Below are 59,899 nucleotides of genomic sequence, written 5' to 3'. Positions count from 1 at the left end.
CCGGGAGCGTGTTATAGAGCTTAGTAGTGTAGTAAGGGTAGTCCTTTTGAGTCCAGGCTAGTTGGCATCTAGGTAGGTCAAGAGGAGATGGCCATGTCATGTTTGATAGGTTATGCTGGTTCTCACGTCGAGCAAGTTTTGCTAAATTTACTAAAAGTAGAAACATGCTATTTAATACGTACTGGTTGTTTATGGTCAGAACCTTTAGGTCTTTAAAGATAGGCCTACAGTGGTCATGGTGCCCGGCGGACGTAATCACCCTTAAAACCATCTTCTGAAGAAGCAAGATGTCGTGCACTGGAGGTGCATGGTCCCAGAGTGCGATGCCATAGCTTACGATGCTTTGAAAAAGAGCACGGTACACTGTGACTAAGTATGGTTTAGAGATAACCAACACAAGTTTCCTTAGGAGACAGGCCACTCTGGCAAGCTCGACACATACACCTGGCTAAATGTGGTGTTTCCAACATAACCTGGATTCAATCCAGAAGCCGAGGAGTTTAACCAGCTTCCTCACACAGATGGTTTGGTTTGAGTGTGCACAGCAGTGCTCGAGTCTTCTCGTCATTTATTTTTAGCAAATTCTGGTTGAACCAATCCTTTGCTCTAGCAAGAAGGCATTCTGCATCAGTGCGTAGTTGGTTTAGGTCCCTGCCTCTCGTGATCAGAGTGGTGTCGTCTGCAAAGAGTAAGGTTTGATTGTTTAAAGATAAATAATTTATGACGATAGTAAAGAGGAGGGGGCCAAGAACCAAGCCTTGGGGGACTCCCAGATGTTGCACCGCCGATAGAGACGACATGCTTACGACCTTCAAGATAGGAGGTAATTGTCTGCAGGACCACACCGTTACCCCGTACTTCCTGAGATTGTACATAATGATGTCATGGGTATTGGGTAACCAAGTCGAAACCAAGGGTGCGCTCTACCCGTCTGGCGCGCGCAAATGTAAGGGTTTTAGTTCTTCCTATTTGTAGTCCCAATTGTGAACCGATTAAAAAGATCTTGGTGTCATATTTTTCGTTAAATGTTATTGTAGTTTTCCCGTTTTTTTTTATTTTGAAAATAAAAAAAATTTGGGCTCAAAGGTTGGTAAAAAATGTTAAAATACGAGTTTTTTTATCATAAGTTTTAATGCATTAAAATAATTTTAAAAGAAAAAAGAAAAACGGGAAAAGTGCAATAGGTTCTAAAAAACAAGAACCTGCAGTCAGTTTACTAAAAAGTTGAAGGATAACTATTTAATCAAGCAGACTCGAAAGGCTTGCAAGCGCTCTTCATGGCACTGTTCAATGCAATGGTATAGGGACATCGGCGTTCAGCAGCTTCGTATTGAGAAATCCGAGCTGAGGTAGAGCGCACCCTTATTTGACTCAAAATACTCTATCAGTTGTACCTTCATTACAGACTCCATTACTTTGGAGAGAGCAGACAGTATAGCAATATAGGTCTGTAATTAGACAGCTGTTAGGGGTATCACCTTTTTTGAAAACAGGGGTGGCCCGCGCAGTCTTAAGCACATCAGGGAAACAGCTGTTTCTCAAACAGAGGTTGATAAATATCCGTGATAGGATCCACGATGGTGTTAATGGTTGGACGGATGGTGTTGATGGTGCCTTTAGAACTAAGCAGGAGACACCAAAACACCATAAATAATAATAAAGCTAGGGCTCATCTTTTCCAATAATTTACTATGACGACAGATGAGACATCTAGGAGAAAGCTAGGGCTCATCTTTTCCAATAATTTACTATGACGACAGATGAGACATCTAGGAGGGAGGCCGCCAGGTCAGTCTGTAAGGGCCTCTTCACACTGGGCCACCATGGTGGCGACACCGGTGGCGACACTGGTGGCCGGTCAAAATGCGCATGGACCACCAGCTCAGCCACCAGTGCAGCTGCAGCCACAAAGCTCACAGTTGGACGTCGAAGAGGCAGGTGCTTAGCGTATATATATTTTTTGAAATTGTGAAAACATAAGAAAAAACGTATTTTTTTGTTCGTCCGTTTTTATGAGATACAAGTACCAGAGAGACTTTTTTTCATTCACTACCAAGACCTTAGAAATAACCCTGACACGTTTCACAATTACTACTTACGCAAGAATGAGTGTTTTAAGTTTTGATGAGCTTCTGGGACGTCTGAACGATAAAATATCTCCAGAAGAGAAACTGCTACTAACGTTGTGGAAAATTAAATAAAAACATAGTTAATATACCATTTATTAATAACACTGTAATACCTTGACTCAATGTATACATTGCAATGACGAAAAGATGTAAATGAAATAGAGTACCTATACATTTTGTTATATCAATAAAATCGTTTCTCCATATTTATTATCCTAACAACTTCAAAAGATAAGTAAACTAGTACACTGAGTAATGCCCGCTGATAGTGACTGGTGGCGCTGCCAGTCGCTCCAATGTGAACAGTCCGATAAGAAACCATGGTACGACGTGGTGGCGCCACCAGACTGGTGTCTCTGAAAATCGCAACCCCGAGCCACCGCATTTCTGGTCGCGCGGCCAGACGCGCCACCAAAGCTCAGTGTGAAGATGTCCCATTTAAATCAATGCTAATGTAACGTAGCCACCATGGTGTCGCCACCGGTGTCACCACCATGGTGGCCCAGTGTGAAGGGGGCCTAAAACAGACAGGTTGACTACAACATTGGCAGCGATTTGGGAGAAATAATTGTTGAAACCATCAGGGGCTGTTACAGTCTTAGGTCTAGGAGACCGGTGAGACTTTACAATGTCCATCTAATGCCGCTTTGCAGGTGTTGGACGCCTTCTTTATTTTAAACACATTGAAGCTTTTTTTGCTTCATTTACTTTAGAGCGATAAAGTATTTTAGTTTGGACGTACAAGGCATGGAGTCTTTCTTTCCGTTCAGGAACACAGTATACGTCTTATAGAAATCCTGTAAAAGATACAGTTATAAGAACGCATTTTGGCCAGTTCCTGGGTGTACCAGGATTTATCAAGTTAGGATTTGATAAATTGCAAGTTAAACCAAATATAAAGTTAAACCTAAATTAATTAAACCAAACCGCAAATGACATTAATGCCTATTTTTGCATTTAGTTCATCCTAATATGTTTACAAATTTCAAAATAAAATACTATTCATAAGGAAGGAGATGGAGTGGAAGAGTATAAAATCCTTCTTAGCGAATTTCCCTTCACGGAAGTAGCTATTACCGTGGAGGCACGGTAAGATTTAGGTCCGGGACTGATTTACTTTTTCATTTTGTTATCCCTAGAGGCCAAAAACACTATTCATGCAAATTCTTTTATATGTTTCACAAAATTTCTCAATTTCTTTCCAAACCATTTTTTTAGAGCTTAAAAACACAATTAAATAATTTAGGCGAATTGAAGTGTTTTGTAAAATTATTGGTTACAGCGAAATAAAATGTAAATTTATAACTCCCATGTTATTCTTATGGAGAATAAGTAAACTGTTGTAGTTTGCTCGTTTATTGATATAATTTGCTAAAACTTGCAAAATGTATTTATTTATTTTACACTAAGCTGTTATATTTTACTAAAAAAAAACCTTTTTCCCCTTCTTGCAGCAGCAAACCTAGGTACTCCTTCAAACCTAATGTAATTTAAATATATTTAATTGAGAATCAATTTAGGCAGATGGAAATACGCATAGACGGCAGTTTTGCTGCGTCGGGGGTATTGTTATATTCTTTATAGCACGGACGCCTTTAAAGGTGGCCATGTTTATAGTATATCATGTACTGTATTTCTTTAATATTTTATTAACGTTTGTTGGCTACAGTGACATGGCAACAAACTAAAAAAACAGCTGTTTGAGCTGCCAGCTGCACCTGCAATAATTACACTTCACTCACACACACACTAGCACAATCTCATCACCAAGGCCTCTAAGGTTGTTTTTATTTGAAAGCCAATATAAAACCTCCGTTCAATATGGTTAGTCTTTCTAAAATCGGGGAAGGGTGCGAGACGGTGTCTGTAGTATATTTAAGTGAAATGTATATTAGTTGATAATTTATATTTAATTTTGGTATAGTAAATATTTTAAGTCATGGGTAATAACCATAGCCGTGATGGATCTCCCAAGCATGGAATTTCGCGCAACAATTCTGGAGTTGACCTACACGACAAAGTACCATCTCAGCTCCTCCCCATCGATAAATTATCAAAGGTATGTGTTTGTTTTTTATTGTCATCGGTTTAAAACACATTTACTGGTTTGTTTGTGGATTAAAGAATATTTAACTTAAGAATTCAGGCCTGAGAACAGTTTAGATCAAGGCCAGTTACAACAAATGATGAGCTGGTCTTGGGCTTAAAAGCGCTCACCTCTTTCTTAAATTACAGGCTAAAGAATTGTACCTTATTAGTGATCATTGTTTTAAAGTGAATGAATAACCTTGACAACTACCCATTAAGTTAATAATTCTTATCAAGTAACAAACAAATGGAAATACAATTGAACAGTTTCTCAACTAAGTTAGGCTAGGCCTATATCAACCAGTAACTTGCACCTTAGTTGCAAAGTCGGAATTAGCTATGCTATGTGATACCCATTTATACTGATTTAACTTAATTGTAGATGAACACAGAAAATTCAAACTCTCCACAGATAATTCCAAAGGGGCTTTTCACTCCAAGCTCTTTCACATTCAGGTGAACTCCTCATGAGTATCACAACAAACATGATCGTGATGGTATTCAACACTCGATCTACGCTACACTGTCTATCGGTGAGAGGGACAACGCCATGGACCGCACAGCCATTTATCAAGCCGATTATTGTATACTACAGTAGGCCTACCGGTACCGGTACCTTTAACTTAATGGTAAAGTCTTTGTGTGGTTGTTATAAACTTGACCTGACCCTCTTGTTGGAGTACATACAACCTTCAGCCGATGTTCACGAGTTATTATGCTCACATGCATAGGGTATCCTAAGTGGTATTAGATAATGCCGTTGTTAAAATACCCTATAGGCCTAAGTTATCTCCAAAATCGATTGCTGTGCGGAACCTAAGTTACTGACTTTTGTCTTGGAATCGACTAACTCCAGAATTTTCTAACCTGTGCTAAATCCTGGTAGTGCGGACCTGGCTAACTCAGTCCCCTCATAGAACTTGTACTGAATAGAAGCCTTGTGCGCTGTTCAATGGGATGCAAGTACAAAGACTGTTGACTCAAAAGTATTCTAGGTGGACCTATGTTGGTATTCATCACATAATGTCGTATTTCTCGAACTAACTATTGATACAACCAATAAGTTAGGTATACCTATTAAAAATAACAGTAGGCCTAGATATAGAGGTGCGTTTGTTATTGTTATAGAGCCTGTGCTTCATCAGTGGGTGGTAATGTGTTGGATAGGCTACTGATTGAAATACTGGTAACTTATTAACAACCCAAATATGGAAATGGCTGCCATTTTCAATTGGTAGAATTTCAAATATCTGATACTTTGTACAAAGGTTGACCCTATCCGTCAATACTTGTGTCCTAAGTCTGATGTCAATTGATTAAGGGGTTCAAAAGTTATGGATACATTTGTGAAAATCTCAGAACTGACAGATAGACAGATACCCCCGCCGCAGCAAACCTGCAGACTAAGCGAATTTCCACTAGCCTGATTGGATTTACTAAAATGCCTCTTAAAATATCACATTTATTCCCTATTTAAATAGAATTATGTAGTTACGGTAGTTTAACGAGTAGGGACTTAGGTTTGCTACAATAGGGAGGGTAAAAAAGTGTTTTTTTTTTTAATGTTAGGCCTAACAGTTTTTTTAAGAAATAAATATATTTTCCAAATTCGATCAAAATATGTTCATTAACAAGCAAACTAAAATACAACAGTTCACTTATTCGAGCCATAAGAACAACATGGGAATTACAAAAAAATTTTTGGAAATGTCCGTAACCATTATGCACACAATAACGCTTCAATATACTAAATTATTTGTTTTATTAAGCTTTACAAAATAAAATTTTGAATTTTTGTGTTTCAGGGTCAAAAATCTGAAAAACCTATTTTTACCCCATAAAACCCCCCATAAACCCCCGTTCTCATGGTTTGATTATGCTGGTTCGCAAACTTGTTCGAATAAATATAAATTTACATGTTTGTACCAAAATTTCATCAAAATCGGATCATTTTTGCTCGAGTTATGGCGCTGCACAAGTGTTGTTTTAGATAAAACATCATAAGTTTATCTGTAGGCCTACATAGGCCATAACAAAATTTGAACTACAAAATTACTTTTTTCACCTCTAGAGCCATTAAAACAAACAAATAGTCCCAGCTCTGTATATTTTTGCTGCCACCTAACTTACCAAAATAATTTTCTTCATAGGGAAGACATTTTCTAAACTGTGAACGCATATAGTTATGTGTTAGAAAAAAAGTATGGCGAGGGATGTGTTTAGAGTTAAAATCAGATATCTCGTGGACGTCGACATTCTACAGGAGTCATAAGATCTTCATTTCGTCACCCCGCAGCTGTCAACATACAACCAAATTCACCCAAAAAATCACAAAATTTGAGCCTTGAAATGCTCTGACCCGGGTAACTAATGTGAAAGGGCCTTCTGGCTAGCCGCATCTATGATAAAAGAGAGTCTATCTCTCTGGGTTGTGGTTTTATGGTTTAAAATAAAGAGAAAGTCAAGAATGAAAATTTTTCTCAATTTTGCTTTGTTAACCAGTTATCTGTCACTTTATTTTTCTATCTACATTTACATATGTATCCGTTAGGACGATAGCTCGAGTAAAAGCTAACCAAATGAATGAAAATTGATAAAAACATGTTAACCTACATTTATTTGATCGGGTTTGCAAACCAGCATAAGTTAATTGGACTGTAGGAATGAGTTTTAAAGGGTAGCCTATAAATTCCCAACCCACTTTGACCCATTTTGTTTTCTTGTTTTGTTGTGTTTTTGTTTTTGTTTTGTTTTGAGGATCATCCCTTATTGACCCCCAAAACATAAAATGTTTTGAATTTCTTTCAAAACCATTTTGTAGATGAAAAAAACTCAATTTACCATGCCTTATGTTATTCTTATGCAGCTTGCGTAGTTGTTTGTTTGGATACATTTTTATAAAATTTTTCATATTTATTTATTTCATACTAAGCTATTAACATTTCACTACGAATAATCTTTATTACAATCCCATTGCAGAAAACCTAGGTGCTCATTAAACTTAGTGTTATTTAAATGGGCAATAAATCCAAAGTATGTTTAAAGGAAACAATATTTTATTGAAAATCAAATCAGGCAAATTTCATTCTTTCATGAGCGAGCTTAGTCTGCTGGTTTGCTACGGTGGAGGTAGGGCCTACATATTATGCGTTTAAGTGTTGATTCTTTTGCGTTTTGACTGTTTGGATGAAAAACTTGTTGAACTAGAAATTGTTATATATCACAGGTTTTCCACAATGGGTTCTTATTATGCATGCTAAAGAATTTGTTTCAACGTTGTTAAATTTGTTTTTGAATCCAGGCCAGGCAAACTAGCTGTTATAGACAAAACCCTATAGGTTCTTAAAGATTTACTTTTAACTACTTATCAGGACTAGGCAATAGTATGGATAACCCCTCTAACTTCTTAATGTGGTGCACCAGGCAAACTAAACCCATGTAAATGTATACTCGACCATCATGTCGTACGAGGTTGATATAGAGAGACCTCTAGATGTCGCTAATATTACTCTTTTGTAAAGGCCAAAAATTAGGTGTCATTGACAAGTTTAGGGCTTTAACATTTTTAAGCTCCATCTAAATTACACCATTGTGTGAGGCCCTGAGAAAAATTGTCTTGCAGTACACTCCTGATTAACTGGAGGTTATTTGGACTGAGACATCCTAGGCTACCGAGATCCTTGGATAACATGGAGGCCGCTTCGATTTTGAGGTTAGGGGTTACGGTACCACATTATGAAGTAAAGTATTTTTTTACATAAAAATATGTTTTAACAATATAAAGGTGGTGTTATTCAAGAAAACAATCAAACAAACGCGCACAACACTCATAAAATCATCTTGAAAAACCTTAAATAACCCTTAAACGTTAATTATAAAATTGTTATAAATCAACTCATTACAGTATTAAAAGAACACATTGAGATGGATCTTTCTATTTCCAAAAAGTATCAAATTAGTGTATCCTTTTGAGTTTGACCCGAGCTGTACTTTACTTGACACCATCAAGTCAACATCAAGACTGACAAAAGGCGATGTGGGGCAGTAATGCCCGAGCGGAATTGCCTCTGCTATTGACACTTTCTGCACACGGCTCGTCTAGCTTACATCATCCAGGCTGCCAACTTACTGTGTAATTTGATTTTCCAGGTTATTGTGGATCATTTGTAGGTTAAAATGATATAATGATTATTTCAAGTAGCCTAAGTTAGTTTAATCAAATAAAAATTAATTGATATTTTTACTTCAGGCTACTTTAATTAGAATTGTTAGTTAAATAACCTACCGGTAGTTATTGAAAATTTTCGGAAAACTAAAATATATATTAGGCACTAAACCACCTTGGATAACCCTAGGGCAAGGATAACCGGGGTTTGGATAGTCGAGAGTGTACAGTACCAACATTACAAGTGCACTTTTATACTGTTTTCATACATATAATGGACCACAGAGTTTAGTTTTCTTGGTGTGACCCATTCAAAAGTTAAGAGAGGGGAATCCATACTATAGCCTAAACATGTAGCCTATATTATATTGAATAGGTTTCACTCTTTTGTCAACATTCATCAATTAAGTAGTTAATACTGTTTTGTTTTCAGTTACTTACTCAAAAGACATTGGAAGAAGACTCAATTGAAAATGGAGTGTCTGTTGGAACTTTTGTGGTAAGTGATTTTATACCTGCTAGGAAATGCTCACTTCACTGTGCTCAGCTTGGAGTAAGACTTCTACTCCATTACCGTTAAGCTTAGGTAAATTACAAAGTCCCTAAGAACCTTTTATAGGTTCTACTTCAAAGTTGCTATTATTTCTAAGCACAATTTGTTTTGTAAATATTCAGTGGACTAACTCTCGTTTAGACCCCCCAGGTCTAGAACCTTGGCGGAACTAAGACAGTCAATCATTAAAATCAATAAAATATATACGGTATCAGCAACCTGACACATAGTTTTCGCATTATCTTTTTTTTTACAAAAAAAGAGGTTGGTGGCCTCTTTTAACCTTGCATTTGCCCGTCCACATAGACTACAGATCTGTGCGTGGAACGTATCCAGCAAAGCAAGTGGTGAGCCGGTACAGTACAAAGGTTAACTGTACTGATAAAAGTTAGTGGCAGTGACCAGGATCCGAACCCACGACACTACTGCCTTGGGTCCGCGACGCTACCGACTCACCTAAACAAGAACAATTATCACGGGTTAGCGGTGTTAGGGGAAAATCACAAAAGTTGCAATAACTTTACAAACGTAAGTTGTACCGTACAGCAAGGGGGTTGTACAATTTTGTTTGATGAAATGACTAATATTCTAAATTTTATTCAAAATGAAAACTTGTGTTATTTGATTTTTCAGTTATTTAATGTCTTTTTATGAAAAAATCCCGATCAAAAATCAGAATTTCAAAGAAACAAAAAACTCCATGGATTAGTTTTTCCTTTTTATGCGGATACCAAATTTCATCAAAATCAGGTAACAGGCATAGTCTGTAGTTTTGTTCACGTCCACACACAGATATCACTAGGCCAACCACCTTTTTGGTTTCAGGGGGGCCCAAAACTGATTCATTCAAACAAAAAAAAAGCACTATGTTGTCTCTGATGTAGGGGTAATCCTTATGGAAAATAAATGAATTTGTGCTTGGCTATAAATTTGACACATTTGATTGTTTAATAAGGCTTTTAAAATTTGACTAATAAATCGTTTCAGATTTTTTCTGTTATTTGTATCAAACTTCAGTAATGATCGTTTCAATTTTATTTTCCATGTGTTTGTATTATTGCTTGTTTTAAAAATGTTTGGCAAGTTTTTTAAATTTTTCTAAACAACTCTTTTTGTACAAGCAGCTTACATTAGAACACATTTCGCCAATGGGTTTTGAACTTAATATGAGATTGGGTACTTTCATCATGAACCAGTTTGAATAAAAACTCAAATCTAGCCCAGAAACTAGAAATTCACTTAGGCAGTGTTGGGAAGTAGCGCGCTACAAGTAGCGACGCTACAGTAGCGCGCTACTTTTTTTGTAGCGTTAGCTGTAGCTACGCTACTTTTAAGATTTTGTAGCTTTAGCTGTAGCTAGCTACATTTTTAAAGTAGTTGTAGCGGAGTTTTAGCTACTTTTCTCGCTACATTAACATTGTTTGAGATAGTGATTTTTATCATAACCTCAACCTTACGTGAAACAACCTCTTTCAAACTGAGATTTTCAAAAAAATTAGGCCTTACTTTCTTGGCTTCATACAGCTGGTTGCAGCCGTTTCATCCCTATTACAACGTTGTGTGGACATGGAGGCCATTAAAATGAGTGTTATCCACATTTTTGGCTCTCATTTCCTTAATTTACTACTCTATGATTACTGTCAGATAAAATAAAATCGCTAGATGCAGACGACGTTTAAACGTTACCGGTGACAAGAGAAGCTATTGAATGCTTGCAAGTGATGACAGGGAAATTAGTAATCAATTTAGTTTGTTTATTATACCGATAGTGTTTCAACTTGGATTTTAATGGAAACCAACACTAAACCTTAAAATAATGAGAAAGCTGGTCTATCAACCTTTGCTTCAGCTGTTGATTGTGGTTCATCATCAAAAGCCCTTCCTTGGTTAGATTACGAAGATTTTTCAAAGGTTTACTAAATTAACAAAGAGGAAATTACCTGATGTGATTTAAGATATGTATAGACTAAATGATAATTGTAACGAAAAAATCTCCATATAACATGAAACTTACTTTGAAAAAATAGCATAGTTTGCTCCTGGTAACAGCTCTTGTATAGGACTATTAATTCCTAGGCTATGCTATGGTTTAAGACGAATACCAAGTTCCAAGTTCAATTATTAGGAATCCTATCTGTTTAGTCCTAGCAAGAACAAGCCTACTATAGCCAACTTGTTACATAGCCAAGTAGGCCTACATGTTATTTTTACTTTACAAATTTCAACATGTTTAAATTAAAAGCCTATTTCAGGATAAGTTACTGGATACCGTTTTCTGTACAGTACCAACTAGGTTGAAGTACAATTTGCCCTATGCATAATGACAATAAAGGACGATTTCTTGACATTGAAAAGTGTTATTCATAGAACAAGTAACTTATCACTTAAAAGTTTATAGCAATGTCGTTTTTAACATTAAAATAAAGCAATAAACTCCAATTTCAGTAGGCTAGGCTCTGTAACACAAAAAAGTATTTTTAAATAATCGTTTTACAGTTTTATTGGTCTTAATTGTTGATATAAGACATCTATAAATGAATCTATATTAAAGAAATAAAATGAGCTTTTAAAATATAGTTTGGTTGTATGTCCTTTGAACTTAATGAAATTTACATTTAAGATGCTTAAAAATAATGTGATATTTAAAAATAAGTACTAAATATGATGGGACACCGAACTATTTGGTTCTGTTGTTGTAATGTTAGGTTTATAATGCCAAAAAATTAAATACAATCTAGGAATAATTTGTTTTCCAATTAATGTTAAGATACAATACTGACATTTTTTTAATGTTTGTTCAGTAAAAATGTAGTTGCAATTAATTTTACATTTTCCTAATGTGCGTGGAATAAAAAGTAGGCCTAACGTCTTTGGAAAAGTAGCTAAAATTGTAGCTGTAGCTACATTTCATTGTAGCTGTAGTTGTAGCTAGCTACTTTTTCGGAACTGTAGCTGTAGCTGTAGCTAAGCTACTTTTTTGGAAATGTAGCAGTAGTTGTAGCTAGCTACATTTTAAAAGTAGCTTCCCCAACACTGCACTTAGGCTACAGGTTTGCTGGAACGAGGTGGTTGTTTCACCATCTTCCTAGCTTGGCTTAGTACCATACATTTAAGTTGGAGTACTTTTGTTCCTCAAGGTACTGTAGTTTATTTATTTACCACAAACCAAATATTTTACAATGTGGCAGCATGTAATCTGTATGAATGATAGTCTATCTTCAGCATTAAGTAACCAGCACTGGGTGACTTGAGCTGAGCTTACATCAGCTTGGTTTAGCCTGTATAATTGGGAAACTTGTCAATTATTTTCAAAACTTAACTGCCAAAGTGGTTCTTTACAGTTGGTTTATCCTGGGATCCTAAAAGAAATTTGCTGATTCATGTAACTTTTCAACTGGCTAACCAGGGGTAGAGTTCTAGACACTGTGTAACCAAACACTGTACCTCGTAACGTTTTAGTGTTTTTAGTATTTTTTATAATTTCTTAACAAATTTTAGATCAGGGGCAATCTACTCCTTAATCCAGTAGAAAATCTCATCTTTTTTTAGATTACGTTTCACAGATTTTTTTTACTATCACTGAAGAACTCTACGGCGTTTTATGTTGAATTCCAATTAGTTGTCATTTCTTGCTTTTTTGCTATATAATAATAAAATACCCCCACCGCAGCATACCTGCAGACTAAGCGAATTTCCATTTGCCTGAATTGATGTTAAATTAAATCTATTTAAGTTAAATAACATCTATTTAGGTTGAACGAGTATCTAGGTTTGCTACAGGGAGGTTAATAAAGTGTGTTTTTTAGTAAAATATTAGTAGCTTAGTATAAAATAAATAGATTTGCCAGGTTTGATCCAAATATATCCATAATCAAGCTAACTACAACAGTTTACTTATTCTCCATAAAAATAACATGGGATTTTTTAATTTACAATTTTTTAGTAGCCTGAAGCCAAATCCAAAATCCACGCTACGATAAAAGAGAAAAATTAGTCAACATGAGCACACTTGAATGTTATCAACATGAAACACACAGCAGCAGCACAATGTGTGGGTGGTTTTTATCTCTAGTAGACTGTTGGTCAGCATGTTGGTCACGTCCAGGTGATATTTTCTACTAGACTTCTAGGAATCTGTTTTGCCCTTATTGAAAGACAGCTACATACCTCTGATCAATTACTGCCCCCTACATCAATACCAGTCTAGATATAGAATAAAGTCAATATTATCCTATTTTGAGGTGATATTTCTCAACATTGTTTATCTAGAATATTGTTATATATTTACTTTTGAACTATTGGACTATTATCCTTTGTTCAATGTAGCCTACTCATTACAGTTAGATTTTTTTTTGTAAATATTGTAAGCAAGTGTGTGGTTGTTTGTATCAACGCATTGAATCAAAGTTTGCATTGAGCAAGTATCGTATATATAGACTACTGGTAAGAGTACAAACTTTACTTTACATAAACTTATAATAGGTAGTTAACTTGTGTACATTAATATGACCTGTCTAGCTTTTGTGTTTACAAGTTATCAAACTTATATAAATGTAATGGTTAACTTTATAATTTTTATAAGTTCAGCAACTATTGGGAAAAACTATTTTTATTATTGCATTTTTGTTTTAATGATGCCTAAGGTATTGATTACTGTAGAGCTTAATGGAAGGCTGTGGCATTTTTAACGTCCTCTTCCAAAAAGGAACATTTAAAAAATTGATTTATATTAGTGTTATTTTAATGAGAATACCCAATGAGAGAGCCTTGACTGGGAGATTTTTCGTGAAATTATACCCGGACCCTGCCATACTCCCTATCATAACAATATTTACATGAGTACATTTACCCTACTATACGTTTTTCTTTTCTTTTTTTTTGTAAAAATCTGAGAAATTTGTTTAGTTAAAGTCAGAAAATTGACCTCGAGTCAACCTATTACCACCACCACGATAACATTGTGACCCCATAACACGTCTGCGAAGATCAAGCACACTTGATTGAAAGAGCCATGCTTTTGCCGCAATCGCGTATGTCGACAATAACATTACCCCGCGGGTGACAATGACGATGTCTCCACAACCGCGGGAGATGTTTAATATTATGCTGCGATTGCGGAAGACGATAATGATGTCCACACGATCGCGGGGCCGTTCAGGATTTTGCTGTGATAGTGGAAGACGATATTAATGTTTCCGTGACTGTGCAAGATATTCACGATTTTGACGCTATCTCAGAAAACGATGATGACATTACTCTTTCTGCGGGAGATATTTAGGATATTGCTGCGATTTCGGAAAGGAGATATTAGGAATTTGGCCGTGATCGATGGAGATGGTGATGATGCACGACCGCACAAGATGTCAAGATGGTTTGGTGGCAATCACAGTAGACAATGATAATGTTTCCGTGACCTATGAAGACATTAAGGATTTTGCCTTGATCGTGGAAGACCGACGATGACGCCTCAATGCCTTGAGATACCGTGCCAAGCTCAAGTGCAAACTTAGTTGGAAATACCTGTGATAATGTTTTAAAAGAATATTTGGAGAGGCTCAGTAAATAAACTTTGGTGGTGGGGGGGGGGGGGGCTTACGGGTTCTCATTGCCGCCACTGCATATGGTTAAATTAAATTATTAAGAAAATTATGTTTATTTATCTCTTAGTCTAAATAACAAATATCCTCAATCAAACCTACTAAACTACTCTACTTTTTATTTAATTTTGTGTATTTGAATAAAAATGTATTCCAACTGGGATATATATATAGTAGGCCTATATGCCTACCCTAAAAACCTGTGGCAGGACTTTGACTAAGTTATTTTAAAGAACTTCCTTTTAGCATTTAGTATCAGTTTAAAAACACGAACAGTGATAAATCCCATATGCTTTTTAAGTTAAAAGACTAAAACAAATTGGCAATTGGTAATTTGAAGCTCTCAGACTGAACCAACACCTTAATCAGAGCATTAATTATTCACAGCATGGTTGTGGACTATACGAAATACAAAGAGTTGCTCTCAGCGACGCTGCGACGCTTACACTGAAACTGATAACTATATCAATCCCGTGAGTGGTGTTGTAGCACTAAGAGAGTTTAAAAGAAATTTGGATGACTCTAAATTAGTGGATGAAATATTAAGGATAATCAAGCCAAGAAATGTCAGGACAACCCTCACCCAGGATCCATATTTGGTTTGTATATTTTGATTATAGTTGCACAAAAACAAAACAACATACCTGGGTTCAGCCCAAGGAAACTCATATATAAAATAACAGCCAACAGACTTCTAAAAAACTTAAGATTCTTAATGAATAGCCCTCATTGATGAGCTTTTAATGGGGTGTCCTGATACAACAGTATATTTTCTTTCATGATAAAAAACACATTAATCGTGAAACTAAAAAATATAATTTTTTACTTATATTTATAGTTGTTTAGATGGTTTAATGTTTACTTTTAAATACAATGAATCTACAATGGAGGTCATGGATGTTTTTATGATTAGTTTAAAAAATAAGAGTAAAAATACTCCATAACTTTTACAAGTTTACATTATACTGTGTATATGTAATCATAAATGAATATTGTGTGAATATAAATATTTTTTACAAATTACAATGGATTAAGATGACAAAGATCTACATTGGGATTGGGTTGGTCAGTAGCGTGTAGGAAGGAGATATGATTGAAAAGTGTCAGTGATATTTGCACATGAGTTACAAACAATTTGTCTGTTCATTAGCGATATCTGTTAAATACAACCCTTTAGCACAAACACTCCAACAGCTTTAATAATGTGTTGTGTTTGCTCCTTCATTTATAAGAATTCAGTAAATTATTTATGTCACACATGAAACATTGGTTCTTTCTCCATGTAATGGCATTTCGTACCTCAGTTCTAGCAATATGAGCTATGTTGTTAAGCTAATGAGCTTGAGTAAAAGTAAGCTCGTAGCTGAAGTAAGCTATTACTAACAAGTTGCAGCATCAGTAGGCCTACTGAGCTTGTGGAATTAGAAAATGTTTTCTGTAACAACTAATAATAACAAGTATATAGAGGATGAAAATCTGTGTTAAAGCTAGCCAAAGTTCTAAATCACCTGGTTGACGATATTAATACAATTGTTGTGGCGAGTGAAGTGATTAAACACTTGGAGTTACTCATTAGCCACTTCAGTAATTTCACTTGATTGGCTGTGAGAGGGATTGTTTACACATGTTCCTTTAACCAAAGAATATTTTACTTGTTATAAACATTCTGGTCAGTGAAATAAGCTCTTGTAGAAGATTGATATAATAAATGATTGTTAATTTATTTAGCCAATAAAAACCCTTATATAATGCTGCAGCTGATTCTAAAATGTTGGTAAAACAAACCTGCAGAAAACCCCAAATTTCCATTTGCCTGGTTGGATTTTTACAGTAATATTCCTCTGAACAAGTCAGATTTATTCCCTAAGTAAAATTAGGTGTAACGTGTTCTAATGCAGCTGCTCCAGGAAAGGGAAAAAGTGTGTTTTTTCGTAAATTTTTAAAAACTTAGTATAAAGTCAATACATTTTCCTGAAACAAACAACAACACAGTTTAATTATTCTCAATAAGAATGAAATGGTAATTTTAAATTAGCAGTTCTTAGAATGTTACCCATGACCATTAATCATCATACTAAATCAGACTACAATTGCTCAAGTTAAATCATATTCACTCACACACACACTGTGGCTTTTGGCTTCTGAGGATATAAAAATGAAAAAGTAAATTCGTCTTAGTCTAGGTCCCACAATGCTACCTTTGGTAATAGCCTCTTCTCTAATAGGAAAATTCACTGAAAATGTAACACTATAGGTTGTTAGTATTTCTAAGCTAGGCCTAATCCGTTTGTAAATATTTATAAAGATTTTTATAGGTATGTTTTTCAAAGACCATTTTGGCCTTATATAAAAAAAAGTAATCCAAGGGCTGATTCAATTTGAAAATTTTCTTGATTTGTTTTCTCGTCTGTCATGAATAGTATGATACCATGTTTTACCAACCTTTTGTTATGAAGGCTTATGCAAAATAAAACTAATAAGGAAATAAAACCACCACTATATTTGTGCATTTCATTTAGGGTGTGTTTTAAGAGATCAATTGTGTCACAGGCTTACTAATAGATGATAATACAATAGGCCTACATGGTTCATCAATGTGTAGTGCTTGTATATGAAAAGTGTTAAATGAGTGTTATAATAACTAAGCTATACCTGGGATACAGCCTTGGTTGTTTCTTTATTAATTGCACAGATTAGATAACCTAATGCATGTTGATAAAAAAAGGTCATGTTTATTTATATGCCAATTTATTGTGTTTGCTAGATAAAATGTGTAATTGAACCGAATTTCAATTATATTTGTTTTATTATTTTGCTTTTGGGTTTTCAGTGACAACAATCAGATATTTGTCGTTATTAACAATCAAATCAAAAGACTGGGTTAGGTTAAAAGTTTGCCTCATAGAAACAAGCACATCTCTTGGTGTGGGGGGGAAGTGGGATATTGTTAAGTGTAATGTATTAAGTATATTTTTTCTGAATGAACCAGGGAATATAACAATATGATAACCATGCAATATAATATTATTATATTTTATATTACCGGTACTAAAACCTAACCACAATTTACGAGTTCACTTATATGTCGTAAAAATGTTTTATGTTTTACAAAGTAGTATGGGTGTGTTAAAAAAGTTACACATTTAGGCCTACCGTTAACTTTAGAAACATAACTATACTGTGCTCTATGTTGTTTATTCATATTTCCTTTGGTTTAATCCAAGCAACCGTGTGGTTTAACAATATTCAAGGTCTTGTTTGAACCAACCTAATCTTATCATTCCTGGTATAAATTTACTATTTTGTAACTACTTTACTAATGTGTTACCTTGTTCAGCCACACTGAACAAACTTTTGGCAAACATGTTTGTTGAAACACTTTCTTCACAGAAAACGTACTACTATAACCCAGAATGCCAACCGCATGGTAAAAAGCATTAAGTGTTTTGAGCGAGCTTTGCCTGTCAATCCGTAGGCAGCGCCACCAGCGTTGCTATGCTGTTGCATGGCAACGCTGGTGGCGCTGCTTTTTACCATGCGGTTGGCATTCTGGGTTATAGTAGTACGTTTTCTGTGCTTTCTTATATTCAACAAACATGTGTTTGTCATATTCCATTGTGGACGTAGCAAACAAATTCCCAGGGCTATATCCGATATATTTGTTTGGAGATATTGTTTAGTGAGAAGTTGTTAAGAGCGAAATCTCCTAAATGTTTTCCATCAGTCTGAGCCAGTTGCTAGCCAGAGACACTTGTGCTTTGTATATTTTGAGTTCACTTGTGTTTTTTGAATGGAACGCATTATGTTTCATGCGTTTTTCACTGTGAAATTTTCTCAATTAACACAAGGGGAGGACTTTTGGAGTAGGCCTACTGTAATGGCGATTGTATTACCGTACCACATTTTTCTTATAGGCTTAAGTGGCCGGTTTCATTACTGAAATCTCTGTCTTTCGGTGAGAGTCATGTCAAGTTGGTATTTGTAGGCTACTGTTTACAAAACTAGACTTTTTGGCCATTTTATGATGGCACATCCTCAGTGGCAAAGCTGAGACTCTCATCAGAAGATTGATAATTCAGTGCATTACCACATGTTTGCCATCTAGACCAATACATTGATCAAATTACGAAGTTCACTTAAAGCCGGTTGTTATCACTATCCATTCATCAGGATTTAATGGTGTCTTAACATAGTCTGATTGATCTAATAAGCAGCTTACAAGGGCAACACAAACCTCAGGAACAATTTGAAATATGCTTTGCTGAGATATTTAGAATAAGTACATCAAGGAATGATATGAGTCTCCCGTTGCCAATCACCGTAATGTTATAGTTAAATGATCTCTTACACTGATGATTTCTAAGTGAAAGATTGTGTCCTCTCCTTTCCTAAAGTGTGTGGATTTCCTAACATGTTAATTATAGCATTTCAAAGTCTGCGTTGGACACTTGTGTAAAATTGTAACCAAACAGCCAACTGTTAAATATGTCTTTAAATCCTCTACCACGACCTCCTAATAAAGATTCATATAGAGGTACATTACTTCCAGGATTCTGTTCTTAAATGAAAGGAAGTTACAAATACTGTTTAAGTCATATTTGTCTATTTTGATACCAGGGTATAGCAGAGGTGTGTTTTTACTGTTAAATTAAAAACAAGTAGGAGCTGCACAGAAAGATATCGGGGTTTTAGAGTTAAATGTCTAGTTAATTGTTGATATGTTGCAGCGTTACCTGTTTCCCAAGTATCCAGAGCTTGGGCAGATTCTCTTCTCATACTGGCAGCAAAGCGCAGGTGTGTCTTCTAGCGTTCTGTCTCCAACCATGTTCAAAGTTCAGGTTGACAAGCTGATGACAGTCATGACTGATGAACAACAAATCCAGATGTACGTCATGGTGAGCGTTCTCAATTTGCTTAATCCCTCCGAACAACTAACCAGTTTTTTTTTTTCTCTAAGAGGTTGGCCACCTCTTTAACCTTTTCATTGAGCCTACATGGGCTTCAGGCATGCGTGTGAAACATATCAAGCCAAGGAAAGAATGAACTATAAATTGTAGTGCAGCATTGGGTCGCGCTCATAACATTGTTTTACAGTATATTATTTTAACACGTTCGCTACTGAGCGTCGCATATATGCGACGCCGCGGTCATTGCCACAGACCGAGGTATACATTTGAATCTTACACATAGACTGGCTGTCACTTGGATAACAGTACACACGGACCACGGGCGAAAACCTGTAAAACAGTGATAATTTACATTGTAATACGCTACAATCGTGTTTGTAAATAAATTATTCTTATTTTTTTTGTATTTTTTATAACCTTTTGTAATGTCGCATATTTGCGACGCCCGGTCTACAGCGAAGACAATAGTGAAAATTATCATAGTTTTATTAAAATAGACCAAACGTCGCATATATGCGACAGTTCATTTTTTGTGTTTTAAAGTGAAAGTAAGTAAAAAAATAAACAGATTATTCAAGAACAGTTTATAACTGAACAAATATAAAAGCTACACAGGATAATGCAGCATACATACTGCATAAATACATACAGTGATGCAGAGAAGTAAATACCAGTTTTTCCAACTATTATATGACGTCACTAATCATCATATCCACAGACCAAGCGACGCAGTTGTGCGTCAGACATCTCTGTAGACCACTGCTGGGAATTCAGTGCCTACAAATAGACCACTACAAAGATATAAGCATTTTAATAACATTAGAACCCCGACGCAAATATGCGTCGGCAGTCTGTTTTAATGTGACTAGCCACGCATATATGTGACGGCAGTCTATGGGTGGAAACCGGCCGTCGCATATGTGCGTCGCTGGTCCATGTGAATGGAAAATTTCGTACTATTGCAGTAGCGAACGTGTTAAAGAGGCTAAATGCTACCGACTGAGTCATCAACCAACAAATGTTTCAGGATCATTTTTGTAAAATAGTCTAATGGTATGCTTCCATTAAAAAATATTCCTAGTAGAAAGTTGAGTCATAATAACTGTTCATTTAGACATTAATTAGACTATATTACAATAGGCTATTATAATCAGACTAACAAAAGATGTTACAGGGGTATAATACTTAAAAAAGAGAGTTTTACAAAAAAGAAAGCGACAAATTGATTTTTAACTCTGGCATTGTCAGTTATTTTCCAAAATGCAACAGTACAATGCCAACAGTATGCTTAGGTCATTTAAAAATTGAATAGGCCTAAGAAATTTTATTTTCAAGACACTTGTAATGTATTAAGTATATTTTTTCTGAATGAACCAGGGAATATAACAATACGATTACCATGCAATATAATATTATTATATTTTATATTACCGGTACTAAAACCTAACCACAATTTACGAGTTCACTTATATGTCGTAAAAATGTTTTATGTTTTACAAAGTAGTATGGGTGTGTTAAAAAAGCTACACATTTAGGCCTACCATTAACTTTAGAAACATAACTATACTGTGCTCTATGTTGTTTCTTAATATTTCTTTCGGTTTAATCCTAGCAACCGTGTGGTTTAAACATAACCACTAAATTGATCACAATCTAAAAAAAAGTTAATATAAAGTGTAGATTAAGTTAACACGTTGAGTGCTGACTACATCAATTGATGTTGTCGCGCCACAAGTGCTTCTATCAGCCTACATCAATTGATGTTGTAGTTGCGCAACTCCCACTACATTAGTTCAGTATGAGCTCAGCCATTGCCAGGGAAGGTTGTAATCGTTGCTAGCCTGTTGTTTAGAATGTGAGCTTTTTTTTTGTGAAGTTGGTACATAAATTTCCCGTAAAATCCCGTCTGACAATACTTTTGTCTCGGTTTCGGGGATTTTCTATCTTCAAGCCACATTGCAAAGACACTGACTACTGATCCAGGCAGTGTTGCTACCTTTGGGTGTTTCAGGGAACTATGTCCATTCTCGGGGTAACGTAGTACAATCACCGCTGCTCTTTTGGTATTCCTCATATTGAAATATTTAAATGCCAATTGCGTTCACTGTTACGGTGCCACCCTGGGACTTCGCCCGGGCCTCGCCGCCATTGGCAAGCGCCTGTTTGAATTCATGCCGCACTCAACGTGTTAAGAGGAAATACTTTGCTAACATTAGGGTACTCAAACCTAACCTTGCATGAAGGTAAAGAGGATTAAGATTCATCGACTCCTAGTTGTTGCAGTATCGAGAGTCAATGTTGGAAGAAACTATATATAAGCTATCTATGGGTTAAAACATTCACAATTTGTGGTAGTAATTACAAATCGTGGTTACAAAATCGTATAGCCTATACCAATGCAAATAGTGTCAACATTTAAACATGAAATATGGGGTTTTCTAGCCTCATGTCTTATTACCTGATCTTGAAATGCAGAAATTATATTCCTAAATAGAAATACAGTATACTTTTTTAATCAAGATTTTTAGGAGGCAGGCCATTTTCCAGATATGAAGAGGTAGCCTACAAGAATTCTGAGTTTTATGTTGACAACATTGTTATAATTTAATTAATTATTTTACAGTAGTTTGTGAGAAATCTTGCCCTCTTACAGAAAATTAGAACTGTTATTATACTGTCACTTATTAAATTATTTAAGTTGCTTGTTTTAATTCCAAACAAATTGTACTCTGTACAAAATGAAAACAAACTATAAATGATTAAAAATAAACACTAGAAATTACTGTGTAAATAATATAAAAAAACCAGTATATTTACTTTCTTTTTTTGTTGTTGTTTCGACTGGGTCATAATGAATTATGATTGTCAGATGTATGCTGGGAATGCAGAATACATGAACACAGAACAATTCCAGAGCCTGTTACTTACTGTCTACAAGATATCTATGGACCATTACCCTGAAGGCCCACAGAGCTGTCGACAACTTTTCAAAACACTTGAAGCTATATCTAACTCTGCAGTAAGTCAATAGTTGTTCATCATACATTAGAACCTCTGTTAAAGAGATAAAGTTGCAGGAACGAGTCAAATTTATGGTATCCAGTTTAATCCCCATGATCGGAATGGAAACAATATTAATTGTAAGTTATTGAGATAGTATATGGAAGCTGTTGTTAAATCCTCTTATCTTCTTTTTATGGAGTATTCCCACATTCCAGCATAATGTATGCGATAGAATGGCTCAAAGTAAGTGGTATGTAGAACATTAGCGGGTGTACAGAATACAGATATTTTATGGATGGATTTTTCAAAATCTAGATGTTTTTTCTCGTTGTGGGCTTACTTGCCAGTGACATGGTTGGCTGAGCCCTTGCACTCTCTTTTAAAGTAAAATAGAAATGGGATTGAGGGTTGCTTATGGGATATTCTTGTTAGAGGTTTCGATGTATTGATGCACCATTAGTTTGTGTGCCAGTACTTAATAATATTATCCCTATCTCATAAACTTGCAAAATAAGTTTCCCAATAACTTTTTTGTGATAACTAAACCCAAACCAAACTTGTTGCTTTGTGCTTAGCTCTGAATACTACAGAATCATGTGTGCTCACAATCTGAACTATCACAATTCCCATCAACAAGTCCCACGGTCACGGCGCCATCGTCGACATGTCCTGCCGTTACAACGCCATTGTAGACATGTCCTATGGTGACGTCACCATCGTCGACATGTGCCGCGGTCCCGGTTCCAACTTAAACATCTCCTGCGACCCCGAAGATATGTCCCACCTAGGTCATCGCCTCCTAGGTTCCTATGGCTATACAGTAGAACCCCTCATATCCGGCCACCACGGGACCAAGCCCCTGGCCGGATAACGATTTGGCCGGATAAACCAACCTACTATGAAAATGACAATTCATACCTAATAATAATAGGTAATCAATATATGCAATCAAAAGTATCATTTAATTCTGTTCTGGGATCATTTTTAGAAAAATAAACATGTTTGTAAAAAGGGAAAAAATATTTGTAGGTTATGATTATGATGATATTATGATTCCAGGTAACAAAATATATTAAATGGAGGTAAAAATGACAATAAATTGTACTTAAAGATCATTAGGACTTAAATGGTACTTGCACATTTCTACTCAACATTCTTAACCATTTTGTGAAATACAAAAATTAATGTACTCGTACTGTACTGTTCTAAACCCACTTTGGAAATAATCAGACAACTGATCAGAGGTTAGGCCTACTAGCTCAACTGAGCATAGTGACTCAAAAAATAATAAATGTATAAACAAACAGATAAATAATGAGAACAATTTATTTTATGACTTGAGCAGTCACAAAGACTAGTGCTTGTATCTAAACGTCTGTAAGGTGTGAGAAAAAAAATTGATATTGGCTTCCTGGAAGGGGCCGGATAAACAGAGGACCGGTAAAACCAAGGCCGGATATGAGGGGTTCTACTGTATCTCCGAAACAGTTAGGAATATCACAAAAATGACAGGAGTAAACATGTATTAAAATCGTATGTGGAATCCAAAATTATCATAAAAAGTGGGGGTTGCCATTGAGAAAAAAAAAGTTGGTCGCCATTTTGGAATATGGGGGCAAAATTTTTAATTAAAAATAGCATGTCGTAAAACGTTACAAAAAAGTAAGGGAAGTTGTTCATTTAAAGTTCTCTGTAAAATAAACGCCTAACAAGTTAAACCTATTTTGACACTTTTACAGTACAAGAATGAACTGTGCTGATCAATTTTGAGATGGGGCAATGGGCCTCAAACCCACGACACTGCTACCTCAGATAGTCCATCTTGCTAACATCAGAGTCACTGATACACCAAAACACAGATGATTATAATAACCACTTTGTATCTGTTTTCAGTTCCACAAGAAAGACTCACTACCAGTGATCTACCTGGCTCATTGGCTAGAAGAGCATTGTAAGCGTTTAGTGACAGTTCTGCACCGATACATTGTCCACATACTCACAACAGGCTTTCACAGTGTCACAGAACGGCTTGATGATAAAGACCAGGTAAAGTAATACTTCTTGCTTCAAACCTTGGCTGCACTCCATGGCTGCGGTTTGCATTAGATACGCTATTGGCCCGACAGATAATTGCGCCCCTCTCCACCTACCTTGTGGGGAATTTTCCTCTTCATTGCGCCCCGACAAATTTAATTAAACATGAAATTGTAAATGTACATTGGGGAGGGTCGAAAAAAATCAATAATTAATTTTTTTTCAAGTTGTAGTACCTTGGAAAAGTTGCTAAATTGTAAGACCAAAACAGGATAAAAATATTAAAAATATTGGTTGTTATCTCTCGGTCGCGCATGTACTCTAAAGTTTAAAAAAAAATTAAAAACTCATATTTTATCAGAAATTTTTAAATTTTTTAAATTTTTTTATTTTTAATATTTAATAATTAAAAATGTCATCTACAAGACACTAAGAAATTGATATTTAAATAATAGTATTGTATGTTAATATCTTCCGGTCGCGCATTGGCTGCAAATGTTGCAAAAAATCAAGAAAAACATCATTTTGTACTAGTATTTAAAATATAATAATCAATATCAAAATGTAATACCAAAAATCTGTTTGTACATATTCAGATAGTAACTTAACAAAAACAACAGACGATGTCAGAACTGATCTTACAGTCGCACATAGCAAATCAAATTCACTTTAGCTCAACACTTTTTGGTCAGTGAGTCCGAAGATTTAGATTCCGAAATTGAACAACAGGATGGTGATGATAATGTATCGATGTGCTCGCAAACTAAATTTTACAATTTTATGACAACAACCAAGAATATTTACCTAAACTTAAAAAAAAAATACCTATAGTAGGCAAATGAGGAATGACTTTAACTCTACTGTTTTGGTTAGCGTACGTTATGGTGCTTCTAATCGTGCTACAACTTCAATAGCCTCTAGTGTTTTACACGAAGTTGGAATAGTAACTTTTTCTGATAACTAGCAAGTAAGATAATTATTGTTAAATAAGGCGATGGTGAGCCATTACATTTCGAGCAAGTGAAGTAACTGTTCACGGACAGTGTAATATTAAATAATCAACTCTGAGCTTTGAAATATTCTACCCGAGTTTGATAACCACTTAACTTGAATTGGTGTGTAGTGGATTTTAAATTTTATTGTACTTAATATAGTTTGTTTACTTATTTTTAAATGCTAGTGGGTTTGAATCATTTTACGCCTGGATAAAGAATTGTTTACTTTTGTCCCCCTAGATTTATTACTTAGATTATTTCCTTTTAAGCCATAGCTGACAGTTGTTTTAGGTGTTTGTACTTTTATTTAACGCCTAATAATTATGTAGGTGTTTATTTATGTCACGAGATTTACATTTTGACTTCATCTGATACATCATTTTATCAATTTGGACACTATTTCTCATTTTATTTTCTAGCCATGAACGATTATATATTTTAGAAAACACCGTACTGTGTATGGCATTATTTTAACTGAAATGCCTTGATATAAAATAATGTATTGTAATTTATTTAAATACTTGACAGGAAATTGTTATTTTAATGAATACATTAACGTAATGTATATTCTTAGTATAATCGCAGAGAGGCACAGTTTTTTTGGTAAACATTATCCATGTAAAGTTTTGTAAGGATCTAAGTGAAAGCTTTGAATACCGTAAGAGAATTCTTATAGAATTGTAACAAATGAATTTTATGTTTTGATGTTAAAATTCGTATTTGGCCTAATGACTAAGCCAATGTCGTGCAAAACACTAAAGGCTATTGCTGTTGTATCACGATTGGAAACACTAAAACGATCGCTAACCAATACAGTAGAGTTAATTCTCATTTGCCTACCATAGGTCTTCTTTTTTGGAAGTTTTAGGTAAATATTCTTGGTTTTCGTCATTAGAATCGTAAATTTTAGTTTGTGAGCACATGGATACATTATCATCACCATCCTGTTGTTCAGTTTTGGAATATTAAACTTTGGAATCACATGGCATCACCCGGGTCACTGACCCAAAAGTGTTGAGCTAAAGTGAATTTGATTTGCTATGCGCGACTGTAAGATCAGTTCTGACATCGTCTGTTGTTTTTGTTAAGTTACTATCTGAATGTGTACAAACAGATTTTTGGTATTACATTTTGATATTGATTATTATATTTTAAATACTAGTACAAAATGTAGTTTTTCTTGATTTTTGGCAATATTTGCAGACGATGCTCGACCGGAAGATTTAACATACAATACTATTGTTTAAATATCAATTTCTTAGTATCTTGTAGATGACATTTTCAACTATTACATATATTAAAAATTATGACATTTTCAACTATTACATATTAAAAATTAAAAATTTTTAATTTTTTAAAATTTCCGATAAAATTTGAGTTTTTAATTTTTTGTTCAAACTTTAGAGCACATGCGCGACCGGAAGATAACAACCAATATTTTTGATATTTTTACCCTGTTTTGTTCTTACAATTTAGCAACTTTTCCAAGGTATTCCAACTCGAAAAAAAATTGTGATTTTTTTCCACCCACCCTAATGTACAATGTATGGCACGGACAGGATTATATTAGATACTGAAATAAGGATAGAATTGGAAGTCTTTAGATCCCCAGATAATGTTGGTTTTCTATTTCTCTTTTTAGTCATAAATGAAATACAGTCTAACCTTGATATAACGAACCTGAATTTGACAAATTCCTTGATATAAAGATCTTTTTTAGCGAATTTCCCTATAGGGAAGTAGCTATTACCGTAGGTGGCACGGTAAGACCTAGACCCGGGACCGATTTACTTTTTCATTTTTATGTCCCCAGAGGCCAAAAACACCATTCGATAAAATTTTTTTGTATATATATATATATACGTCCGTGAACGCGATAACTTGAGTAATTTTTGTCCGATTTTGATGAAATTTGGCTTAAAGGTGTAAAGCGGGATAAACTTGAATGAGTTCACGAACCAGCACGATCGGACCATAGGAACGGGGATTTACGGGTTTTATGGGGTAAAAATTGGTTTTTCTCACTTTTGACTCGCAAAACACAAAATTTCCCGATTTCTCTTTAGACCTTTTTAAAGAGCTTAAAAAAAAAATAATTTAGTATATAAAAGTATTTTTGTTCGATTATTAGTAATGGAGAAAATAAAAAAAATTGTAAATTTAAAATTCCCGTGTTATTCTTATGGAGAATATTGTCAAATGTTGTAGTTTGCTTGTTTATGGATATATTTTGATCAAACTTGGCAAATTTATTTATTTTGTACTAAGCTATCAATATTATACTCAAAAACACACTTTATTAGTTTACTTGTAGCAGCAAACCTAAGTACTCGTTAAACCTAATGTTATTAAAATATATTTAACTGAAAATCAATTCAGACAAATGGAAATTCGCTTAGTCGGCAGGTTTGCTGTGGCGGGGGTATTTTAATCCCCTAGAATTCTCCATAAGACCCAATGTTTTTACCTCTACATAACGGACAAACCACATCAAAAACCTTGATTTAACACATTTTTGACGATCCCAGATCAAATAAGTCACCTCAATATAACAATTTTATCATTGTCAGAACCTCTATATAGCAAATTTAACATCTACTTAACGAATTGTCAGTGTCTTTCCCTTGATATAACGAACCCCCTATATTATTGTTTTTTAAACATTACAGTTTTTTGATGAATATAAAACTGAAAGTTGACGTCAGCGCTTGTGCTGAAAATCCTCTGCTCACTGTGAAATCCTCTGCTGTTTGTGAACCTCAACTTAGCAATATTCCGGAAAACCTAAACTCAATATAACAATGCTTGTACTACACTGTTTGACATAGCCTGTAACAATATCGTTGATTGGCCGAATAAAATCATTGTATCATTGTAACAAACCTTGTTTTAACAAAATAATTGGTATAACGAATATTCAGTTCGGTCCCTTAAGATTTGCTATAGCCTACCAAGGTTAGACTGAATTAATATAAATTGCATCATAGGTCAAGAAACTAATTTTGAATTTTTGAAATATTTATAATATTACAATTGTATTAACTATTGAACAGAATTTATATTTTGGCTGGGCTAACATTTCATAAGAACATCTAATAGCTTTTTTTGTCTTTCAAAGTAAAAAATGAAACAAATCAAAGAGTCTAAACCTTTTGACAAAATTACAAGACAGTATTAGGTGAAAGAAATTAAATAGAATAACATAGCCTATGGTTAAATATTAATTAAATAATCATAGAGGTTTAACATCTTTCCCTTTGAGTTTCTTTTCTGAGTATGGTCAGGAAAATGTTTGGTAGGTCTTATAACTGTGCCTCTTGATGATGGTTTTAAAATGACTCCTTAATTGGGATTTATTTTTTATTTTATTTTATTGCCAATGGATTTCACCAATTTACGGTTGAATTACATAATATGAGTAGCTCATCATGACAATGTAGCCTAATATACGGTAAGCCAAGAATAAATTGATGTTGATTTTGAACTGTAAGCGCAAGACTTGTTTGCGCGTGCTCCCTCCGCGTCTAGGAGGGGCCCCCACCACAGCCCGGCGCTTGGTGATCTTCTACAGGGTGTATACCAACCGGGAAAAATGGGAGAACCGGGAAATATCCTTGAATTTGAAGGGACCTGGAAAAAACCGGGAAAAAGCCGGGATTTTTATTTTAGCCCCGGTAGAGGTTGTAGTCGTAAAATGCGTCTTGCCACGATTGCGGGCGACGATTTTGCGGACGATGACGTTTCCGTGACCGCAGGATACGACAATGACATCTACACGTCCGCGGGAAATGTTCATAATATGTCGCCATTGCGGACGACAATGATGACGTTTCCGTGACCGCGGGAGATGACGATGACGTTTCCGTGAACACTGGGGACGACGATCATGTTTACATGGCTGCGGTAAATATTCATGACTTTGCCGCGATCGCGTACTTCGACGATTACGTTTCCCTAACCACTGGAGTCAATGATGATGTCTACACGGCCGCGGAAGATTTTCTTGATTTGCCATGACCGCGAAAGATGAAGATGATGATTTCTACACGGCCGCGTGAAATGCTCATGATTTTGCCGCGATTGCGGCCGACGACGATGACGTTTCCGTGACCACGGGAGACGACGATGAAGTTTACGTGACCGCGGGATCAACGATGATGTATACACTGCCGCGAGATATATTCATTATTTTGCCGAGATCGCGGACGACAACGGTGACGTTTCCGTAACCGCGGGAGACGACGATGATTATGTCTACACGGCCGCAGATGCATATGATTTTGCTGAGATCGCGGACGACGGCGATGACGTTTCCATAACTGCGAGAGGCAATGATGATGTCTACACGGCTGCGGAAGATTTTCATGATTTGCCGTGACCGTGAAAGACGATGATGATGATTTCTACACGACCGCGTGTTATGCTCATGATTTTGCCGTGATCGCGGCCGACGACGATAACGTTTCTATGATCGCGGGAAACGACGATGACGTTTCCGTGACCGCGAGAGAAGACCATTATGTAGACACGGCCGCGGGAAAATATCATGATTTTACCGAGATCGCGGACGATGACGATGACGTTTCCGTGACCACTGGAGACGACGATCATGTTTACATGGCTGCGGTAAATATTCATGATTTTGCCGCGATCGCGTACTTCGACAATTACGTTTCTCTAACCGCTGGAGTCAATAATGATGTCTACACGGCCGCGGAAGATTTTCATGATTTGCCGTGACCGCGAAAGATGAAGATGATGATTTCTACACGGCCGCGTGAAATGCTCATGATTTTGCCGCGATTGCGGCCGACGACGATGACGTTTCCATGACCGCGGGAAACGACGATGACATTTCCGTGCCCGCGAGATCAACGATCAGGGTGTCTACCAACCGGGAAAACCGGGAATTGTACTTAAATTTTTATTGGCCATGAAATGTACGGGAATTGTCCTTAAATGCCAGACTATGTACTTAAATTTTTAATAGGCCATAATTTTATTGATCGCTAGTTGGTTAGGAGCACATAAAAGGTTTATCAGATGTTTGTTTACATTTTCATAATTTATTACTAGAATAATTATGCAATAAAAATCCCATTAGCAATCTCAAACCCATTAATATTTTATCACGACAATCAAGTGTCAAGTCAAGTACTTCCAAGAACTGTTGACTCAGCAGCTAGCTCATAAAAGTTGTATCACTTTTATTCCTTTACAACTTCTTTTTTTATTACTAGGGTAATTATTATTAGATCCCAAACCTATTTTATCATGAAAATAATAGCTTTATAATGGCTGTTAAATTTCACTTCTTACTTGGGGGCTTGAAGATTCAATTTGCCGGGGCCAGTGCCTAGTGCCATAAAACTGTTTATGGTTTCATATTAAACATGTAAATAATCTACAGTCTTATTTTGTAAGTTAACCCCTTTTTTATGGACATTTTATCTTTCAATTGACAAAACCACAAGCATTGTTGTTTGCATTAATGTTTTATGACTATGTAGGCCTATGCTTGGTTTCAAATTATTTCATTGCATTTTCTGTATCTTTGTCTTATATTGTTGGCTATTCAGGTTTCAATGTTTTTTGTTTCCTATATATTTATTTATTGAGTTGTATGCTTTAAGCAATCTAAATCTTATGAACTAGAATGATGATAGTGACTTTGCTGCTATTATAACCTCATTGTTTGTTACTCAGTTTATATAGGCCCTCCTAAATAATTAGGCCTGGGTATTTTGATTCTTGAAAGAGCTGTAAAATATATTAAGAAAATGTAATTGAGCCTAAGAAAACAACTAATGATTGCTATGTGTCGATATTAACTTTGCAAATGAAAATACAATAATCTTACTCTGTGCTTATTGATTATTAATAGCCGCTTACCATACCTTGATTTTGTACTAAGAATTGAGTAACAATATGCATTAAAGATTTTTTTTCAAAAGTAGTCGAGAACCTAACCTCCTGGATCGGATAAGCTATGTTATGAAGTTTACGTGACCGATGGAGATATTTGTCGCTATCGGAGGAGACAATGATTGCGTTTCTCTGTTACACTATAAAAGCTTTACCTAAAGTATAGGTAGGCCTATGTTTGTTTACTTTCAATAAATTTCTATTTTGAAATTTTTAACTCTTATCTATTATTATTTACTTTTCTCTCTGTTACAACTACATTGAATAACAAGATTAATACAGTTTGACAAATCAGGAAAATTATTTGGTAGGCCTAATGACACCGTCAAAGGTTACGGCAAAGTGTCCTTAAATGTACGGGAATTGTCCATGAATTTTTTATCCAGAATGTAGTAGACACCCTGACGATGATGTTTACACTGTCGCGGGAAATATTCATTATTTTGCCAAGATCGTGGACGACGACGATGACGTTTCCGTGACCGTTAGATCAACTATGATGTTTACACTGCCGCGGGAAATATTCATGATTTTGCCGAGATCGCGGACGAAGACGATGATGTTTCCGTGACTGCGGGTAGCAATGATGATGTCTACACGGCCTCGGAAGATTTTCGTGATTTGCCGTGACCGCGAAAGACGACGATGATGATGTCTACACGGCCGCAGGAAATATTCATGATTTTGACGAGATGGCGGACGACGACGACGATGACGTTTCCGTGACCACGGGAGGCAATAATGATGTCTACACGGCCGGGGAAGATATTAGTGATTTGCCGTGACCGCGAAAGACGACGATGATTATGTCAACACGGCCGCAGATGTTCATGATTTTGCCGCGATCGCGGACGACGACGATGACGTTTACGTGACCGCGGGATCAACGATAATGTTTACACTGCTGCGGGAAATTTTCAAGATTTTGCCGAGATCGCGGACGACAACGATGACGTTCCCGTGACCGCGGAGTCAATGATGGTGTCTACTCGGCCTCGGAATATTTTCGTCATTTTGCCGCGAATGACGATGATAATGTTTCCGTGATCGCGAGAGACGGCGATAATGTATACATACCGCGGGAGATGTCCAGGATTTTTCTATGATAACGTAAGACTGTGATTACTTTTACGTCACTATGGGAAGCGACCACACGGCCGCAGGAAATATTCAGGATTTTGCCGCCGTTGATAATGTGTTCATAAAAAATGAAGATAATATTCAGGATTTTGCTGCCATCGAGAGAGACGATGTTTCCGTTGCCTTAAGTAATGATGACAATGAAAATTATTACTTAATAAGGATTTTTATTTTTTCAACACTAGCTCACTGGACTTGAAACAAATTTTATGCATATTGTATACTTAAGCTGCAAGTCTTCAATTGATTATAGTTTAAGTGGGTTCAAACAGATACGCGGAAACCTGGAAAAACTTTGAAAAACCAGGAAAAAACCTGGAATTTCACTTTAATGAAATAGTATACACCCTGTTCTACTAGTTACCCTAAAAAGTTGTCTATACTACTTCTACTCCCAGCGGATGCGTAACACCAACACACGCCTCCTGTTGGTCGGCCACAGGGAGTGTTGGTGGCATCTTGAATGTGATTGCAAATGTAGTTTTAAATTACCATATAATTACAAAATATTTGTGATGACTTATGGATATTTTCCATTATCTCGTAATATTATCGTCACGTATTAGTCAAAAAATACAAATTAAACATTCTTAATTGTATCTGCCATCATCAACAACAGAAAACTATAATTTATTTAATTACACATAATAGTTACAATAATAAACAATAGTAATGAAGGAAGGAATCTTTAAATAAATGATATCAGTTTCCTTAAGTTACAACGGAGTTGCAAGGTCAGAGTCTGATATTGAATCGGTGTCCGAATGTTCACATTCACTATCTTCTGAATCCACACCTCCAAGTTCAATAACAAAACGTTCCATAGCGTCCTCCATTATGCTATCTTTAATCCAATAAAAATTGCTATACTTGTCTGTTAAAAATACACTGTTGTCTTTGCATTTAACTATGGGTTTGTCATTGCTCTCTAGTCAGTTTGATTTTATATTAGTCTATATTTATCTTTCTCAGTTGTCATTGGTTGTTAGCTTGTGGGTTTATTGTTATTGTTTCATTTTATTTATTTATTGTTGTTGTTTTAAATTATTTATTTATTAGTATACCTTTTGTTATTTTGTCAGTTTTTGTTTTGTTCGGCTAGGTTTGTCATTGTTATTGTTGTTTGTTATTAGATCATTATTATATTGTTGATTTTATTTCTAGTCTATAAGCACAAAATTTTTTATTATCAACTAAGCCATTCTGAGTTGTAATGTTTTGATTTGTATAGCTATAAAATGGAGATGTCCGTTGGAAATAAATAAATAAATAATCATGTTATATTTTAAGGGTATGAATAGTAAACACCTCCCAATCTAATTTATTAATAGAAAAAACAACATTTTTTGTAGCTTCCTCCAATTTTGTCAGTGACAGATCACACGTAATATTTTCTTCCTTGATTTTCCTTTTCATCTTGGCCCAGGCTAACTCAATTGGATTGAGGCCCACATGTAAGGGGGCAATCGAATCACGCTGTGAACACGCGATTTTAGTATTTCATCTAAACAATAAATCTTTTTCAGGAGGCTTATGCTGTTTAATCAATTCCCACAACTCGAATTTCTTCATCTCCATCGAGCAAGGGATCTTATTTTTTGTCAGCCAGTCAATCATGTCTTTTTTGACTGCGTATTTGAATGGTGGCTTGTTTACCAACTCACCCCTCCATGTAAACAGTGGTTAGGTGCGTTGTCTAGCACAACAACACTTTTATTAGGAAGGTTTGGTATAAGTTTTTCATCCACTTTTAAAAGTTTACTCCGTTCATCTGGCCATGATAATCTCCAGTTGCTTTACCATCTTGAAATATTAGTGTCGCATCATGCACAAAAACATCTTCTGAACCGGCTCTAACCACAATTAATCTATTAGACGAGCTAGTGTTTGTGAGGACCCCGGGGACATCGTCACTGCTCCAGCATTTTACAAATTAATGTTGAGTTGTTATCAACCCATGTTTCGTCAAGATATATGATTTTACACTTTTCATATCTACACTTTTGAATGTCTCGCAAGTAGTGAGCGCCCCAATTTACAATATCCGGCCGTTCTATCAACACTTTTCTAATTTTCCCACACCTTTTCTGTTTTCCATTTAAACCCCATGTCTTTTAGAAGTTTTTGTAATGTGGAAACTCCCCAAGGAAAATTAATTTTTTCCTTAATTGCATATAACAGTTTGGGTGCTGTCGGCACTTTTTTTGCATTGTATAAAAATCGTGAATATTGTCTCTTATCACTCTTTTATCAAATTCATTGATGTGGAATTTCTTCTCCTCTGAGCCTTTTCTTACCTGGTGTTTCTAGGGCAGATCCTCCGGCCTCAACCCCTTCTTTCCTAATTGTCGGAACACTACGGACAGATATCCCTGTATACTTAGCAACCCGCTGATTACTTTGTTTCAGGGTATACTGGAAGGTTCCAGAGTTGGATTCTTAGTCACACTGTTGAATAACACATCTCATAATTTCACTCGCTTCACTGTAAATGGTTTGCCCTTTTTTACGGGTGGTTGCCATGATATTAATTTAAGTTAGCCTAACACTTTTATAACCCACGTCTTAACAATCACTTAACTATTCTTTGTTTGAAGTTCATTGTTGGTGATGGTGAGTTAATGTTGTTCAAAGGTTTATTGCGGACATTTTCCATCACAATAAAAAAAAATCACAGTTTTTTACAATCGTGATAGAAAATGTCCGCAATAAACCTTTGAACAACACTAAACTACCACTCAATATTTACTCAGCCGCACAACTTAACTCCACAACACACCCCAATAAACTGACAGTCGATAGAACATGATAGAATACAATACTCTTCCGGTCATAAAATACTTTACAACATTAGGAGACCTACTTTTCTTTTATTAACTTAGGGATATAAAATAAATAACTGCAAGCCATTAACCGTTTTACAGGGTGTTCGGAAAAACCGTCTGATATTTTAAGGTGTTATTTATTGTACATGATATGAAAATAAGCAAAAAGATTCCATAGTTACATGTACTAAGCCTTATGGTTTTCTGTTTATAGGTATATCCATATGTGTTTTACATAAAATACTATATCTTAAGATATCAGCTATAAACTCAGTTCATTGTTTACACCTAATAAGTCAAACTTTACAAAAAAATTATAATATACTATGATTTTACTGTTTGAGTGTTTGGTGTACATTTTAAGAAATAAAAACATAGTTGTATCAAATTAATTACTCTACCACAGTACCAAAACAATAATATAGAACCCTTAGTTATTACATTGTATGGTACTTGAATTAAATTCAAATTTAATTTAAATTCTATAAAAATTTTAAATTCACGCAAAAAAGGAACACAACGCAAACAGCGCTGGTCGAATGTTTTTAGAAAGCGTTGTCCGACCAATGCCATGGAAACTTTGGCTGCGGTAGGGGATTGGTACCGCTCTCTCCCCGCACACACCACTGGCAAACAAGTCGTACGCTTACAGTAGTTTAATCCTGTCTACTTCATCCAAAGCAATCTGCCAGAGTCAATTTATTTGCATCCAATTTAGAGTAGCATTTTGCATAAGAGATATGCGCGGATTTTTTTTTTGATAGGTTGAATGGGATAGTATCTTTGTTTGGCCTCATCTGTTTAATTTTGTAAGATCCACCAAAATGACCTTTGTTAGAGTCCTTGAGTCCTTTTTTTTGGTACAACAACCATTGGAGAGTCTGTGGCATGGTGTATCTCAGTGATAACTCCCATTGACACTATTCTTTTGAGTTCTCCTTTAGTAGTTTCCTAAAGAGAAATAGGAATCCAACGTGATGATAGCAAATGGTCTGGCATTATTTTTCAATCCTACTTTATATTTGACATCAATGTAACCTAAGCCTTCTTACAGTTTAGGGTGTCTTGTTATACCAGTCATTACAGGATGGCTGTATTTCATCAATTTGAGCAATTTGCTGCAAACCTTTTATTGCAGTTTTGTCTAGGAGTGGCTGTGAAATGCCTGTAGAAACGTATACAGTCTCATAGCATGTTTTGTGATTATATGATAGTTTGACTGTAGCAGTTCCCAAATTTGGCAAGGCTTGACGATTTGTGCTACTATTATGTTTTGTGCGATTGAGCTTGATTTTCTTATTGAATTTAATGTTGGGAGGATAAATGATTACGTCTGCTCATGTTATGCTTACAGTGATGTGCATTACAGGGTCTAGAGCTGACAACCCCAGTGTTGGAGAAGGCACCTGCTCCATGGGACAAGCCTAAGCCCTTGCTGCCAGTCTCTCAGGTGTGGATCTTGGCCTGCACCCTCCCTGCTCTTTTTACCAAGCCACAGCACCATTCCCCCGCCATTTCATCCAACAACGGCTTTTGCACCAAGAACTACCTAGCCCGAATCGTGAGTTTGTGTTATGAAGAATACAGCCTATTTTAACATGGTTTTTGCTGATTTATTGTATGACTCAAATCATGCTATGAACTTATATTACTGTAATATCAAGTTGACATACAATACCTCTTTTCTTTCAAACTGATAAGGTTTGTTTAATTTGGCTACTACATGTTTTATTTTCAGGTTACACAGGAATGTCTAAGAACAATACAATAATAATGGTAGCATAGTTACCACATTGCATTTATTTGGTACAACGGAAATGGTGACCTTTTAGTAAATTTCCCATGACAGAAAAAAAGCTATTTTATGTTTTTGTGAAATTGGCATTATTTATAAACCTGTGATAGCCTATTTAAAATTATACATAATATATAAATATTTGTATTGTATTTTATTTTATTTTTGTTATTGTTGTAATTATTACTGGTGATTAAAGACTTGATCGAATCGTTTTACAAGTACGAAAATGGTGTCTTAGGTCTAATATAAATAAATATATTCTACGATTAGACAAGTATTATATTGTTTCCCTGATGTTACAGTTAAGTGTATCTTGTCCATCCTAGTTGACTATGCTCTACAATAAGCAACCAGTATGGACTAAATATATTCTTTAATGATTAGTCAAGTATTATATTGTTTTTATGATTTTACAGTTAGATCTATCTTGTCCATCCCATTGGACTATGCTCTACAATAGCAACCAACATGGGCTTGGAGCAAACAGGTACTATTTTGACAATCCTTAACAAATAAAACCTTAATTTAAGTAAAACATAAAAACACAATACAAGGTTGTTAAACTATTGTATGCCACACAACAATTATTTAGACTAATAATTAGACTACTAAAGAGCAATACAGAAGTCATGTTTTGTTTGATGAATTTTTTGTGTATCTATTAGCACCTGTACTCTATTTTCTCAGTTACGCCACAGAAAACGTACTACTATAACCCAGAATGCCAACCGCATGGTAAAAAGCATTAAGTGTTTTGAGAGAGCTTTGCCTGTCAATTCGTAGGCAGCGCCACCAGCGTTGCTATGCTGAGTGCATGGCAACGCTGGTGGCGCTGCCTACGGATTGACAGGCAAAGCTCTCTCAAAACGCTTAATGCTTTTTACCATGCGGTTGGCATTCTGGGTTATAGTAGTACGTTTTCTGTGGTTACGCTAACCAAACTCCTTTTAAATAAAACCTGGAGAACAATAAAATCTCATACCCGAAATGAATGAAATAAAAATGTCTTAAGACTCCTTGTGTAGGGACCTGAGCCAACTCATTTTTATAATCTTTCCCTTAACATGTTATACATAGAGTATATTCATCTCACACTATTCTCATGCGTGTTAATTTACTTTTGTTTGAAAAAAGGAAGAGTTCAGCTGCTTTAACTGAGAAAATTAAAATCCAGGAGCTGATAGATTTACAAGCAAAGTCACAAAACATATCACTAATATTTTGCCCTAATATAGTACTTATTCATGCTATAAATTACAACAAGTATCAATATGTGTTTTAACTTGTATTTTATTACTTTATTGTACTTAATTGTACCTAATGGAAAAAAGGATATTTGATTTGATTTTAATTCATGCTTTGCATTACTAAAAATGATCTTTTTAGCACTGTGTGGCCACACCAATCAGCCAGTGTTGAGATGACCAGCAGCTGTTTCAAAACCAAACAGTAGAACACAAACATGTTATTAACTGGATCAAGCAGTATTGTGCCAGTAAATAACTTGATTTGCAATTCTTTCAGATTTCTGCATCACGTTTTGAGTTACCGCGGGGCCACTCTGACTTTCCTGCGTGGGGAGCAGGACATAGAGTTCTGTATCGGAGCTACGCATGAGTGGCAAGAATCCCACCTCTACTGGGGAGGGGAAGACAGCATCATAGTACAGATACTACCACTCTACCATGTTGTTCAGCGTAAGTAAAGGAAATAGTATATTACGCATCAAGGCTGGACAGTAGGTATTAACTGTACAAGCATGATGATTCCTGCCCGAGGTAGCCGATGCTAGTTTTTCTAACCTCCTCACGGGTAAGTCGTGTCGTGTATTAAGAATCTATTTTTCAGGTGTCTGAATAGAGATTTGATAAATTTTGGTATCGACATATCATTATTTTTAAGAAGTTATTAATAAATTGCAGGTTTAAGGATTAGTTTTTAATTTTCGGATTATTTAATCAACCATAAATTTTGTTTCTTTAACTGAGAATACTCTTTCCGATAACTAAAATAGCGAGCTGTGTTAGCGCTAAACCAGCATTATGGGAGTTGGCGCAAAACACGTTAGAAATTTTAGTATGAAAAGTATGACCTGGAATTGTTTTTTACTTATGAATTACTCATAAATTTTTTCTGGTTGGCCTGGACACCCTGAAACCATCATTAGTGTTCCTAATTCGTTAGTGTGTGATCGTAATTCATACATAACGTTTCCAACGACATAACAATGATGAATTGTCTTTGTTAAATAAAAAACATTGATGTTACATTTTTAAAGCGGAGAAAGACAATCGAATCAACAAACAAATATTTTAGTAATAAACAATCAATGTAGGCTACTACATAACGTTTGGTACTGCAATACAATTACTTAGTTGCCATTAGCTGTATGGGCCATTAATTAACAGCTGTGTCTAAGTAATGTCGGCCTTAGTCACTAACTAGACTACAAGATCACACCACTCATCTCCATTCATACTAGAGGTGTGCGGATAGTGAAATTTCATTTCGGATCGGATTCGGATCGGATAGTTGAGGTTCGGTTTGGATCGGATCGGATATTGGGAGGTTCGGATTCGGATATTTTCGGATTCGGATAGTTTGGCGCGGTTAATAATAAGCTGCATATGTATTTTTAACCTATAAAACAATGTAAAGCTGTGTAAATAAACTTAAATGACGGTTTTGAACCATAGAATTTCAAATTAGCCAAGTCCACAGTTTTCTCTCTCTTGAAAATCACAATTCACAACATTTATTTTCAAAAGTTGGTTGCTTGAATTAAGTACACTAGCAGCCGAAATCTTCACACAACACCATAGCTCAGCAGGACTGATGTCAAACGTTTGGGCTTGTTTACTTGAGGTTATGTTTTATCTTGTTTCCTGGTTCTCACAAGCCAAGGAGTTCGATCTCAAGTTTATTTTCACATTGTATTTCCTTACGTTTTTGGAACGGATTATTGGCCTTAAGTGGCATTTTGTGGTTTTGCCAAGTTTAGAAAACATCACTAATGCACTAAGATGGGCTCTAGCTCACGATTTGATGTTGGGCGATTAAATTAGACTTTATAACTGTGTAAAAGGTGAATGTAAAAGGTGATGTGTATCCCTGAATTTATAAATTGCATTCTACACTTATTCACTGCCAAACATAATTCAGTAGAACCTTGATGAACCGAGAATTACACTAGCCTACATAACTTCATTACCCCAAGTAAAATACCAAGATAATTTTTATAATTGTATTTGAATCGTATAATCTTAGTTTGTTAAAAATGGATTGTATGTTCAACAATAATTGCAGTCCATTATTGTTAAGCATTATGGTCCCAAATTATTGTTTTTGATTTTGAAACATCACAGTTCATTTGACAAAATTATAGCCCAATGTCAAGTCACGCTTGTGCAATAGTTTGTTTACAAGTTTTCTCCAGACCACGGGGAGGGGAGGGTCTGATAAGCCCTCTATTGTTCACCCCCAAGAAGGTCCGACCCTCATTAGTGCCGCTCGGCTGCACTCAGTGGGGAACCCAATACCACAAATCAATCTTTTAAATGAATACAAATATTTGGTAATAATTGTTTTATTAATATTCACCTTGAAATTTCAATAAATTTGGTGTAAAATTTGACAAAAATCGGCCATTTTGACCGATTATTAATACAGTACCAAATACCAATAAAGTAGTACATTCATTGGTAATTAAATAATAGGTAAAAATTAACCTATTTTCGTCAAGTTTTACCCCCCTGCTGTGCGCTATGTCACAAAAGCTGATAACGACATGGGTGATTAGTAGGGGTCTGCGGTACAGAAAATTTAAGGTCGGTACGGTTCGGTACGGTACAATATTTTGTACCTCGGTTCTCGGTACAAAATCGGTACGGTACGCGGCTACCCGTATTTTTGCGGTTTTCTTCTCAGAACTGTATCTAAACCATTATTTTTAACTTTAATACATAGACATTACTATGAAAATGGATAGTATCCTACATTCATGGTTTTCTAACAACAATTACTGTACCACATATTATTAAAACAAAACCTTTTACTACTACGAGGATTGTGTCAAGAAAAATCACAGTTGAGATAAAGGCTTTACCTATTTTACTCTGAGATACTTTGAATAGCCATGATAAAGTAGTTTAAAAATAGGATAAGAGTTTTTATGAATAAACATGTTTGAAACATTTATTGACAAGATAATTTCACAAAACTGGTAAATTATTTCCAACCAACACAATGTCTAGTTGTTGTTTTTTTTTTATTTTAAAAACATATAAAAGCATTCAGTAGAAGACAGTGTGGTTTTGCCAGCTGTTCACAGCAGATGACAATGAAAAACTGGAGGTTATGATGAAGTAATGGCAAAGACCATTTTTTTTTATCAGCTTCAAAACTAGTTAAGTTATAAGATGGATAAAATTCTTGCAAAGTTTTTTTCTGAAACTAAAATTTGGATTATCACAGAGTAAGATTTGATGTTGGGCAATTAGACTTTATAACTGTGTAAAAGGTGTGTATCCCTGAATTGATAAATTGCATTCTACACTTATTCACTGCCAAACATAATTCAGTAGAACCTTGATGAACCGAGAATTACACTAGCCTACATAACTTCATTACCCCAAGTAAAATACCAAGATAATTTTTATAATTGTATTTTAATCATATAATCTTAGTTTGTTAAAAATGGATTGTATGTTCAACAATAATTGCAGTCCATTATTGTTAAGCAGTATGGTCCCAAATTATTGTTTTTGATTTTGAAACATCACAGTTCATTTGACAAAATTATAGTTGAAGCAGCTCAATGTCAAGTCAAAGTCACGCTTGTGCAATAGTTTGTTTACATGCTTTCTCCAGACCACGGGGGAGGGGAGGGTCTGATAAGCCGTCTATTGTTCACCCCCAAGAAGGGGGGAGGGGAGGGTCTGATAAGCCGTCTATTGTTCACCCCCAAGAAGGTCCGACCCTCATTAGTGCCGCTCGGCTGCACTCAGTGGGGAACCCAATACCACAAATCAATCTTTTAAATGAATACAAATATTTGGTAATAATTGTTTTATTAATATTCACCTTGAAATTTCAATAAATTTGGTGTAAAATTTGACAAAAATCTGCCATTTGGACCGATTATTAATACAATACCAAATACCAATAAAGTAGTACATTCATTGGTGATTAAATAATAGGTAAAAATTTACCGATTTTCGTCAAGTTTTACCCCCTGCTGTGCGCTATGTCACAAAAGCTGATAACGACGTGGGTGATTAGTAACCATGGCAACTTGTTGAAAGATTTTATGATTTTGTTTTATAGGTTTATAAAATAATTCTTTTTAACTACGGGAATATCAATTTATAATTTATCAACGTGCTTCTCTTCTGAAACAGCAATACCGGATGCATAATGAAGGTCAATGGCCTAAAATATCACGATTGTGCAATATTGTATTTTGATGTTGAAATTAAAATCACGACAAAAGTTTGTATATATCCATGGTCGTCAATAGACAGATAAAATATCCATAACAAATATTTTAATTTATAAAATAAGATTGTAGATTAGTTACAAGTTTAATATGTAGCCATAAACAGTTTTATGGCAGTAGGCAATGGCCAGCGGCAAATTCAATATTCACGAAAATACTAATTAAGTTAGAGATAACATTTAACAGTCATCATAAAACTATTATTTTTATGATAAAACAGAATTGGGGAAAGTCGTAAAGAAATAAAAGTGATAAAACTCAACAGTTCTTGGAAGTACTTCAATACAACAATTATTGTCGTGATAAAATGTTAATGGATTTGGGACTGCTAATGGGTTTTTTATTGCATCATCACGCTAGTAATAAATTATGAAGATCGTAAACAAACATCTGATAAGACTTTTATGTGCTTGGAACCAACTGCCGTTGACTACGATAGTAAACTGAAAGTAATTTATTATTATAATAGGCTGTACCGAACCGAATTTGTACCGTGTAAAATGCTGTACCGAACCGATGACGGTAATTAAGCTTGTACCGTACCGTACCGACTTTTTCGGTGCACCGCAGACCCCTAGTGATTAGTAACCATTGAAAACTTGTTGAATGCGTGATGAAGGGAAACCCAAGAAATAGAAGAACAAAGAGAAAGAATACCGACGTTGTTATCTTTATACCCTTTTTACAATTTCCGTTATTGTTATCTTTATGTAAGATTTTATGATTTTGTTTTATAGGTTTATAAAATAATTCTTTTTAACTACGGGAATATCAATTTATAATTTATCAACGTGCTTCTCTTCTGAAACAGCAATACCGGATGCATAATAAAGGTCAATGACCTAAAATATCACGATTGTGCAATATTGTATTTTGATGTTGAAATTAAAATCACGACAAAAGTTTGTATATATCCATGGTCCCTATAGTTTAATCACTTAATATGTACACAATCAATGCTAAATAATCGTGGTTAGTTCTAACTTTAGACAATCCAAAGTCAAACCGGGCAATGAATACCCAAAAAACAACGTATCTTGTCCTGTGATTGGAATACCACTCGCCGGCCAGTCCTTTAGGTTTAGGGAAGTAGTGCAAGTCTATATATAGCTTCAAGGTCTTACCCACCCCTTCCCCCTCCGGTCATACTTGACTCACTACCCGTGCTCCTTTCGAGGTCATTGCCCAACCCCTCCCACCCTTCTATTGTGTTGCCTTTCTATTGTTTCTATTCGTGACTTTTTTTCGGGAAACATTAAATCTATTGTTTACGTAACATCACAGAAGTGGGCTAGATTTTTCTACTTTGAAACAGTACTGTAAAAAAAAACTATTACGCAGCGCCCCTAGTATCAGGAGGGAGACAAGCACGAGTTGACTTTCATTTGACCATGGTAGTTCTTTTCTGCTTTATGTCTGTTCGTTCCAGACGAATCTAATCGTAAAGCAAAACAGCCGATAACGACTAAACTTGTTATCAGTATTGCATCATACGGCTTCTTTGCCGTTTGCTGTTAGGTCGTTGGAAACGTATTGCTGTAATTTTGTCCTGGGAAACTAATGGTGTCTATGGAGATTTAGTGTTCTGTCCAAAACGTTAAAATATATTGTCTATCCGAAAAAGTCGGATATATAACGGATAGTATCGGATATCGAATTTGGGCCCGGTTTGGATACGGATATCCGAACCGAACCGAATCCGACCCGATTTTTCGGATATCCGCACACCTCTAATTCATACTTGGCTTAAAATACCTACTTTGTATGGTCGCCATTTAATAAGGAAGTATAAAGTACAATGAAATGGATACTAGGTGTTATTTATTACACCATTGATGTAATAGATATATGTAAAGGGTGCAGTTGAGCTAAGTATCAACAATAAAAGTAAGACCAAACACTACATTTTAACCTTATACTTATTATTTTCTTTATAAAGTTCTACGTTTGCCAGCCTAAAATATTTGTTAAGTCTAAGAGGAAGGCGTATGTTTGATAATGAGTTCTTATTTAGTAGTTCACCAGCTGTTCCATTGCCTGATGATAAGTCAAGCATGAATCAATAGTAAAGCAGGAAAAACTACTCGGTTCAAATGAATGTCAATTGGTGTTGAAGTTTCCTGTTACAAGAAGTGTTGTGGCGCCATTACAGCTAACAACCATTTTTTATGCTAAAATGTCAATACTTAATGTTCAATAGTTCTGCCACTGGCCTCTATGATCACTTGTAGGGTTTTTAATTTCCCTTTTCTATTCTATACACACTGATCACTTCAAGATCACATTACGTTTGGAAAGTTGGCTGCCTGAATGTTTTAGTCCTATCGGCATCCATCTTCTCCAGTAAACAACACAGACATAAAATGCTCGGGCTTGTTTACTTGGTAGTTAGCTGGACTGGTTCCCACTCAACAATGAGTTTTACATTCAAGTTGTCAGTTTGTATTACTTTTTAAATTTTACGTCTTCCGGGCTAGGACCTAGCTTGCGATAATCAGACGTTGCCAGCCAGTTCAACTTTAACTATGTAACTCAGCTTTAGGCTATGCAACTCTGTAAAAGGTATATATCTTGCATTTACCTAATACTATAGTTGACAAGTGGCAATTCTTTATTGCACCTAACATCTGTTACAATTGTTACAAACGTAATACACAGACAGGTACATTGTCAAGGTTTCTCATAAACAAAGAATTCCAAATAAAAAAAAAGATTTAGCCAGTAAGGTAACCCTACAAAAGCTACAGCATAGTGGAACAATTTATGTTAGGAGAGGTAGATAAGAGAATAATGGGTGTCTGTTACCAAGAGTCTTTGAAAAATTGCTCAAGACCGTAATATGCTTTTTCTGCTAAAACTGTTTTGATTTAGTCTGTAAATTTTGCTATGTTTAATTGTTTTAAGGCGTTTGGAATCTTATTATAAATTGTTAGCCCCATATAGAAAGGACTTGTTTAATTTTTTTTTTTTTTTAATTATGAGTGGGGTATTGAAAAATGTCTTGTCTTTGGGTACTATATGAGTGATTACTAAGATAATTTTGGAACATACCATGATTTCCATGAAAATTTTTTTTAAATTTCAAAAACGTATACGGTATTGAAGTCGAAGTTAAAATTTTTAAATTTCGAAACAATTGTCTACATGATGTTGTTTTGGGGCAATTTGCAAGAGTTCTGATGATTGACTTTAGTTTTTTGAAAACTTTGTTGACGTCTGTGGCTGTCCCCCATAATGTAATACTATAGCTTAAAATAGAGTACACACATAAGTGTAATAAACATTTTTATTTTTACATACTTCCAAGGAGGTAACCTGAATTAAACACTAGTTGACTCTCATTCTACACTTATTCACCAATTATATTTTACAGGCCTTCATAACCTATTATGGTTACAACCAACTGGCTAACCTGTAACCTAGGTAAAGGAGCCTAGAATAAATAGGCTAACTAAATTAATCAATAGCTTGTTTTAAAAGTGTATTTTTGCATCGCTTTAGACAACCAGTGATACAGTTTTGCGGGTAATTACGCTTTTTGCGCGGATTTTGGGGGGCTGCGCAGATTTTTGTGCGCATTAGGGTTGTGAGCGGATTTTGCTCGGATTTAACCCAATTGTAGTTTTTAAAAATATTTGGGGATTTCAAAGGTAAATCGGGACACTTTGTACTTTGTGACTCAAGAGAAGCACTTTAGGAACCAATGATTACATAGTACATTCATGAAAGATCGATGATGTTTTTTTGATTACCTACATTTATTGTTCTCTTCACTGCCTTTACTTCTACGCCTACGATCAGTTTGTCACTTCTAGACATTTAATTGTTTTCTAGGGATATTTTACTACCCATTCTAGTGATTTTCCTGCGGATTTTCCTCTAGGTGTTGGTTAGTGGCAACACTGCTAATCCAACTAAAAACCAGACAGAAACAAAACAAACTAACCAAAATAACATAGCCTTTAAATAAAGATATATTGCATTTTATTGATTCTAAAACTTGTTTCAACTGCTATAGGTAAAATTTGTTCTGGACAATATGTTAAGTTTAATACTGTACCTATGTAATTTTTAAAACTTTGTAATAGTAGTAGGGGTCTGCGGTGCACCGAAAAAGTCGGTACGGTACGGTACAAGCTTAATTACCGTCATTGGTTTGGTACAGCATTTTACACGGTACAAATTCGGTTCGGTACAGCCTATTATAATAATAAATTACTTTCAGTTTACTATCGTAGTCAACAGCAGTTGGTTCTGAGCACATAAAAGTCTTATCAGATGTTTGTTTACGATCTTCATAATTTATTATTAGGGTGATGATGCAATAAAAATCCCATTAGCAGTACCAAATCCATTAACATTTCAGGACAATAATTGTTGTATTCAAGTACTTCCAAGAACTAATGAGTTTTATCACTTTTATTTCTTTACGACTTTCCCCCAAATCTGTGTTATCATAAAAATAATAGTTTTATGATGACTGTTAAATGTTATCTCTAACTCAGTCAGTATTTTCGTGAATATTCAATTTGCCGCTGGCCATTGCCTACTGCCCTAAAATTGTTTATGGCTACTTATTAAACTTGTAACTAATCTACAATCTTATTTTATAAGTTAATTAAAATATTATTGTGTTGAAGGTAGGCCTACTTTATGCAATCTAAATCTTATGAACTAGATAGTGATTTTGCTACCCTCATTGTAACATAATCAATTTATATATAGGCCCTCCTAAATAATTAGGTCTAGGCCTCGGGGTCTTTTGATTCTTTGGAAGAGCTTGAAAATATACTAAGAAAATTGGATTGAGCCTGAGATAAACTAATGATTGATATGATTGATGTTTTGGATGTTAACTTTGTAATTGAAAAGACAATAATCTTACTCTGTGATAATCAAAATTTTAGTTTCAGAAAAATCTTTGCATGAGTTGTATAATAACTAGTTATTATACAACTGTATAATAACTTATAACTCAATAACTTATAACTAGTTTTGAAGCTGATAAAAAAAAGATGCTCTTTGCCATTACTTCATCATAACCTCCAGTTTTTCATTGTCGTCTGCTGTGAACAGCTGGCAAAATTACACTGTCTTCATACTGAATGCTTTTATATGTTTAAAAAATTTTTTAAAACAACTAGACATTGTGTTGGTTGGAAATAATTTACCAGTTTTGATAAATTATCTTGTCAAAAAATGTTTCAAACATGTTTATTCAGAAAAAACTCTTATCCTATTTTTACACCACTTTATCATGGCTATTCAAAGTATCTCAGAGTAAAATAGGTAAAACCTTTATCTTAACTGTGTTTTTTCTTGACACAATCCTCATAGTAGTAAACAGTTTTGTTTTAATAATGTGTGGTACAGTAATTGTTGTTAGAAAACCATGAATGTAGGATACTATCCATTTTCATAGTAAAATCAATGTAATTAAGTTAAAAATAATGGTTTAAATATAGTTCTGAGAAGAAAACCGCAAAAATACGGGTAGCCGCGTACCGTACTGATTTTGTACCGAGAACCGAGGTACAAAATATTGTACCGTACCGAACCGTACCGACCTTAAATTTTCTGTACCGCAGACCCCTAAATAGTAGCATAATATTTTTCACTGAATATTTTCTTGCATATATTCAGTTATGCTGAAAGCACGCATCTAGTGTAAACATCCTGTTACATATTTTGAGTGCTACATTTTGTTATAGGTGAAAAAATTAATGGAAAACTTGTTTTCTAGGCTTCTAACATTATATTACTAGACTTAGGTTAATATACAGAGTACACGGATTGTGGACTTATTTTAAACGTATTGTGCACGGATTAGTGAGGGAAAAGCGGGATTTTCATGCTTGTGAGGAGGGATTTCTTCCAGAGCTGTGTGGCAACACTGTAGACTACTCTTATGTCTGTCTTGAGATGTGCGTTGTAAATGTACTTTATTCATAAATAAAACATACATTATTTACTGAATGTGTGTTTTTTTTATTTATGTCTTAATAGCCAATTGATAACTAATTTTGAAATGTTCATCCTACTGAAAACTTTTGCTAAATAACCTTAGTATTAATTAGGGATGTGTCGATTCTCGATACCACTGATACTACCAGCTGGAACCTAACCTACATTGATATCGGTGACTGACATTGATATCGGTATTGAGAATCGATCGTCAAAATTTGATTCCCGACTCGTCTGTGAAGATCTCCTCTCAATTGGAAAATAACCACTAATACCGCAATTGTGCAAGACAATGACTGCGGGTGTGATTTAAATTTTGCCGCGATTGCAGGAGATAATAATAATTTCTACACGACCGCGGGAGATGATCACAATACTCCCAAGTTTGGCTTAATTTAAACATCAAAATTACAGCAAAAATAGGTTATAAATTGAATTGTAAAGAAAATAAATATAATTCATTCAAATTATAAAGGTTTAATTTAATATAAGTTTTAAGGCATCAATAAATCTTGACATGTATCAAACTATGATTTACCATAAACCACTCTGACCACACACTCTGTTATTCTCTTTAGAAAATTAGTGTTCACTCTGTTTATATTGTAAATTGTAACCATAAATACGTAATCATAATGTCAATAGTAGAATCCATAGTAAATGTTTTCCTTTACGAAAACAATTTTCTAAATATTCAGTTATACTATAGATTTTCATAATCAAAACTCTACCACAATTCTCTGATTTCATTATAATTATTGCTATCTACTGTAATTTTAACATTATAGTTCTAATTTTAAATACCTATTAAGTTATGGTTTTTTTTTCACTTAAGTTATTTTGGTGTAGTATATAAATGATCTTTATTTTTGTTGGTTGCGTCAAAGAAAAATTTTAAAGCTAGCATTTAGTTATAAGGGGCTATATTTGATTTAAGTGCCAAGCTATTGGTTTTAATTTTTTACATTTTTTTCAGGTGGTCCTAAGTTATTATATTTAAATACAAAAATTAGAGGTTATCCCAAAGGAATCCGTGCAGGGCTGGACCCTCGGAAACCGAGCATAGACATAAATGAATCTTTCACCTACGTCACATACAAAGGCATTCCGTATCAGTTGCAGAGCATCGAGGTTTGGGGGTGTGGCACTCCCCAATCAAGGTATTTTTTAATATTTTCTATGAACTAGATTGTTGTCTTAAGTATGTCCGTCAATTTCATATGCAAACAATTTTACCATTGCGTTTGAAATAGATTCCCCCGCTGTAAATTGGTTTTAAGTGTTTTACAGTCACAAAATTAAAGTAAGAAAATAAGAGGAAGGATTCGTATGAGGAAGAGATTTCACCAGTGGGAACTGAGACTATGGCTTATTGTAAATAGCATATTTGTTTTGTTAAGATCTTTTACAGAATTTTTCCAGTGACATTATTTACAGTTTTACAATATGAATGGATATTTTAGTTTGCCTTTATAAAACCAAAGGCCAAACCAAAGGGTGCTTAAGCATACACCAATATTTTGATAAATAGATTGAAAAAAATATATCATCATCCAATCTGTCAAATTTATCCTCCAAATTCATGTTCAGAACTTATTTAAATATCTAATCACTTTCGGGATGCTACCGAAGCCAATCAAAATGTCTGATTAGTGATTAGTTAAACCTTTCTATTGTACTTACTCATCATCAATGTATGACTATTCTTTCTGTACATATTTGTATATTTATGGAGAAATAAAACTCTTTCTTTTCTTTCTTTCTAACGGCCACACGGTGTTAAGATCAAGGATTAAATTAATAATATAACATAAGAAAAACCTCTGTATATCGCCTTGTGGCCCACTATGTATCACGCTTTGCCACTCCACAATGAACTTTGAATTTTTTTGTCTTAGGATGCTAGGCATGAGCCCGGGATTGTTTTTCATATTACTTCAGGCTAGACCTAGGGGTTGCGGCATTATCACTTAGATAAAATCCATTGGTGATTTGGCGGGATTTGAACCCGAGACCTCAGGAACCAAAGTTCGGTGCTCTAAACACTACACCAGCTCGCTCCTCCGATGAACTTTGAATAAAAATATGGATGATTTAATTTGATTGATATGACAACTTTTTTATATTTCAAGGGAGATGCAATTGGACATAAAGAAGTGGGAGGTGAAGCAAGCGGAGAGACAGCGTGTGGTGAAGCTGTCAGCCAATGAGTGGTCAGACCATCCAGACCGTTACCTCCTAGAACTGGCAGGACGGCCCAACTATTCACAGTCAAACAACTAATGCAATCCCTTGTACTGGCGTAGGTGCTTATGGTATCTTCCTGCAAATGTTTAAAACATACAAATTTATTGTACGCCGGAGCGTGTATTTGTTATATGTCAATTGTTTTAACTTAACATTTTGGAGGTTGTGCAACAGTTGGTGTCACTTGTTACAAATGATGCTTTTTATCGCAATACTATTTTTATTACAAAATTACTTTCTATTACAGTAATAGGTTTTTTTATTACTTGACACAGAGACAAGTGATTGGGTCATTAAACTGTTTAACATCGCCCCAACATGAATAACCAACATTTTAATATGTGCAACCTCTAGAGTGTTAACTGTGTGATTTTATTCTCTTGTGTGATTTTAAAGTGTAAAGAGATAGTTTTAATATTATAATAATGGAAATTTATTCCTTAAAAATGGATATTTATTCTTTTAAAAATATATTTGTTCTTTTAAAAACGGATATTTATTCTGGGTGTATTCTTTCAGCTCATAGCTGTATAATTTCACTTAGCCTTTTAAACTGTTTATCTTTAACAACTATTTATCTTAAAACCGAATGTTTTAAATGATGCCTTGCATTTTAACATGTGTTGTTTTCAGTTTTCATGTTATAGTCTTATAAAAAACTAAAGTTGTGGTTGTGATCAAGTTCTGCTAATACAGTAGTTGTTACAGAAAATCAAACCAAACATATTATTTATAGAATAGGGGTCATGATATTTGATATATAAGTGATATTAGTTAGTCAAACTTTGTACTCTAAAATTAAAATTACAAACAATAGTTTATACTTATAAAAAAACACAGTACGGTAGTGCAATGTAAGTAACGTTACTGAGAACATAACCCTTATATGTTAAAAATTTGTAAAATTGGTATTATTAATGCTTTAGGTTTCTAACTAAATATTCAAATTTTGTACCTTATATGCACAAAAGGCACATACCTTTTCCCGCCTGCTGCAAAATACTGTACTGATGCTACGGTATTTAGTACCTCATTTACTGTACTTAGCACTTGCTCTACTAGTACATAATGTGCTTTAATTGATTTAAGTTTAATACAATTGAATTCGAGTCACTAGAAATGGTACATGTAATTATATGTATGCCAGTAGGGAAAACGAATGTGAATTCTTAAGCATAAAAATGCTTAGGTTACCGTTTCCACATTGTAAATTCTTTTTTTCTTTGAATTTAAGTTCACAGTAGAGCTTATTATACCTGGTCAACAGTTTCTGTGCTATGACTTTTTGATTAGGATTATTCCTGCAATTGAGTTGGATTTAAAATTCAGTAGGCCTACCACTTATTATAGTTAAATTTAGTTAAGCTTTAAGTTAAGTTAATAAATAAACTTTTATCAGAAAATAGTACATAATAAATACACATAATAATTCACATTCAATAGTACATATGACACATAATAATCCTATTAAGAACTATTTATTTACGTAACAACTGAGAATTGCCTAGTAAAATTATGAATAACTCCCAGGGCCAGTAGCCTGGGTACCTACATAATAATGACTACTCATAAATACTAGTTAATTCAGGAACTGTTACTGATTCTGGTACCAGTTCTTAGTCTTGTAAGTACTGTTACAGCTTGACACTTAATTTGGTCTACGTCCTCATTATGTACCATAACTTTTTAAAATATTATTTAATTTACAGTTGGCTGAAGTATATGTTAATGTTGTTTTTATTATAACTGAACTAAACTTTCTTTCCATATTTTACTTTTTGTCAAAGTTGCCTTAGGCTGCTTATATAGTATACTGGTTCTAAACAATGCAGAAGAATAGTCATTATTGTGTCAGAATTTCTTTTAAGTTTTTAAACTATTCACCCTGTCTCAGAGTCCTTGGTCCTTAGCTGTCAGCTTTCTTGTTACCGGATTGTTATCACTACACAATAAAGCAGGCCTACTTACTCCTTGCACATCGTGTATTTACTTGTAGAACACAGACCATCACATTGTTTTCCAACACTTATCCTTAGCTAAAAGCACCTGGTCAGGACTTTTGACCAAATCACTCGCCCACCCCAATTAACTCTAGATCCATGAGCAGGACTCTGGTTCTGGTGTTGATAGCTCAATCCAAATCCTGTGGCTTTCAATCGAATAATTTGTGATCTCCTCAAAAATCCTGATCTTTTGAACATTTTGGTATGCAACTGTGATAATTAATTGATAGTGTTAGTTGAATTGCGACCCATCCAATGTACAATGTGAATTTTACACATTGTGAAACTGGAATGTTTCCTCAATATAGATTATAAAAAATTATATTTTCCTTTATCTACAAATAGTTTTTATTTAACTCGTCTGCTTAAAATAAAAATATTCACCCTTAACAGCCCTCAACTTTTAAGCAATACTAAAACACTTAGGTTTCCAATTGAAGGATGTAATAAAAATTAGAATCAATGAAAAAATGAAATGACTTAATACAGTCTAAAATCCTAGGTTGTTTTTTAATAAAGTCAATATATTTAGTCAATTTATGTGTTTGTTTTATGTATTGCACCTACGCCATGTTAGAACTTGAAATACCCAAACAAATTAGTTTCTTATGAAATCCTGTCACAATTCGACCTTATAATATAAAAGATTTTGTACATAATTGTAACATCATAGCAAATAAATACCTTTTTTAAACAGTTTTATCAAGTATTTGTTTTTATTTACATCAAGACCATATTTATTTACTCAAACATGAGTTTGTGTGATTGATCACAGACATAGAAAAGAGATGTCATCTACATACAAGTCATAAACAGGTTGAAATAAAGAGACCTGAACACACCAACTCAATATACCATTATGATAAGTACATAACACGAGTCCAAAACGTCTGTTACATAAAATGTAGGCCTACGAGTTGATGTAAGATAAAACTAATTGGTTCAATGGTTCAGTCATAAGCAAAACCTTAGCTCCAGTTTGAGGTTTGTTGTTATTCTTACTTGCATTTGTCTTCTATCGTATCCATAGAATATTTAGTTTGTGCATGATCACTTGTTTATTTTGTTTGGGTTTTCTTGTGTATAGAGTTTAACTTACAGGAAGGTTGGGTACATATTTTTTCAAAAGTGTATTTAAAGATCTTACAACTTCATGTATAAAGTATTTGTTACTTTTGAAACATTCTTAATTAGGAAATACTGTTGAAAGTATACTTTCAATTCAATTCAAACATCTTTATTCGTTTTTATGTACATTGTACAATAAATAGTGTCAAAATAATTACAATAAAAATAGTGTCAAAATAGTTCAACAGGATAAAAAACAGCAAAACATGAGGAATGGTTTAAAAACAACAAAATACATTTTACAAATCTAGTAAGATAATTTATCATAGCGACTGAGGGAGGTGAAAAAAATCGTCAAATGAATAAATTGCTAAATTTATTAAAAACTCTTTCAATATTTTTTTTAATTTGTTTGGATCTGTTTCTTTTTAATATTTTTTGGAATAAATTTAAAAAATCTATTACCTGCATAGGATGGTTTCTTTTCAAAAAATTTAGTCCTATGTGGTTGTACATTTTCGTTCTTATTTCTTAAATTATAAGAATGGGATTTTTCTTTTGGTTCCGAATATACTTCTTGTTTTTTTGCAATTATTATTGATTCATATATATATATACTGCCCGTAAACAGTAAAGATTTTTAGGTCCTTAAAATGCTCTTTAGCTGACTCATCACGCTGCAGCTTAAGCATGATTCTAACCGCTCTTTTTTGCTCCTAAAGTTTTTAAATCACAGTAAAAAGACATACTTGATAAAGCATGAATTCCGGAATTAATTATACTTAAAATTTTGTGGACATGTTTATCCCAATTCAAGTGCTGATCTAGTGTTAAACCCAAAAAATTTGTACTAACTTCTTCATCAATATTTTGTAAGTTATAGCTTATTGTTATTGGCTCCTTCTGTCTATTTTGTTTTGTCTTAAAATTTATAAATTTAGTTTTTTGTAAATTCATCATCAAGTTGTGGTTAACCCTTAGAGTGCCAGGCGAGAAATAAAAGTAACGCTCAAAAAATGCCGATGATTTTTCCCGAAGGTCGCGCTAAAAATGCCGAGCGCGATCTGGCGATTTTTAGGTTAAAATTTCGTAAAAATCGAATTTTCGATATTTCGACCAACGAAAATCGATGTATCGCATCTAGCAACTTTCGACTCAATGTTAATATATGGGTTAAAAGAATCCGAGTATTTATTCGGTTGTTATGACAGCTGTTCGATCATTACGAAACGTCCGGTCAGCCGGACGTTGGCACTTTTGGCTCGTTCTAAAAACGTCCGGTCGGCCGGACGTTGGCACTTTTGGCTCGTTTTAAAAACGTCCGGTTCCCCGGACGTTGGCACTCAAAGGGTTATTAAGAAAATTTCCAATACTTTCCAATTCTACATAAGCGAACATTTCTGTTTGCTCTATTGAGTTGGATGATATCACCAAATTTGAGTCATCAGCATACAGACATAGTGTTGAATTTTTATTATATAGGTATTAAAGAATCTTTCATTCCACATAGATAGCACAAAAAAAAAGCAGGGGCCCTAATATTGAGCCTTGTGGCACTCCGAAAACTATTGGCTTATAAGTTGAGCATGATTTAATAATTCTATTGTAATTTGTCAAGTGAGTTATTTCTACGTATTGAGATCTTTCAGTGAGATATGACGTAAACCAATTAAGAGTTCGTTTTGCTACTCCTAGTCTTTGAAGTTTTTCAAGTAGAGTAGAATGCCTAACACTGTCGAATGCCATAGATAGGTCCATAAAAATACCAGTTCTACATTTTCCCTTGTCAACCAACTCAATTACAGTTTCAATAAAAGATACAGCAGCACTCACATTTCACAACCGATCTTCCATTCCGAAATCCATGCTGGTTATCATCTAAAAGATTAAATTGTTCTAAAAATTTGGAAAATTGAATGTATACTGCTTTTTCATATATCTTAGAGATAGCAGGGAGCACAGATATTGGTCGATAGTTAGATACATTTGTCAAGTTATTTTTCTTATGTAAAGGTATTATTTTAGCTTGTTTTAATTTCCTTGGAAAAATTCCAGACACAAAAGAGGAATTATTTATTAAGTGGCATAGAATTTTACTAATGTTCCCTTTTACAGCCTTAATTACTGTTATAGGGATTTCATCATACCCACTAGAGTATTTATTTTTCAAAGAATTTATGATTTTTTCCACCTCCCTATCATCAATTGGATTAAGTTCAAATTTTGGCTTTATACACATACTAGTTGTATCACAAAAATTATCATTAAAATTTACATTAACAGGACTGTTCTTCTAACAGTGTTGGCAAAATGGTGATTAAAATTTCAGCAATTTTGTTTGGATCTGAAACAATTCCAGAATCATCTTTTAAAGTTATGTTATTGAAAGTCTTCCTCTTGTTTTCCCCAACTTCAGAGTTTATAATATTCCAAACTGTTTTTTAAATATTAGTAGCTTTTGAAATTTTTTCGTTGAAATATTTATTTTTAGCTTGCCGAAGCCCACATTTATATTTTTTCTTTTCCTGATCCAAAAGCAATTTTAAATTTTTGTTTGTTTTTCTACGGTATTCTTTTGATAAATTTATGATGTACCTACGTTTATCTTCCAATTCTGAAGTTACCCAATTTTTTTTTTCCTTTTTTGTGATTAACAATTTAGGGAAAGCTAGATTAAAATAATAATTTAGTATGCTGTAAAATGCATTGTATTTTGATTCAACATTAGCATCATAAACATCAGTCCATGTTTCCTTTGAAAGTAAGTTTGAGAAAAGAGTTATATTTTCAGGAGAAAATTTGCGCATTTCTTGTTTGATGGATTGATTGGTGTTTTTCATAGAGTGGTTGAAATTAAGTTTTAATAATTGCCCATCATGATCAGACAGAAATGTTATCAGACCTTCTACCTTTATACTGGAGGTTTTTATAGTTTTTACTAAAAAGTTATCAATACATGTTTTTGAACTTTCCGTTACTCTGGTTGGGAAATCAACGAGGTACCTCATATTATGTCTTTTAAGTGTTTCTTTTAATAATCTATGTTTACTGTCATTTTTCAAAACATCAATATTTAAATCACCAGCAACAATTAATTTATCACGTATTTATTGCTGAAGTAATCAAGTAAAACGCCTAATCTATCTGTATAAATAGCTGCATCAGAATTAGGTGATCTGTAAAGACCTATGATGATAAATTTTTGGTTATTAATCTTCCAAGTGCAAGCACAAAATTCAAACTGCATTTCTTCTAGCAATAAATTAGATAAAGAATCTGGCAGTCACCTTCCGCAACTCAAACCCCTCTTTTGCTAGAATAATGACCCCGCCCTTAGACTTTTTCCCCCTTGAAAAATGGTACTTAAAAATGGTACCCGCATGGTCGTACACCTAATGTACATTGTATAAAGTTTCTCAAGTAAGTCGCTTGATTAGTTTCATTTGTGTATGGGGACACAAAGTAAATCACCCAATAGTAAATAATCTTCGCAGTCTTGCTGCTCTTGTGTACTTCCGTCCTTCCGTTTACCACAATTAGTACAATGGGGTTAAAACCCTTCTCTTATGGTTGTGTATACTCTTTAGATCACTAAAAAGTAGGCAAGTTCCCTAGTCTTCCAGTGCCTCTTGTGCCAAGCTACTATAGCTGCAATAAAGGTGGTCCACTTTTTAACGTAAAAAAAAACTTCTTAGGTTTATGGGTTTGTAAAAACGATAAAAAAATAAGCAAATGTTAAAGTGGTCGGTTTTATCAAAGAGTAAACTGGCCAGCGAAAAGAGCCTATCAGGAAATATATGACATCATGAGAGCCGTAACTAAGAGTTTCCGAATGATTGGCCCTTAACTGACAGTGACAGATTAATATTTTTGGAGAGTAACGTAATCATCACTTATTAAGTGATTGTATAGCAATGTTTTAAGTGATGTTTTAATAAGACCATTTGGAAAGTAAGCTCTGGTCAGTTCAACTATGTATAAACAAACTTAAATAATTCTTTAAATATGTCAGATTCATTCCCTATTTAAATAAGATTAGGTTAAATTAGTACCAGGTTTACTTACAGCTACAGGGAAGGTAATAAGGAGGTTTTAGTGAAATATTATTTGCTTATGATGAAATAAATAATTTTGCCAAATTTGGTCAGAAGATATTCATGAATAAGCAAACTGCTTGAGTTTACCTACTCAACAGTATAAGAGTAACATAGGAATTTTTAATTTGCAGTTTTTAAGTTTTTTAAATTTTTAAGCTCTACAAAATGGAATGCAAAGAATTGGTAAAGTCTTTTGAGTGTGAGAAATGTCAAAACCCTATTTTTACGCCATAAATCCCGCAAAAAACCCCTGTTCCAACAGTTGGATCATACTAGTTTGTGAACTTTTTTGAATAAACATAATTTTACATGTTTATACCAAATGTCATCAAAATTGGAAATCAGAAAGTATTAAGATGTGCTTTTGTAACTAATGATTAATGACAAAACTGTATAACTCTTTTTCAGTGTGTTGACATTGATTTGTTTGGCTTCTCATTGAGTTTACTCCGCAGGTGTGTGCTGGGGGTGTTGGCTGAATGAATGATTGTACAGTGTTTTTTATATTGCACTGTGCGGTGTTGGTCGGTCGGCGCGTTTGGTGCGCGCTTGTGGGGTGAACTTGGTGGACTGGCCTGCGGATTAGTGTTGGTATACCCAACACATGGCCCAACAGGTTGCTTCTGCTCAGAAAACTATACTTATTTTTAAACCCGTACTCTGAGGGTTTTGTTCTCGTTACTTGGTTTATTAATATGTCTATTTATTGTTGTTTAAGAAATGTTATTTGTTATTATTTATTCGTTGTTATCTTGTCTTTGTTAATTTGTATGTGATGTTATTATAAATTGTAATGTTGTATGTACCAAGAAGACTGCATGGACTTTCTAAATGGACTTTAACTTTAATGCTGCATTGTAATTGGGCTCTATAACTGTAATGTAATATTGTCATCTAAATAAATAAATAAATAAATAAATTTTTATCAATAACCGTTAGACATACAACAACGCTTCAGAATACAAAATTATTTATTTTTTAAGCTCTACAAAATGGTTTGGAAATAAATTGTGAAATTTTACGTTTTTAAATTCAAAAATCGGAAAAAACTATTTTTACCCCATAAAACACGACGTAAACCCCCGTTTCCGATCATGCTGGTTTGCCAACACGTTTCAATAAACGTAGGTTTACACGTTTGTACCAAATTTAATCAAATCATCATTATTGCTCAAGTTATCGCGCTAACTGACACATATGTATATGAATTTAAACAGAGGGTTTTTTTCGCCTCTGGGGACCTCAAAACAACAAAGTAAATCAGTCCTGGGCAGGGACGTATTTAACTATCTGCCGCCTCTAAGCAGTGAATTTAGCCGCTCCCTCCCCTAACTCTCGTCAGCACGCTAACCGACCACAATAAGATTACCTCAAAACATGCCCTTCCAGCTGTTTTTTGTAGAAAAGTAATCGGCAATTGCATGCTGCATCAACAAATCTAATAACATTTTGAGCTCTCTTTTACAGACAATTTGTTTCCCCATTTTCATTCAAAACGTGGTTCTGTTTTGCATACATGGAATACAATGTTGTTGTATCCAATCAGAAGAGTTATAATCACGTTTTACGACGCGTAAACTCACGTTTTGCGACACGTAAACGGCACACAAAAACGTCTGTATACAAGGGTTCTTATAACGCTTTTCATTGAATACTTTTAGTCAGATATACAATCACAAATAATGTTATTTACATAACTGTTATATTTTAAAACTAAATGAATCAAAACAAAAAAAGGTTAGTATAAAAAAGTAAGTGGATCTGACTAAAAGTGTCCAATGGAAAGCATTATAGGTATATATCCATGACAGATCCTACTTTAAAGAACAACCTGAACAACATACAGTTTTGAATGAGTTATGTT

At 34.6% G+C, this 59,899-nt stretch overlaps 1 protein-coding gene across 1 annotated transcript; it reads left to right on the top strand.

Moving 5' to 3' along the window:
* The first annotated feature begins 3,888 nt into the window (after nucleotides 1-3,888).
* LOC128998256 (uncharacterized) lies at nucleotides 3,889-53,576 on the top strand. The gene is made up of 10 exons (XM_054424310.1): nucleotides 3,889-4,188; nucleotides 8,816-8,881; nucleotides 19,260-19,427; nucleotides 22,309-22,458; nucleotides 24,336-24,488; nucleotides 36,731-36,922; nucleotides 37,576-37,646; nucleotides 38,684-38,856; nucleotides 49,597-49,780; nucleotides 50,753-53,576. Exons 1-10 carry the CDS (start codon nucleotides 4,069-4,071, stop codon nucleotides 50,901-50,903), a joined length of 1,428 nt encoding a protein of 475 aa, XP_054280285.1. The 5' UTR covers nucleotides 3,889-4,068; the 3' UTR covers nucleotides 50,904-53,576.
* Nucleotides 53,577-59,899: the final 6,323 nt, after the last annotated feature.

The sequence above is a fragment of the Macrosteles quadrilineatus genome, unplaced genomic scaffold (assembly GCF_028750875.1).
Source record: "Macrosteles quadrilineatus isolate MER2022 unplaced genomic scaffold, UCM_ALF_1.0 Scaffold_7__1_contigs__length_78375512, whole genome shotgun sequence".
In the NCBI taxonomy this organism is placed as follows: Eukaryota; Metazoa; Arthropoda; class Insecta; order Hemiptera; family Cicadellidae; genus Macrosteles; species Macrosteles quadrilineatus.
The sequence above is the reverse complement of the archived record's forward strand: the minus strand, read 5'-3'. Positions and strand labels throughout refer to the sequence as shown.

What these genes read in the sequence shown, in the direction of transcription:
- LOC128998256 (XM_054424310.1), top strand. Translation starts at nt 4,069, where the DNA reads ATGGGTAATAACCATAGCCGTGATGGATCTCCCAAGCATGGAATTTCG. An exon ending in CCATCGATAAATTATCAAAG is followed by an intron (nt 4,189 to 8,815) that starts GTATGTGTTTGT and finishes TTTTGTTTTCAG; the next exon opens with TTACTTACTCAAAAGACATT. An exon ending in AGAACTACCTAGCCCGAATC is followed by an intron (nt 36,923 to 37,575) that starts GTGAGTTTGTGT and finishes ATGATTTTACAG; the next exon opens with TTAGATCTATCTTGTCCATC.